The 72,089-nt window shown below is 22.7% G+C and overlaps 2 pseudogenes; one reads left to right on the top strand and one right to left on the bottom strand.

The window, feature by feature from the left end:
* Positions 1–25,737: 25,737 nt before the first annotated feature.
* On the top strand, positions 25,738–33,701 carry LOC124935577 (annotated as a pseudogene).
* Positions 33,702–39,440: 5,739 nt separating this feature from the next.
* Positions 39,441–40,614, bottom strand: LOC124935585 (annotated as a pseudogene).
* Positions 40,615–72,089: the final 31,475 nt, after the last annotated feature.

Consider the following 72,089-nt stretch of genomic DNA (forward strand, 5'->3'; position numbering starts at 1 on the left):
ATGGCACTTGGTTGCCTCCTCCTACGGCTGGCCCCATGGCTGTCGGTGGCATTAATGCCATGGTTGTAAGCTTGCCTGTTTTGATAAACATTTACCGGTTTGACATAACAAAATTGAAAAATTGAATTGCACGCAATTGAAGGAGAAAAACTCACCGACATCGTTAACTTAACTTCCCCTTTGAGTCTCAGAAATGGTGAGAGACGAAGGAAAAATAACAATGGTTTGATCATGTATTGTTTGATCTTGATTCGCGGGCTTGGGCTCCTGGATGCCAATGATTAAATAGGGAGGTCAACGCGCAGGTGATCCTTGGTCGGGAAGTAGGCAGGACGCATGGGGTCGCAGACATGGCCAATGAGCTAGGTTGATGCACGGGTGGACACGGGACCTGACTCAAGCGAAGGGCTGAGTTTTGGCGGAGAAAGGTCTTTTAAAGCTTATGTCGACAATTTAAAAAAAAAAAATCAAAACCTTGAAGAAAGTTTGTTAAAGACGGATTTTAATTTTGAAGTTCATATACTCTCTTGTTTATCTCTTCCTGATCTTCGTCCCCACAAGATCCTTTATAAGCAACTCGCAACTCGGGTGAGTGTCAAGTTGTTAATGTTTTTGATTTTATAAATCACCAAATTCAATACTACTTTATATAAATTTTGAATATAGTCATAATGATAAACATGAAATTTGAGAGGATATCTATTCAATTACTAGAAACAGAAATATACCTTTAGTTTCAATTGTTCTAGATTGTCCAGATGAATTTCGATTTATGAATCTTTCAATTTAGCACATAGCCTTTAACCTTACTTTGAGATTTCTCGCTCTATGAATTCTCTCTATCGATGGAGAGATAAAAGAGATGTCATACCTACTGAATGTTGTAATTAACCCTACTAATACCAATCGACATATATTAAGTCCAATGAGTCTGATCTAGTGTAGCGGTGTGTAAATTGGGGACCATAACCATCATTTTTAGATTTCAATTATTTATAGATCAGCCTCTCATAAATATTCAAATAACATTTTAGTCTTTACGTATTTATTCATAATCTATATATTCCATAAAGATTATTAATACGTATTTGATCATTTTAGTTTAGGTTTATTACATAATAGTTCAACACTGTAAATATTATATTAAATGTCTAATAATTATTGAATTAATTATAAATTAATTCAAATTTTATCCTATGACAATGATAATGATAAGTGGGATTTTAATTATAATAATTTTTAGAAAATTATTTTGATGATTCAGAATTATTTGAAAATGGTCATACTCAAGACTACTTAATGAGGTGAGCTTGTCTTATTTTCTCTCATGGCAATTCTAACAAGAAGGGGAAGGAGAATAAGTTGAAAATGCCAAAGAGATGTGAACTAACAATAATAATAGATCATTTGGAAACGGAAATAATTGTGCATCATTCCTAAGATTTATATGTCATCCGGAGAATCTTATGACTGAGAAAATAATGAAACATAATTTATTTTTTTTTTTTTATTTTCAACATGTTTGTGAAAATAGAGCATATTGCAATATTTTTATACTTTGATCAATTATTTTAAGTCATTTAAACATTTTTATCTTTTATTGAAATTTTGATTTATCGCCATTAAAATATTACTATTGTTTCTGTTAAAAATGTAAATCATTCTTCATGAAATAAGAAAAAAAAAGTGTACGATGAAGCCTCTATTCACATAATATTTTACAAATAAAACAAACTTTTAAAATATTTAAATAAATAATTAACTTGGTGTAGTTTACTTTATTTTTGAAAAAAAAATAATTATCATTAATTGAAATAAATAGTTATATACATAAATTACAAAATAACATCAAAATTAACACAACTAAATGAACTAGCATATATTCCGTGAATTTACACGAGTAATAATATAAAAAATCATGAAAAAAATATTACGGTAAAATTGTTTATGGCAGGGTCAACCCACAATCCGACCCAAGTATCCATTTACTCTCACATATATATTCAAATTAACCACAACTCTCGACCCGTCAATCCGGACACTTTAAAAATTAAGCATAATTATATATATATATATATATTAGTTAGTTAAAAAGTTGAACTTTTATTGTTAAAATATTTCGCGTTTATAAAATTTGGTATTGAATTTCAAATATAAAGTGTTATTAGTCTAGTTGGTTAAAAGTTGTACTTGTTTTGTTAGGTTGCAAGTTCAAAACATACCTATATCATATATTTAATTTAATTTTTAACCGTTTAAAGTTTATGGGCGGGTCAACCCACAATCCGACCCAAGTATCAATTTAGTCTTACATATATATCCAAATTAACCACACCTTTCGACCCAGTGATCCGGACACTTTAAAAATTAAGCATTATTATATATATATATAGATTAATTAGTTAAAAAGTTGAAATTATATTGTTAAAATGTCCTGCGTTCATAAAATTTGGTGTTCAATTTAAAATATAAAATGTTATTAGTCTAGTTGGTTAAGGGTTGTACTTGTTTTTGTTAGGTTGCAAGTTCAAACCATACCTATAGCATATATTTAATATAATTTTTAACCGTTTAAAGTTTATGGGCGCGTCAACCCACAATCCGACCCAAATATCCATTTACTCTCACATACATATCCAAATAAACCACAACTCTCAACCCGGTAATCCGGATACTTTAAAAATTAAGCATCATTATATATATATAGATTAGTTAGTTAAAAAGTTAAAATTGTATTGTTAAAATGTCCCGCGTTCATAAAATTTGGTGTTTAATTTAATATATAAAGTGTTATTAGTCTGGTTGTTTAAGGGTTGTACTTGTTTTGTTAGGTTGCAAGTTCGAACCATACCTATAGCATATATTTAATTTTATTTTTAACCGTTTAAAATTTATTGGCGGGACAACCCACAATCCGACCCAAGTATCCATTTACTCTCACATATATATCCAAATTAACCACAGCTCTCGAGCCGATAATCCGGACACTTTAAAAATTAAACATCATTATATATAGGAAAAAAGTTCACTTAGACGTATGTACTTGTACAACTAGCTCACTTAGACGTATGTACTAATAAAATGTCATTTAAACATACGCACTATCAAAAATTGGCTCATTTAGTCTCTTTTAATAACCATGGTTAACTTTTATTTTTAAATTTATATATTTATTAATTAAATATTAATATATTTTCTCTCTCCTTCTTTTTCATTAATTAAACTAGGTAGTTTATTTTATTCTTAAATATTTTTATTATTTTAATATTAATTTCTCTTTTATATTTCATCTTTTTTTTATTAGTTTTTATTTCTCATATTTTTTTAAATTCTTATTTTTAAAAAAAAATTAATAACTTATTTATGAATTTTATGTTTTACTGTAATATTTTTATGAAGTGTTTTTTCTTATTTAATTTAATTTAATAAAAATGAATAAGAGTTTTTTTTATTAGTTTAATATAAATAAAAATGAAATTAATAATTTTTTATTTAATTTTTATTCATGACTTATATTAGTAGTAAATGAATTGTTTTGTCTAATATTTGATTAATGAGTTTTTATTATTATTCAATTCTTAATTCTTAATTCTTAATTAATTTATTTTTCTGTTGAAGGATTTTTATTGTTGAAAGAATTTTCATTGTTATATTCAATTATTGGGATCAAACAATTTTAAAATAATTAATAATTAATGTGAAAAAAAAAGAAGAAATATAGAGTTAAAATAATTAATGATTAATGCTCGTATACATAAAATAAAATTAAAATAATCAATCATAAATACTCATATAGAAATCATAAAATATATATAATTAAAAAAATAATAATATATTTTATAGATAAATTATATTTATATAAAAAATTATTATGTTAAAATAATAAAAATTAATTAAGAGTTTTTTAATTAAAAATTAAATTTAATATTTAATTCAAAATATTTTATTTTTATGATTTAATGATTATTATAAGTTAAATTCAAAACTTAAAATTAATTATAAATATTATAAGTATATTTAAACAAAATAAATAATATATTTAATAGTAAAAACTAAAAAAATATTTTTCATATATTTAAAAGTTAAATTAAAATATATTTTGTTATATAGAAATTATATTTATATAAAATAAATAATAAATAAGTTAAAAATAATAAAACTTAAAGTAATAATTTTGATTTAAATTTAATGAAAATAATTTAGTACTAAATATAATAGCTTATTTATAAAATTAACAATGAATATAAAATTTAATTCAAAAGATAAAGTTAATGATATATAAGTAAAAAAATAAATAATATTTTATGTATTTAAAATTTAAACTAAAATTATAATTTTTTTATAGAGAAATTAAATTTATATAAAAATAATTTTAATTATTTTTAAAATATTTGAATTATATTTGATAAAAAAAAAGTGATAATTTTTTTGTTTAAAGTTTAGATGAAATAATTTTAAAAATACTTTTAATATAAAAATTAAATAAATATAATAAAATAAAATTTTATGTATTTTAAAATTTAAAATATATTTTATTAAATCAAAGAATGAAAATGTAAATAAATATAATTTAACAAAATTAAAGTAAATTTAAATTTAAATTTAAATTATATTTTATTTTAGAAAAACGTTTTTATAGAAAATAAAAATGAATAATATAATTTTATAAGTTTATTGTGAAAATTAAATTTCAATTTATAAATTTTGATATTAGAGATATGATATTGGTTTATTTTTTTTTTACCAAACATAAAAAATTAGAATTCTTGTTATTTATATAATCTATCCTACATCAAAATAAATTTATAAAAATAATATAAATGTAAGTAAGAAAAGAAAACTTACTTAAACTAATGAAGGTCGATTTGTACGATGAATAATATAATGCAATAAAAATAGATGTGTATAATGTTATTCAAACAATTATATATAATAGATTAAGAAAGAAAGAGGAAAGAATTATAATTATATCCTACAATTATATTTTGGAATTCAGACTAGAGAGGTGAAACCAAATTCTTGAAAAATATCGACAACTCCTTTCGTCGATCCAAGGTCTTCAAATTCCTGAAAAATATCGATTCATTCAACATCACCGAAATAAGGTAATTACAAAACAAGAAAAAACACAAAAGACAATGTCACACTTATCAATGTAAACAGGGGTTTAAGATTCAAAAATCACAAAAATGGAAATATACTATAATCATTTATACTTTCTCCTTCTTTCTCAAGAAGGAGTGGAATAAAATCTACAATCACCCTCTTTACACCATATATAATACATTCTTCAACCAATTCATAAGTCTTGAATTATTGGCTTGGAATTCTTCCATGCTATAGATGAAATCAAAATTCAAAATCAGAAAGTTGAAATTAGTGAAGACAATTTTAATTATCAATAAATTGTATATCGCAATAACAACTTTCATTGCATCGGCATCTAGTGATGTTCTTTCTATCCCATCATTATTACATACAAATATCATAAGAGGAAATATGACATGAACTATAAGATATTTGTTTGTCTACTATGATCTATATGTGATGACATTAATAAAAATATATATACATATAAAGAGAAACAAATATTTTGTATTCCTTAAACAAGATAAAGTTACTTATAATTTATAGTAAGTGTCGAATGAAAGGTAAAATAAAAAAATAACACCTTCGATAAAAAATTTCATTTTGTCGTTTATGATTCTTTTGAAAGCCATAGTCAATACGCTATCACCATGATAGTTCGACATCCACGTTTTTAAGAATTGAGAACCTTTTAGAAAATTAATGTCAGGTTAAGAAACATATGATATAACCACAAATAGTCAGTAGAATTTGAATTAGATAATAAAATTACATTGGATACAGACTCATCCTTGAATATGAAGGAATGACTATGAATAACAAGGTTCTACTACTTTGAAGACAATTAACTTTGTGTCTTGAACGATGTTGACCGAGACATCCACGCGCGGAACCGGAAAGTTTGCAGGCGAAGAAATCACTCTTTACGTAGTGCTTCACGACAACTACTTTTTGAAGCCTAAATTATCCCTTAACCATATCGGGCTACTATATTACTTCGTTTCCAGATTCAAAATTTTAAGTATTTTATGTAAACAAATAAATATTATTTTATGTATTTAAAATGTAATCTAAAATTATATTTTGTTACGAAAAAATTATTATTATATATAAAAAATAATTAAAGAAATTGTTTTATTAAATAAAAAAATACAAAATTTAATACAAATTTAAATTTAATAAAAATAAGTTTAAAATTTAAAATTTAAATTATATTTGATTAAATAGAAAAAATATAATTTTAATACAAATTTAATGTAAATTCGACTTTAATTCATAGTTTAAAATTAGTTATAAAGAATATTAAAAAATATATATATTATATATAAGAAATATATAATAAAAAAACTAATAAATATTTTTTTATAGATAAATTATAATTATATAAAAAATTATTATGTTAAAATAATAAAAATTAAATAAGAGTTTTTTAATGAAAATTTAAATTTAATATAAGTTTATGAATTTAAACTTTTTTATGAATTAATGATTAATATAAGTTTAATTCAAAACTTAAAATTAATTATAAATATTATAAGTATATTTAAACAAAATAAATAATATACTTAATAGTAAAAAACTAAAAAATATTTTTCATGTATTTAAAAATTAAATTAAAATATATTTATTTTATAGGGAAATCATATTTATATCAAATAAATAATAATTATGTTAAAAATAATAAAATTTAAAGTAAAAATTTTGATTTAAATTTTAGGTATTTTAAAATTTTATTATATTTGATTAAGTAGAAAAACATATTAATAATAATGCAAAATATGTTTTTAATAATTTAAATGCAAATTTAAATTTTATGAAAATAAGTTTAATTAAAAAATTATATTTAAATAATATATGATAAAAAAATTAAATCTTAATAAATTTAATGAAAATAATTTAATACTAAATATAAATAGCTTATTTATAAAATTAACGATAGAATATAAAATTTAATTAAAAAGGTAAATTTAAACTTTATAAGAATATTTAAATATATATTAATTTTATTATAAGAAATATATATGTACAAAAATATATAATATTTTATGTATTTAAAATTTAAACTAAAATTATAATTTGTTATAGAGAAATTACATTTATATAAAAATAATTATATCTATTTTAAAAATATTTGAATTATATTTGATTAAAAAGAAAATTAATAAAAAATTTAAAAAATATTTAGTTGATATAAATTTTAAAAATACTTTTAATATAAAAATTAGGTAAATATAATAAAATAAAATTTTATATATTTTAAAATTTAAATTATATTTTATTAAAACAAAGAAGGAATATGTAAATAAATTTAATTTAATAAATTTAATGCAAAATTTAAATTTGAATTATATTGTTTTTAGAAAAACGTTTTTATAGAAAATAAAAATAAATAATATAATTTTATAAGTTTATTGTGAAAATTAAATTTTGATTTATAAATTTTGATATTAATGATATGAAATTGTTTATTTTTTTTACAAACTTAACAAGTTTGGAATTCTTATAATTTGCACAATCTAACCTAAATCAAAATAAATCTATCATTGTCTAAAAACGTATCATGCATCTTATATAAAAAGATAATATAAAATTAAGTAAGAAAAAAAAAACTTACTTGAAATCATGAAGTTCGATCTTTATTATTCAGATGAATAATATACTGCAATAAAAATATATGTGTGTAATGTTATTCAAACAATTATATATAATAGATTAAGAAAGAAAGCGAAAAGAATTATTATTATAACTAAATAAAGAAAGAAAGCGAAAAGAATTATTATTATAACTAAATAAATTCATTTTAGAATTCAAACTATAGAGGTGAAACAATTCCTTTCGTCGATTCAAAATCTTCAAATTCCTGTAAAAGATCGATTCCTTCAGCATTACCAAAATAAGGCCAATTACAAAACAAGAAAAAACACAAAAGACAAAGTCACACTTATTAATGTAAACAGGGGTTTAAGATTCAAGCTTTAAAAAAATAAAGTTTACTATAATCATTTATACCTTTAGCTTTCCTAAGAATGAGTGGAATAAAATCTACAATCATCCTCTTTATACCATATATAATAAATTCTTCATCCAATTCATAAATCTTGAATCATTGGCTTGGAATCCTCCAGATGAAATCGAAATTCAGAACCTAAAAGTTGATATCAGTGAAGAAAATTTTGATTATCAATAAATTGTATACCGCACCAGCAACTTTCATTGCATCGGCATTAAGTGATGTTATTCCTATCCCATCATTATTTACCTACTAATATCATAAGAGAATATATTTGTTTGTATACTATGATCCATATGTGATGACATTAACAACCATATATATATATATAAGAGAAACAAATATTTTGTATTCCTTAAACAAGATAATGTCACTCATAATTTATATAAGTGGTCGAATGAAAAGTAAAACAAGGAAATTACATCTTTGGTAAAAAAAATTCATTTTGTCGTTTATGATTCATTTGAAAGGTAAAATAATGAAATAATACATTCGGTAATTTTTTTTTATTTTGTCGTTTAGGATTCTTTTAAAAGCCATAGACAATACTCCATCACCATGATAGTTCGACATCCACAACTTTGAGAATTAAGAACTTTTTAAAACATCAATATGTCATGTTAAGAAACACATGATATAACCACAAATAGTTAGTAGAATTTGAATTAGATAACATATGATCCAGACTGGTCCTTGAATATGACAGAATGACTATGAATAACAAGGCTCTACTACATTAAAGACGATTAACTTTGTGTTCGCGACGATGTTGACTAAGATATCAACGCGCAAAACCGAAAAAATTTGCAGGCAAAGAGATTACTCTTTACGTAGAGTTTGACAACAACTATTTTTTGAAGCCTGAGTTGTCTCTTAACAATATCGAGCTACTGTATTACTTTGTTTACAGTTAGATTCAAAATTTTTAGTATTTTATGTGAAAAATAAATATTATTTTATGTATTTAATATTTAATCTAAAATTATATTTTGTTATGAGGAAATTATTATTATATATAAAAAATAATTAAACATAATAATAATTAAAGAAATTATTTTATTTTAATATAAATTTATTTTATTAAATAAAAAAATTCAAATTTTAATACAAATTTAAATTTAATGAAAATAAGTTTAAAATGTAAAATTTAAATTAAATTTAATTATATATAATATGTATACAATTTTAATAAGTTTAATGCAAATTTAAATTTAATAAAAATAATTTTAATGTAAAATTTAAATTATATTTGATTAAATTGAAAAAAATATATTTTTAATACAATTTTAATGTTAATATGCTTTAATTCATTGTATAAATTAGTTATAAATAATATTAAAAAAATATATATTCTAAATATAAGAAATATATAATTAAAAAACAAAATAATATTTGTTATAAATAAATAATATTTAAAGAAAAAATAATTATGTTAAAATAATAAAAAATTAATTCTAAATTAAATTTAATATTTAATGTAAAATATAAAATTATTTTTATGAATTAATGATTAATATAAATATAATTCAAAACTTAAACTTAATTATCAATATTATAACTATATTTTAAAAAAATATACTTAATAATAAAAAATAAAATTTTTTTATGCATTTAAAATTTAAATTAAAATCTATTTTGTTATAGAGAAATTATATTTATATAAAAAAATAATAATTATGATTTAAAATTTATGTATCTTAAATTTTAATTATATTTGATTAAATAGAAAAACATATTAAATATAATGTAAAATAAGTTTTTAATCATTTAAATGTAAATTAAAATTTTATGAAAATAAATTTTAAATTATATTTGATGAAATAAAAAATAAAATATTAATAAATTTAATAAAAATTTAAATTTAAGGAAAATAATTTAGTACTAAATTTAATAGCTTATTTAAAAAATTAACGATGAATATAAAATTTAATTCAAAAGGTAAAGTTAATGATAAACCTTATAAGAATATTTAAAAATATATATTAATTTTATTATAATAAATATATAACTAAAAAAAATAAATAATATTTTATGTATTTAAAATTTAAACTAAAATTATAATTTTTATAGAGAAATTACATTTATATAAAACTAATTATAATTATTTTTAAAATATTTGAATTATATTTGATAAAAAAAAGTGATAATTATTTTTAAAAGTTTAGATAATATAAATTTTAAAAATACTATTAATATAAAAGTTAAATAAATATAATAAAATAAAATTTTATGTATTTTAAAATATAAATTATATTTTATTAAAACAAAGAATTAAGATGTAAATAAATATAATTTAACAAAATTAAAGTAAAATTTAAATTTAAATTATACTTTATTTTAGAAAAACGTTTTTATAGAAAATAAAAATGAATAATATAACTTTATAAGATTATTGTGAAAATTAAATTTTAATTTATAAATTTTGATTTTAAAGATATGATATTGATTTTTTTTTTTTACCAAACTTAAAAAGTTGGAATTCTTGTTATTTGTTTAATCTATCCTACATCAAAATAAATCTATCATGCATCTAAAAATGTATCATGCACCGAATATAGAAAGATAATATAAATGTAAGTAAGAAAAGAAAACTTACTTGAACTCATGAAAGTCGATTTGTACGATGAATAATATACTGCAATAAAAATAGATGTGTGTATAATGTTATTCAAACAATTATATATAATAGATTAAGAAAGAGGAAAGAATTATAATTATACCTAAATAAATTCATTTTGGAATTCAGACTAGAGAGGTGAAACCAAATTCTTGACAAATATCGACAACTCCTTTCGACGATTCAAGGTCTTCAAATTCTTAAAAAATATTGATTCCTTCAGCATCACCGAAATAAGGTCAATTACAAAACAAGAAAAAATACAAAAGACAAAGTCACATTTATCAATGTAAACTGGGGTTTAAGATTCAAGAATCACAAAAATGCAATTTATCTAAAAATATATTATAATCATTTATACTTTCAGCTCTCTCAAGAAGGAGTGAAATAAAATCTACAATCATCCTCTTTACACCATATATAATACATTATTCAACCAATTCATAAGTCTTGAATTATTGGCTTGGAATTCTTTCAGGCTATAGATGAAATCAAAATTCAAAATCAAAAAATTGAAATCAGTGAAGACAATTTTAATTATCAATAAATTGTATACCGCAGCAGCAACTTTCATTGCATCGGCATCCAGTGATGTTCTTTCTATCCCATCATTATTACCTACAAATATCATAAGAGGATATATGACATGAATTGGAAGATATTTGTTTTTCTACTATGATATATATGTGATGACATTAATAAAAATATATATATATATATATATAAAGAGAAACAAATATTTTGTATTCCTTAAACAAGATAAAGTTACTTATAATTTATAGTAGTGGTGGAATGAAAGGTAAAATAAAGAAACACCTTCGATAAATTTTTTCATTTTGTTGTTTAGGATTCTTTTGAAAGCCATAGTCAATACTCCATCACCATGATAGTTCGACATCCACGTCTTTAAGAATTGAGAACCTTTTAGAAAATTAATTTCAGGTTAAGAAACATATGATATAACTAAAAATAGTCAGTAAAATTTTAAAGAGATAATTAAATTACTTTGGATCCAGACTGGTCCTTTAATATGAGGCAATGAATATGAATAACAAGGTTCTACTGCATTGAAGACGATTAATTTTGTGTTCGCAACGATGTTGACCAAGATATCCATGCGCGGAACCGGAAAGTTTGCATGCTAAAAGATCACTCCTTACGTAGAGCTTGACGACAACTACTTTTTGAAGCTTAAGTTGTCCCTTAACCATATCGAGCTACTATATTACTTCGTTTCCAGTTAGATTCAAAATTTTAAATATTTTATGTAAAAAATAAATATTATTTTACGTATTTAAAATTTAATCTAAAATTATATTTCTCAAGGAGGAGTGGAATAAAATTTACAATCTTCATATTTACACCATATATAATACATTGTTCAACCAATTCATAAGTCTTGAATCATTGGCTTGTCCTCCAGGCTACAGATGAAATCAAAATTCAGAATTAAAAAGTTTAAATTAGTGAATACAATTTTAATTATCAAAAAATTGCATACCACAGAAGCAACTTTTATTGCATCAGCATCAAGTGATGTTCTTGATATCCCATCATTATTTACCTACAAATATCATAAGAGAAAATATGACATGAATTGTAAGATATTTGATTATGATACATATGTGATGACATTAACAATATTTATATATATATAAAAGATAAAAAATATTTTGTATTCTTTAAACAAGATAAGGTTACTCATAATTTATAGTAGTGGTCGAATAAATGTAAAATAAGGAAATAAACACCTTCGGTAAAAAATTCATTTTGTCATTTAAGATTCTTTTGAAAGCCATAGACAATACTCCATCAACATAATAGTTTGACATCCACGCCTTTGAGAATTGAGAACCTTTTAGAACATCAATATGTCGTGTTAAGAAACATATGATACAACCACAAATAGTTAGTAGAATTTGCATTAGATAATGTAATTACCTTGGATACAGACTAGTCATTAAATATGACGGAATAACTATGAATAATAAGGTACTACTAAATTGAAGAAGATTAACTTTGTGTCTGCAACGATGTTGACCGAGATATCCACACGCGGAACAGGAAAGTTTACAGGCGAAGAGATCACTCTTTACGTAGAGCTTCACGACAACTACTTTTTAAAGCCTAAATTGTCCCTAAACCATATCGAGCTACTATATTACTTCGTTTCTAGTTTTATTTTAAAAAATAAATATTATTTTATGTATTTAAAATTTAATCTAAAATTATATTTTGTTAATTAAAAAAATTCAAAATTTAATTCAAATTTAAATTTAATAAAAATAAGTTTAAAATGTGAAATTTAAATTATATTTGATTAAATAAATTATATACAATTTTAATAAGTTTAATGCAAATATAAATTTAAATAATTTTAATATAAAATTTAAATTATATTTGATTAAATAAAAATAAAATTTTAATAATTTTAATACAAATTTTATGTAAATACACTTTAATTTATAGTTTAAAATTAGTTATAAATAATATTCAAAAAAATATTCTAAATATAAAAAATATATAATTAAAAAACTAAATAATATTTTTTATTTATAAATTATATTTATATAAAAAATAATTATTTTAAAGTAATAAAAACTAAATAAGAGTTTTTTAATTCAAAATTAAATTTAATATTTAATGCAAAATCTTATTTTTTTTAATGTATTAATGATTAATATAAGTTTAATTTAAAACATAAAATTAATTATAAATATTATAAGTATAATTAAAAAAAATTCTTAATATTATAAAACTAAAAAAACTTTTCATGTATTTTTATAAAAATTAAAATAAATAATAATTAGAGTAAAAATAATAATTAAATTAAAATCTATTTTTTTATAGAGAAATCATATTTATATATAATAAATAATAATTATATTAAAAATAATAAAATTTAAAGTAATAATTTTTATTTAAATTTTATGTATTTTTAATTTTATTACATTTTGATTAAATACAAAAAATAAATCTTAATAAATTTAATAAAAATTTAAATTTAATAAAAATAATTTAATACTAAATATAATAGTTTATTTATAAAATTAACTATAAATATAAAATTTAATTCAAAAGGTAAAGTTATTGATATACATTATAAGAAAATTTTAAATTATATATTAATTTTATTATAAGAAATGTATAAGTAAGAAAAATAAATAATATTTTATGTATTTAAATTTTAAATTTAATTTATAATTTGTTATACAAAAATTACATTTATATAAAAATAATAATAATAATTTGAAAAATATTTTAATTATTTTTGATTAAATAGAAAAGTGATAAAAAAAAATTTGAAAATTTTAATTGATATAAATTTTAAAAATACTTTTAATATAAAAATTAGGTAAATATAATAAAATATAATTTTATGTATTTTAAAATTTCAATTATATTTTATTAAAATAGAGAATGAAGAGGTAAATAAATATAATTTAATAGAATTAATGAAAATTTTAAATTTTAATTATATTTTATTTTAGAAAAAAGTTTTTATAGAAAATAAAAATGAATAATATAATTTTATAAGTTTATTGTGAAAATTAAATTTCAATTTATAAATTTTGATATTAAAGATATGATATTGGTTTATTTTTTTTTACCAAACTTAAAAAATTAGAATTCTTGTTATTTGTATAATCTATCCTACATTAAAATAAATGTATCATGCATCTAAAAATATATCATGCACCTTATATAGAAAGATAATATAAATGTAAGTAAGAAAATAAAACTTACTAGAACTCATGAAGATCGATTTGTACGATGAATAAAATACTGCAATAAAAATAGATGTGTATAATGTTATTCAAACAATTATATATAATAGATTAAGAAAGAGGAAAGAATTATAATTATACCTAAATAAATTCATTTTGGAATTCAGGCTAGAGAGGTGAAACCAAATTCTTGACAAATATCAACAAATCATTTCGTCGATAGAAGATCTTCAAATTCCTGAAAATACTGATTCCTTCAGCATCACCGAAATAAGGCCAATTACAAAACAAGTAAAAATACAAAAGGAAAATCACACTTATTAATGTAAACAAGGATTTAAGATTAAGCATCACAAAAATATGAAAACAGACTATATCATTTTTACCTTCTTCTTTCCCAAGAAGGAATGGAATAAAATCAACAATCATCCTCTTTACACCATATATAATACATTCTTCAACCAATTCTTAAGTCTTGAATCATTGGTCTAGAATCCTCCAAGCTACAAATGAAATCAAAATTCAGAATCAGAAAGTTGAAATCAGTGAAGAAAATATTGATTATAAATAAATTGCATTCCTCATCATCAACTTTCATTGCATCGGCATCCAGTGATATTTTTCATATTCCATCATTATTTACCTATAAATATCATAAGAGAATATATGAAATTAATTGTAAAATATTTGTTTGTCTACTATGATTCATATGTGATGACATTAACAACAATATATATATATATATAAAAGAAACAAATATTTTTTATTCCTTAAACAAGATAAGGTTACTCATAATTTATAGTAGTAGTCTAATGAAAGGTAAAATAAGAAAATAACATCTTCAATAAAAAAATTCATTTTGTCATTTAGGATTCTTTTGAAAGCAATAGGCAATACACCATCACTATGATAGTTTGACATCCATAACTTTGAGAATTGAGAACCTTTATAACATCAATATGTCATGTTAAGAAACATATGATATAACCACTAATAGTCAGTAGAATTTGAATTAGATAATGAAATTACCTTAGATCCAGACTGGTCCTTGAATATGACGGAATGACTATGAATAACAAGGTTCTACTACATTGAATGAAGACAATATTGACCGAGATATCCACGCGCAAAACCAGAAAGTTTGCAGGCAAAGAGGAGATCACTCTTTACATAGAGCTTGATGACAACTATTTTTTGAAGCCTAATTTTTTGTAAGATATTTGTTTGTGTACTATCATCTATATGTGATGATATTAACAAAATATATATATATATAAAGAGAAACAAATATTTTGTATTCCTTAAACAATATAAAGTTACTTATAATTTATAGTAATGGTTGAATGAAAGGTAAAATAAAGAAATAACACCTTCGATAAATTTGTTCATTTTGTCGTTTAGGATTCTTTTGAAAGCCATAGTCAATACTCCATCACCATGATAGTTCGACATCCACGTCTTTAAGAATTGAGAACCTTTTAGAAAATTAATGTTAGGTTAAGAAACATATGATATAACTAAAAATAGTCAGTAGAATTTGAAAGAGAGAATGAAATTACTTTGGATCCAGACTGGTCCTTTAATATGACAGAATGAATATGAATAACAAGGTTCTACTACATTGAAGACGATTAACTTTGTGTTCGCCACGATGTTGACCGAGATATCCACGCGCAGAACCGGAAAGTTTGCATACTAAGAGATCACTCTTTATGAGTGCTTGACGACAACTACTTTTTGAAGCCTAAGTTGTCCCTTAACTATATCGAGCTACTATATTACTTCGTTTCCAGTTAGATTCAAAATTTTAAATATTTTATGTAAAAAATAAATATTATTTTATGTATTTAAAATTTAATCTAAAATTAATTTTTTTATGAAGAACTTATTATTATATATTAAAAATAATTAAAGGAATTATTTTATTTAAATAAAAAATTTATTTTATTAAATAAAAAAAGTATAAATTCAATACAAATTTTAATTTAATAAAAATAAGTTGAATGTAAAATTTAAATTATATTTGAATAAATAGAAAAAATACAAATTTAATACAAATTTAATATAAATACGACTTTAATTCATAGTTTAAAATTAGTTATAAAGAATATTAAAAAATATATATTCTATATATAAGAAATATATAATTAAAAAACTAAATAATATATTTTATAGATAAATTATATTTATATAAAAAATTATTATGTTAAAATAATAAAAATTAAATAAGAGTTTTTTAATTAAAAATTAAATTTAATATTTAATTCAATATATTTTTTTTATGAATTAATTATTATTATAAGTTTAATTCAAATTTTAAAATTAATTATAAATATTATAAGTATATTTAAACAAAATAAATAATATATTTAATAGTAAAAACTAAAAATATATTTTTTATATATTTAAAAGTTAAATTAAAATATATTTTGTTATAGAGAAATTATATTTATATATAATAAATAATAAATATGTTAAAAATAATAAAATTTAAAGTAATAATTTTGATTTAAATTTTATGTATTTTTAAATTTAATTATATTTTTATTAAATAAAAAATATGAAATCTTAATAAATTTAATAAAATTTTAAATTTAATGAAAACAATTTAATACTAAATATATTAGCTTAACGATGAATATTTAATTCAAAAGGTAAAGTTATTGATATACATTATAAGAATATTTAAAAATATATATATTAATTTTATTATAAGAAATATATAAGTAAGAAAATTAAATAATATTTTATGTAATTAAAATTTAAATTTAAATTATAATTTTTTATAGAAAAATTACATTTATATAAAAATAATAATTATTATATAAAAGTGATAATTTTTTTTTAAAAAAAAAAATTAGTTGATATAAAATACTTTCTTATAAAAATTAGGTAAATATAATAAAATAAAATTTTATGTATTTTAAAATTAAAATTATAATTTAATAAAACAAATAATTTAGATGTAAATAAATATAATTTAATAAAATTAATGCAAAATTTGAATTTAAATTATATTTTGTTTTAGAAAAACGTTTTTTTAAAAAATAAAAATGAATAATATAATTTTATAAGTTTATTGTGAAAATTAAATTTTAATTTATAAATTTTTATATTAAAGATATGATATTAGTTTATTTTTTTACAAACAAAAATGTTGGAATTCTTATAATTTGCACAATTTAACCTACATCAAAATAAATCTATCATGCAACTAAAACGTAACATGTGTCTTATATACAAAGATAATATGAATTTAAGTAAGAAAAGAAAACTTACCTGAACTCATATGAAGGTCGATCTCTAAGATTAATAATATACCGAAATAAAAATATATGTGTTTAATGTTATTCAAACAATTATATATAATAGATTAAGAATGAAAGAAGAAAGATTTATAATTATACCTAAATAAATTCATTTTGGAAACCAGACTAGAGAGATGAAACCAAATTCTTGATCCAACAACTCCTTTCGTTGATCCAACGTCTTTAAATTGCTGAAAATTATCTATTCCTTCAGCATCACCGAAATAAGGCCAATTACAAAACAAGAAAAAAGACAAAAGACAAAGTCACTTATCAATGTAAATATGGTTTAAGATTCAAGCATCATAAAAATGGAGTTTCATCTAAAAACAAACTATAATCATTTATACCTTTAGCTTTCCCAAGGAAGAGTGACATAAAATCTACAATCATCCTCTTTATACCATATATAATACATTCTTCACCCATTCATAAGTCTTGAATCATTAACTTGGAATCCTCCAGGCTACAGATGAAATCAAAATTCATAATAAAAAAAAATTGATTAACAATAAATTGTATACCGCAGCAGCAACTTTCATTACATCAGAAAGTGATGTTCTTCCTATCCCTTTATTATTTACCTACAAATATCATAAGAGAATATATGACATGAATTATAAGATATTTATTTGTCTACTATAATCTATATGTGATGACATTAATAACAATATATATATAAAAGAAACAAATATTTTGTATTCTTTAAAAATACAGAAATAACACCTTCGGTAAAAAATTTCATTTTGTCGTTTCAGATTCTTTTGAAAACCATAGGAAATATTCCATACCCATGATAGTTCCACGACTTTGTGTATTGAGAACCTTTTAGAACATTAATATGTCATGTTAAGAAACATATGATATAACCATAAATAGTTAATAGAATTTGAATTAGATAATGAAATTACCTTAGATTCAGACTGGTCCTTGAATATGAAAGAATGACTATGAATAACAAGGTTCTACTACATTGAATGAAGACGATATTGACCGAGATATCCACGCGCAAAACCAGAAAGTTTGCAGGCAAAGAGGAGATCACTCTTTACATAGAGCTTGATGACAACTATTTTTTGAAGCCTAATATGTCACTTAACCATATCGACCTACTATATTACTTTATTTCCAATTATATTCAAAATTTTAATTATCTTATAAAATAATAAATATTATTTTATGTATTTAAAATTTAATCTAAAATTATATTTTGTTATGAAGAAATTATTATTATTATATATAAAAAATAATTAAAAATAATAATTATTAAAGGAATTGTTTTATTAAATATAAATTTTATTTTTTTAAATAAAAATACAAAATTTAATAAAAAATTAAATTTAATGAAAATAAGTTTAAAATATGAAATTTAAATTATATTTGATTAAATTAAATATATACAATTTTAATAAGTTTAATGCAAATTTTAATTTAATAAAAATAAGTTAAATATAAAATTTAAATTATATTTATTGAATTAGAAAAAAATACAATTTTAATAATTATTTAAGTTTGTTTATGAATTAATAGATAAATAAAAAATTAATTCAAATTTTAAAATAATTAATAAACATTATAAGAATAATTAAAAAAAATAATAAAGTTGATGTAAATTAAATTTTAATTTTAATAAATTTTATTAAATAGATAAAATGCAAAATAATTTTTTAATAAGTTTAATGATAAATTTAATTACATTGATTAAATTAAAAAACAAAATATAATTTTAATAAGTTTATTACAAATTTTAATTTAATCTAAAAAATTTAAAAATGTGTTTATGAATTAATGATAAATATTAATTTAATTTAAAATGATTTATGCTTAAATATTTAATAATTATATTACAAATAATAAAAATTAAAGTAATTGTTTTGATTTAAATTAGATGTATATTGAAATTTAAATTTATATTTGATTAAATAAAAATGACAATTTAATAAAAAATATGTTTTGAATAAATTTTACAAAAATTTAAATTTTATGAAAATAAGTTTAATAAAAAATTTGAAAAAAGTTATATTTGATTTAATAAAAAAATATAATGTTAATAAGTTTAATGATATTATTTTAAATTTAATGAAAATACTTTATTTCAAAAAAATATAAGTTTAATTCAAAATTTATAAATATTTTAAGAATATTTAAAAAAATAATACTTTTTAATATAAGATATAAAAAAAAATTAAATAATATTTTATGAATTTAAAATTTAAATTTAAAATTGTATTTTTTTTTATTTTATAAAGAAATCGTATTTATATAAAAAAAAATTATTATTATAATAAAAGTAATAAAACTTAAAGTAATAATTTTGATTTAAAAAATATATATTATTCTTAATATAAGAAATAGGTATTTAAAAGATAATTAATATTTAACATAAGAAATATATAATTACAAATCTAAATAATATTTAATGCATTTAAAATATATTTTGTTAAATAAAAATCATATTTATATAAAAAAATAATAATAAATATATTAAAAATAATAAATATTAAAGTAATAATTTTGATTTAAATTTTATGTATTTAAAATTTAAATTATATTTAATTAAATAAAAAAATTAATGAAAATTAAATCATATTTAATTAAATAAAAAAAATACAATATTAACAAATTTAATACAAATTTAATGTAAATATGATTTATAAAGAATGTTTAAAAAAAATAATATTCTAAATACAAGAAATATAAAAAATATTTGTTATAGATAAATTACATTTATTTAAAATAATAATTTTGTTAAAATAATAAAAACTAATATAAAATATTTTTTATGAATTAATGATTAATATAAGTTTAATTCAAAGTTTAAAATTATTTATAAATATTATAAAAATAATATAATAATTTTAATTGATATAAATTTTAAAAATATGTTTAATATAAAAATAATATAATAATTTTAATTGATATAAATTTTAAAAATATGTTTAATATAAAAATTAGGTAAATAAAAAAAATTGTGTATTTAAAAATTTAAATTATATTTTATTAAAATAAAGAATGAGTATTTAATAAATATAATTTAATAATCTTAATGTAACATTTAAATTTAAATTATATTTTGTTTTAGAAAAAAATATTTCTATAAAAAATAAAAATGAATAATATAATTTTTAAGTTTAATGTAGAAATTAAATTTTAATTTAGATATCAATAAAAGATAAAAATAAATAAACCAATATCATAAATTTGTAGATGCAAACTTATCATGCATGTAAAAAGTATTATGTATCATAAATAGTAATATAATATAAATTTAAATAAATTAAAAAAACTTACTTGAACTCATCAAGGTTGATATTTAAGATGAATAATATTCTGCAATAAAAATAGATGTTTATAATATTATTCAAACAATTATATGTAATAGATTAAAATAGAAAATGAAAGAATTATGATTATACCTAAATAAATCCATTTTGGAATTCTGGAAAGAAATGAAAAACAATATACAACTCCTTTCAACGTCGACCCAAGGTCTTCAAATTCCTGAAAAATAACGACTCCTTCAACATCAACGAAATAAAGCCAATTACAAAATAAGAAATAACACAAAAGACAAAGTCACACATATCAATTGATATGGAAACAGGGGTTAAAATTCAAGCATCAAAATATAAATAAATGGTATTTCCAGCAGCTAAAAACAGATTGTAATAAATTTATACTTTCAGTTTTCCCAAAAAATAAGAATCCAGGATATCAATGAAATAAAAAACAGAATCAATGAAATAAAAAACAGAATCAGAAAGATGAAATTAGTAAATAAGATTTTGATTTTCGTTAAAAACAAAATCATACCGCAGTAGCAACAACTTTCATTGCATCGGCATCAAGCTTATTCTCCCAACATTGATCATCTGCAAATATCATAAAAAAATAACCGATACCTATTTGTCCTGTTTTGATTCAGATTTTTGAGAGAGAAACGAAGAATATACCAATATATTAAGTTTGCCGAACTTGGATCTTACTAAATCAACAAGGATAGGAATAGTAGACAGATCTGTAACATCAAGCTGATGGAAGATGACAAGTAGTTCATCTCCTCCTCCGGTAAGTACTCTCTTTAAGTTTAGATTCCTCTTTTTTCATTTCTAACGGTCAGAATCACCGTTATGCCTTTGAAAGTCAACTGTCTGCATATTTCTAATTCAATTCCTCTGTTCGCCCTGTTACGATAAATGAATTGTAATTTCTCTAGGTTTTCAATCAACCATTAACTAAATAGAATAAATTATGCATTGTAATTTCTTGTTTGTTATAAGCAAGAAAGAATCTTCTCATACTTCTTCGATTCAGTGTCCCGGGCATAGGACATGTGAAATAATCTTTCCTTTTTCCAAAGAAAAATGCACCACCAGCCGATTCAAACATCATCTGAAAAACTAATAGAATAATTAATACAATAAGTCAGGGCATATGCATATATATTATAAGAAACAATATGCATTTAGAGAAAACGATTCAGATGAACCTAAAGAAAACTATTATTACAACGGAATAAAAATACGGCAGGCATCGCTTCCTGAAAGGAACACCCGTACCGATTGAAACATCATAAACCCTAATCGATCGAATATTACAACAGATCTCCTTTTCCAACTAATCCAATATAATTGATGTAATTAGAAGAAACATTTCATGAATTTTAACAGATAAATAAAGAAATTCTCCTTTTGAGAAAAAAAGGTAACCCTAAAAGTTTAAATCCCAGAAAGTAAAAAGTTGATCATGTCAGTTCTTATATGATTGATTTCTTATTCAAACCATCATTTTCAACCTAATTCAGTCGAACATTACAGACAAGAATCATAACTCACCGGTTTTCCATTCGAGAACGAATCAGAAAGATCACGGCGCCGTGAACCAGTAGCGGATCCAATACGACGGGACATGGATCCATTATCAAACCTCTGAGATGTGAGCCGCTGCTGATGCTGTTGTACGACGATCTGTCTATGTAAATTTTACTCTTCCGTAAGCATTTTCCGATTACGAATTCCACCGGTAACTCCCCTGCTGCTTCTGGAAGTTTTTACACCGCCAAGCAAATGATTCGATTTCTCTAGATGCTTCGGAGGAGGAGAGAAGCCGTCGTCGTCGGTGGTGTGGATGTGTTCTTGAAGAATGGGAAATATCTGAATCCGATTTGCGGAAGGGGGTTTAAGGGGTTTTAGGATAAGGGGTTTTAGGATTTGGAAATATATAGTTCCTATATAAATAGACAAACGGCTACTAAAGGGGTTTAGGATTTCGAATTCCAATGGATTCAAATTATTTATTATCTATTATCATAATATTAATTCCAATGAATTCAAATTATCTAATCAACTAAGTATATTATTATATTATTATATAATATTAACTTAAAATTATACTTTGACCTGACAATTTTATCTCATTTGTCCTTAAAAGAAGATTGACACAAACTTAAAAAATACCACCAAATATAATTAACAGATATGAGCATCAAACGACCTAACAAAAATGTAGAATATTATTTGAATTAGAAAAATTCGGGACGCCAAATCCGATCCAAATAAATAATATACCAAATTAAACAAAATAAAGCTTAAATTCAAATATAAGTACTAAAAAAAAGAATAAATAATAAAGAAGTTGTGAAAACGAAAAAGAAAATAACTATTGGTTATTTTTTTTAAAAGGAAATAAAATTAATTAACTTAAATTAAGATTCTTAAGCCTCTGTTTGGTTGGAGGTACTATAGATATAGGATAAAGATATCTACAGTAAAATTAAATTAATGTTTGGTTAAAATAAATTATATCTACTGTGTTATTAAGGGTATAATTTATACCTAAAATGAGGTATAAAATTGCAACAGGTATCACAAGGTATAAATTTCTAACCTTTACTAATTTCTATTTTTTTAAACTCATTCTTGTCTTTAACCAAAATTATTGTCTTTTTCATCCTCCGAAGTGGAAGTGGACTTAGTTACCCCATTGATGAAAGCTATCCTTTAAAATGTAAACAGATTTTTTAATTTTTCATTCTCTTGACCAATAATCTCTGAAGTGAAAAGAGAGATATCAAAAATAAAATAATTATTTATTTAAGAAATGTTTAACAAAAAAATATACAAATAAGTTAAAACAATAAGTTTCTTAGTTAACTCTTCGATGAAAACGTTTCACTACATTTTTTTTGGTAGTAAGCACAGAATATTTAAATGCATTTTTTTTATTATGTTAGATTACATTAATTAAGTCAGATTTGTTTTAGTCGGTTTTGTTTTTAGATAGCCTTATTTTCAAGTAATATAACAAATTTTTATTTTTATCTTGAACTTTTATTTTTATAGGTATCTAAATTCTTATTAAGTCTTCACAACATAGAACGATCTATTGAGATTCGTTTATTTGTAATTTTGTTATTATATATTTAATAGTATTAATTATTAACAAACAATTTATTTAATTATAGGAAATAAAATATATTTATAAAAAAATTATATTATCATATAGAATTATTAAATATTTTTAAACTAATATTTTTTATTAGTTTAAATATAATTAATAATAAATATTAAAATAATTTATATAAATAAAAGAATAAAATAGTCTTTAATTATTTTTACTATTTTTTTATACCACGAACCAAACACAAAATTATAAAATTTATATAATTTATATCACTTATATTATTTCAACCAAACACTAATAATTTATATAATTTATACATCTTAATACCCCTATACATGTTATACCCAAACAACTTACATCTATATAACTAGTACCACGAACCAAAACCCTCAATTAATTGTATCACCTAATTGTACTAAAAATGCACATTGTTGTTGGTCTCAATCTCACCGCTTAGAGTCCGTCTAGATTGAACGTGGCAGGCTTGTATGATTATAGAGCATGTTCAACGAAGATCATGCTCATCATCGAGACAATCAATCTCAGATCTCTCCTTCTTTGCGTGGCTGGAGTCCGGTTATTTCTCAAAGAGAAAGGTTTTCCAATTTTGTCGTAAAAAACCGGAAAGGTGAAACAATCACATCCAGACGCTTTTACGGATTTACTCCATTATTTATTCATCTTTTCATATTGTTTACCGCTATTATATATTTTAGTATTCAGCACTTACTACACATGGTTGGCAGTGATGTGAAAGAAAAGTCTTCATCCTCGTTTAAATGATTTGTACGTATACATACTTCTTTTTTCTCTTATCTCTCGCAATCGTTGTGACTTTTATTCATCATTAACTCTTCGTGGCATGTTGTGAATTCCAAATGTCTTTTTCAGGTTTAGAAACATTTGCTTCAATCGAGTCTAGATTTGGAGTTCATTCTGCATTCTACTTGCTTGATTGAATCTCTTGATTCTATGTAACGATATTTGTTACTTTCCGTATTAATTTGAGTGGATGATTATTATATTAGGTTTTATCTTAGGAGATTTCAAATCCAGTTACAAATGAATGAATTAATCATTCATTTGTGCTGTGAATCTATTTCTTTGTTTGTTTCTGTGGCGGATGTCTAACAACATATTGAGTTCATTTGTAATCCATATGAGATGACATTGAGAAACATATGTAATCTAAACTTTGCCTTGAGAGATTATAAAAATTTATTGACAGTTTATTTGTATGATTCTGATAAAAATTCAGAAACAATCTAATAGATAGAAACAAACATATCACGCAATTAGGCTATGAATATCACGTTTGGGCTCAAGTATCTTCCCATAGAGCCAAATTGATACATCCATTGTTCTCCACTAGGTGAGGAAAACAATGAAGTTGAGGAAATGAATGATTCAGAGCCAGATGTCTGATGATTGATTGGGAGGAAAGGCTTACTTGCAAATGGGGATTTAATCTCGTACCAAATGTGAGGAAAGAGGCTAAATGTCCATTAAGTTTAGTCTTTTCTGAATTCATTACCACAAATGACATGAGTTGTACATAATTAGTTGTATTTCTATCAGCCTACTATGATTATGGTTTGAATGAAACTATCATTATATATCACAATTATCTTATCTGCATTGATAATTAGATGATCATTTTTTAAATAGGCTTTTATTTGCCAAAAATCATATGTGATTTAATGTCTTGTCCATTTGGTCTCATATACAAAGTGCATAGACTGCATCAAGACTGATAATGACATATTCTACTTTCAATTGACAGATATGGATTAGGAGGTACAGTTTTTCTTTGTGTTTCAATAAGCAATGTCATATAATGCCATCTCATTTTGTGATCGAGTTTATTTTGTTGTCATCGACACGAAAGAATCAAAGAAGTTGAGCTCGGTTCACAAACTATAAGGTCCCATGGGATTACAGTGGCGAGGATCCACTTGCATGATTGACTCATTTTACTGCTTCTTGGTGTGATATACTATGTTTTGAATACAATCAGTCCGTTCTATCGGTTTGTTGAGAAGGATATGATGTCTGACCTCAAGTATTCTTTGAAAGATAATACAATTACTCCATGGGCTGTTCCGGTATGTTCTTTTTCTATTATTTTTATTTAGAGAAATATTTAGAGGTCGTGTAACTTATGAATAGTGTTCCTTTCCATTGCTAGATATATGCAGTTATTTTTCCTACCTTGATTTTTCTAAGAGTTTATTTACGTAGGAAGGATGTATATGATCTTCATTAAGCAACTTTAGGTAAAATTGAAATCCTTAATTTATGTTCCTTGTGTGAAATGTTATGTTTATAAGCTTTGAGAAAAAAAACAGGCCTACTTTTTTATGTCCTCATCACGTCTGTTCTAACAAATGCGATAAAGGATGTTGTTGGTCGGTCTAGACCTGACTTCTTCTGACGGTGCTTCCCAGATGGAAAGGATGTATGTATTTTACTCAATTTCTCTAGATAATGGGTTCATTTATAAATACCAAGTTCAATTTACAGTTCAAATCTAAATGATAGGACAGAAATAATTTTAAATGAAATGAATATGGAACATACGGTTTTACCACTAAGATGTTGGTGTTCCTTGCCATTACGGGCGGGTTTTAAATTCCGGGTAAACGGGTTAGGGTTTTCTCTTATGAAAACGGGTTAGAGTATAAATACTTTTTTTTGGGTATTTTTCTCATAACAGAGCAAATAGAGAGAGAGAGAGAGTGAATTACAGATCTAGGGTTTTCTGGTTTCCTTCATCTTCTTGTTCTTTGGCTAATTTATAGTGAGAAATTGGGGGAGCTTTTGATTGTGGAGTAGTCCAATCAATCCTAGTGTAATCACTTCTTTCATTTGAGAGCAGGGCATGTAAGTTTCTACTATTGACATTTGTTTGATTTAGTGAAACTTATCCCTCCCGTGGACGTAGGTCGATTTTGACCGAATCACGTATATTGTGTTGTCGTTTATTGCTTTGTGCTATTTCAGTTCTTAGTAATCTGTTTATCGTCATAGACGATTTGGAATCTGATTTGCTACAGATTTTGATTTCTAAAAAGATCCATAGTTTTGCTGTTGCAAAACCCAACAGTGGTATCAAAGCAGTATTAATTGGTTATCTGTTTTAACATTGGAGCAGAGTGATCTGCTGGTTATTTGGCGAAATTCATAGAAGAGATCAGCTAGTTTCTTTGCTGGTGTTTTTGTCAGTTGTTAATGCAGTAATAATGGGGAAATCTAGACCTGATATGGTGAGTCTGAATGGTACAAACTACAGGCAATGGAAACTGATGATCAGTGATCTGTTAGTTTCAGATAATTTGAATGAAGCAATTGAAAATGAGGGTGTTAGACCTGAGACTACAAAAGAGGCTGATTGGAAAAAGATAGATAGAAAGGCCTGCAGCTTTATTCGTTCCTGGGTTGGTGTAAATGTTGTGCACCATGTTGAGAATGAGACTACAGCGTATGGTGTGTGGAGCAAACTTGAAGCTCTCTATGCTTGGAGGTCAGCAGGGAATAAAGCAGCATTGGTACGAAGGCTGGTGAATCTGAAGTACATTGATAATAAATCAATTGCTGAGCACTTGAATGAATTTCAAAATATTTTGAATCAGCTGAGTAGTATGAAGATAAACTTTGATGATGAGGTGCAAGCACTTTTAGTCTTTGGATCTTTGCCTGCAAGTTGGGAGACACTTATTATCACTTTCAGCAACTCAACACCAAATGGTAAAGTCAACATGGTATTTGTCACCAGTTCCTTACTTGATGAGGAGAATCGAAAGGGGATAAACCCTTTAAGTCTGATATGTTGGTGGTTGATAGAGTAAGATCAAAAGATAATAGAAGTGGTTCGAGCAGGGGAAAGTCTAGAAACAAGTCTAGAGCTCCAAAGAAGGATGATGCTTGCCATTACTGTGGCAAAATGGGTCACTGGAAAAATGAGTGCTGGAAATTTAAAAATGATAAAGCGAAGGGTACAGTGAAGCCCAGAGAAAAGAAAGAACAGAGTGCAGATACATCTGCTTATGCTTCAGATGGTGAACTGACATATGCTTCTAACTGTCAAGACTCCTCTCTTAACACATCTTCAAATGAAACAGCATGGATTGTTGACACAGGTGCCTCATTCCATATAACTCCACACAAAGGTTACTTCCAGTCCTACAAAGTTGGTGATTATGGTGAGGTTCGCATGGGTAACAGTGGTGTGTCCAAGATAGTTGGTCTGGGTGATGTTAGATTTGAGACAAATATGGGCTACTTCCTGACATTGAGAGATGTAAGACATGTTCCTGATTTGAGAATGAATTTGATTTCAGCAGGTAAGCTCGATGATGGAGGCTACCATAATGTTTTCAGTGGTGGAGTATGGAAGCCAAGCAAGGGTTCATTGGTTATTGCACGAGGTAAGAAATGTTGTTCCTTATACAAGACAAATTTTAAAATTGTCTATGATGCGGCATATTCTGTTTTAATGGAGTCATCCTCTGAGTTGTGGCACAAGAGATTATGTCACATTAGTGAAAAGGGGCTGAATGTTTTGATCAAGAGGAATGAGTTGCTGAATCTCAAGGATGCTCATCTTGAAAATTGTGAGCATTGCTTGAAGGGTAAGCATAACAGAGTCTCCTTCAGTAAGTCAAAAGTTGAACTGAAAAAGAATGTCCTTGAATTGGTCCATACAGATGTTTGTGGTCCTATGAAGATTAAATTCATAGGTGGTGCTTCCTATTTTGTAACCTTCATAGACGATGCATCTAGGAAGGTTTGGGCTTATGCTATAAAGTCCAAGGATGAGGTTGCAGCAAGGTTTGAGGTCTTTCACAAGCTGATTGAAAGAGAGACAGGAAGAAAACTGATGAGGGTGCGGTCAGATAATGGGGGAGAGTACATAGGCTCGTTTGATGATTATTGCAAAGAGCAGGGTATTCGACATGAACAGACTGTGCCCAAGACTCCACAACAAAATGGTGTGGCAGAGAGGATGAACAGAACAATGTTGGAACGGATGAGGAGTATGCTCTCCCATGCCAGGTTGGCTAAGCATTTATGGGATGAAGCCATGAGCACTGCAGTGTATGTGATCAACCGTTCTCCCTCCAAGCCATTGAATAATAAGTGTGCAGAAAGCGTCTGGTCATGTAAAGATGTTAATTATGACTATTTACGTGTTTTTGGTTGCAGAGCTTTTGTGCATGTTCCAAAAGATGAGAGGTCTAAGCTAGATGCAAAAACCAGACAATGCATATTTTTGGGGTATGGTGATGAAAAGTGGGGATACAGGTGTTATGACCCAGTTGATAAGAAGGTTTTGAGAAGCCGGGATGTGGTATTCCTTGAAGATCAGACTATTGAGAATTTTGAAGATGGTGAAAAGCTTGATGCATATATACGTGACCTTTCTAGTCTTGAGTTGTCTCATGATGTTGAGGAGACAAGGTCACATGTAGCTTCAGACTCAGATAGTGATGATGATGTTCCTCAGGGTCAAGCTGTAGGCCATGGAAATGATACTAATACTGAAACTGATCTTGGTGATAATGTTGAGGTTGATTTTGAAGTTCAACAAGAAGATGGAAATCAACAGAATCAACAAACAGAGGTACTTTGGAGGTCTACTAAGGAGAAAAGATCAAGTTCTAAGTATCCTGCTACAGAGTATATTCTTATAGCTGATTGTGGGGAGCCTATATACTATAGGAGGCTCTTGAGGATGCTCATAAGAAAGAATGGCTAGCTGCCATGGATGAAGAGATGAAGTCATTACTGAAAAATGGCACATATGATCTAGTTGAAAGACCAGAGAACAGAAAAGTATTACAAAATAAATGGGTGTACAAGATCAAGCAAGAAGGTGATGATAGCAAGACAAGATACAAGGCTAGGCTGGTTGTCAAAGGTTTTGGCCAGAGGCATGGAATCGATTATGATGAGATTTTCTCACCGGTAAAGAAGATGACTTCTATCCGGGTGGTGTTAAGTCTAGCTGCTTGTATGGATCTTGAGGTTGAACAACTTGATGTCAAGACTGCATTTCTCCATGGTGATTTGGATGAAGATATTTATATGGAGCAACCTGAAGGTTATAATAAGAAAGGTGAGGAAAGCAAGGTGTGCAAACTTGTCAAAAGTCTGTACGGTTTGAAGCAAGCACCAAAGCAGTGGTATCTTAAGTTTGAGTCGTTCATGACCATCCATGGGTACATGAAGACGTCTACAGATCATTGTGTCTTTGTGCAAAAGTTTGCTTCTAATGATTTTATTATACTTCTCCTATATGTTGATGACATGCTGATTGTTGGGAGAGACAAGCTCAAGATTGCCAAGTTGAAAAAGGATTTGGCTAAGTCTTTTGAGATGAAAGACTTGGGTCAAGCAAGACAAATTCTTGGAATGCAGGTCATTCGTGATTGGGTGAAGAAAAGGCTATGGTAATCTCAAGAGAGATATATTGAGAAGATTCTAAAACGATTCTGTATGGACAAGGCAAAGCCAGTTGCTTGTCCATTGGCTACACACTTGAAAATAAACAAGACAATGTCTCCCAAGGATGAAGAGGAAAGACAAGAAATGTGCAGTGTTCCATATGCTTCAGTAATAGGCAGTCTAATGTATGCAATGGTCTGTACAAGACCGGATATAGCTCATGCGGTTGGAGTACTTAGTCGTTTTCTTTCAAATCCTGGTAAGACACACTGGGAAGCGGTTAAGTGGCTAATGAGATATCTTTGAGGGACCTCCAAATACGCTTTGTGTTATGGTACTGGAAAGCCACATGTTGAAGGGTTTTCTGATTCAGATATGAGTGTGATATTGACACAATGAGATCAACTTCAGGGTATTTGTTTACTTTTGGAGGAGGAGCTGTATCATGGAAGTCTCGTCTACAGAAATGTGTTGCTTTGTCTACTACAGAAGCTGAATATATTGCCATTACTGAATGTTGTAAGGAAATGAGATGGATGAAAAAATTGTTGAAAGAAATAAGCATTGCACAAGACAGGTTTGTGGTGTTTAGTGACTCACAGAGTGCTATACATGTGAGCAAGAATCCAAGTTTCCATTCACGTTCAAAACACATCCAAAGAAGGTACCATTGGATCTGTGAAGTGCTCGAGAAGAAGGAGTTATACTTGGAGAAAGTGCACACAGATGAGAACGGGTCAGATATGATGGCAAGAGGAAAGCATGAGATATGTTGTGCCAAAGCCGGAATGGTTCTAGCAGAAGCGTCACGATGATGAATGTTTATAGCAACATTCTCTCATGGCTCGGAAGAGGGAGAATTGTTGGTGTTCCTTGTCATTGCGGGCGGGTTTTAAATACCGGGTAAACGGGTCAGGGTTTTCTCTTATGAAAACGGGTTAGAGTATAAATACTTTTTTTTGGGTATTTTTCTCATAACAGAGAAAATAGAGAGAGAGTGAATTACAGATCTAGGGTTTTCTGGTTTCCTTCTTCTTCTTATTCTTTGGCTGATCCAGAGTGAGAGATTGGGGGAGCTTTTGATTGTGGAGTAGTCCAATCATTCCTAGTGTAATTACTTCTTTAATTTGAGAGTAGGGCATGTAAGTTTCTACTATTGACATTTGTTTGATTTAGTGAAACTTATCCCTCCCGTGGACGTAGGTCGATTTTGACCGAACCACGTATATTGTGTTGTCGTTTATTGCTTTGTTCTAATTCAGTTCTTGGTAATCTGTTTATCGTCATAGACGATTTGTAATCTGATTTGCTACAGGTTTTGATTTCTAAGAAGATCCATAGTTTTACTGTTGCAAAAAGGATGTATGTATTTTACTCAATTTCTCTAGATAATGGCTTCATTTATAAATACCAAGTTCAGTTTACAGTTCAAATCTAAATGATAAGACAGAAATAATTTTAAATGAAATGAATATGGAACATACGGTTTTCCCACTAAGAATCCTTGATTGAAGTGGAGGTAGGTCTATGGGGATCGTGCTAGCTTACACACCATGGAACAAATCCTGATTTAATTTTTTTTTATAGAATCTGCAGTTTTATCTTAAAAGTATTCTAAGTGTGGTGTCTCATGTCTTACTGTTAGGCTTATGATTTGATTAGAAATGTTATTTGCCATGGAAATAAACATGTGATAAAGGAAGGGCATAAAATTTTTCCAAGTGGCCATACTTCGGGTAAGTATCTCATTGATATTCAACGAAAATAGTCCTCCAATACTTTACTCAAAATCTTATTAATTTCTTGTTGTAGTATTCTTTGTCAGTATTCTTTGCAGGTCTAGGATTTATGTCGTTGTATTTATATGGAAAGATCAAGGTGTTTGACGGAAGAGGACATGTAGCAAAATTGTGCATCTCTTTTACCATGCTACTTGTTGCATCACTTGTTGGTGTCTCTCGAGTTGACGACTACTGGCACCACTAGCAAGATGTGGCAGTAGGAGATATACTAGGTGAGTTCATTGCGTGTTATGTTTATCAATTACTATTTGGGACTTGAACTTGGTTTTCTTTTGGCATATAATGTTAGTACATTAGCCATTTGGGGCTTTTGTCAAGAAAGAAGAGATTAATGTTTCTTTTTCTAAACTAATAAAATATCTAACACTAAATAATTTCGTGAAAAAAGAATGTCTGTTAGGAAAAAGCTCCCCAAATGGCACACATGTTAAAAGTTTGAACATTATCTTGCAGTTCAAAGTTCAAACCCCATATGTTAAAAGAGGTCCAAGTTCAAGCCCCAATTTTAATAGCTTTGAGACTTGTTTGATGAGGTGTTATTTAGTCCTAGTTCAATATGAGTTTTTGAGATTAATATAAAACAACCGAATATCTCATCATCAATATACTCTTTATTCATTAAATTATAACCATAAGACTAATGTCCTTTTACCCAACTAACCGAGTTTTCAATAGCTTACGGTTGAAGTGTCCATATGACGACAGTGGTGAGTTGCTCTACTAGCCTCACACCCCTGCCAGAGATTATTTTCAAAAAAGAAAATGTTAATCGTCTTAGATAGTAAAAAGGTTATTTATCTACAGGTATGTATTGGCTACATTCTGATATCTTCAGTTTTACCCGCCTTCATACCATGCTGAAGGTATGTCTAATTAGGGTTGTTGTGCTACCACATAAGTATTCACAACTAAAACAGAGCATTTTCTTCGTGAATATATTATCATCCCATTACAGGTTCGGGTTCTTATGCCTACTCCAAAATGAGGGAGAAATCACGCAGTCGTAATCGCTCAGTCAGTAGTGTTTTCACACAAAATGAAAATGAAGTATCGGGAAATACTCTAGTTGAAGATGATCATCACCATAATTTCTTAGGGATGGGTTTATCGGGAAATTCTAGTTTGGTAGTTGATGACTTAGAACAGGGAATAATGTATAGTTAGTTATATACGTGCATTATTTGATGGTCAATTGATAGCTATCTGTTTTTTATTGTTTTTTGTTCATTGAATCGTAGCGATGGTAGGAATTCACAGCCGCTTCACATCAATGGAGGCCAAGAGATCCAAAACAGATGAACTCGGTGGTAGTCAGGTTAACATATGGTTTTTATTTAGAGTTATTAGTTTATTTGGTTTTTATAGTTAGCCAGAGTTATTAGTTTATCTATGAAGCATGTTAATATATTTCTATGGATAATTATTTTATCCAACATTTATTTTATTATTTATTATTCATAATTCAAATCAAATTGTTAGGTGTTCAAATTAGATTTTAAGATTAGGAAACTATTTTATTGGACAAGACATGGTTCAATTATTACTATTGTTAATGAACTGTATAATGGCAATATTAATATACTTTTTGATAATCTTAATTATACTCACATGTCATAATATATAAACAAATTTTGTTTTAATACTCTTATAGGTAATAGTTTATAAAAAAATAATTTAATTTCATTGATTCGAACTTGTATCTTAAAAACTAAATAATATTATTAAAAATTTGGCAACAAAATTTTTGGTTAAATTTAACAAGTTATCACCTCTTTCCAAGAAATTGAGAAATATTGAAATAATAATTTTTTCTTTTACAAAATATGATAATTTTTTTTTATGAGTTGATATGGAAATAAAGGAATTTGAGGTAATTGTAAAGACAAAAGGTAATGACTTTAGTTCAAATATCTTCAAGTGCTTCATTACAAACATTATTTATCATATTTGGATGGAGAGGAACGCATGAAAATTATCAAGGGTTCGAAATGATGTGAATGTGAAGACGAATTCTCACTTGTGAAAGAAATTGGTTGATTTGTCAAAGATGAAATATTGCATATGAGAAATTTACTCTTACGTATGATTTCAAGGCACTCTAAGTTTCATTGATTGCTTCCTTCAATTTTGTTCTCATTCTAGTTGTTTTTTTGTTTTCATCTTGTTGATTCATTCATTTTTGACAAAAAAAATTGTTTTGCCGCCTAAATCATGAGCTCATAAAATTCTTCACCCTTTTCGGGTCTTTTTATTTAATGACATTATGTCGTTTTATAAAAAAAATTAAGATAACAAAGTCATATGAGAAAATATTTTCAATCTAAAAAAGATGGTGAAATTATTATAAGAAGTTAAAGATTAATCAAATAAAATATTGTTGATCAAACACTAAATTTTATGGATTGGTTAGTTAGTTAACTTGCTAATCCGAAAAAGTTTTCTCAAAATTTTGATTTGGTCTCTGTGTTTGATTTTGTAGAATTTAAGATAGTGGTGAGTCGCTTCTTCAGTTTCGTTAGAAAGCTTATCTCGTGGTATTTTCTCGGTAAAATCTGCTAATGAATAAACAAGGGAGTCTAGAGGTTGTGCTAGAAGTCCTTGTTGAGATATAATATTGTATTTGTGGCAACTCAATTCGACTTTAAAAATTTGTACCGCAAATTTTGAAAAATATTCTTCACCATGTACCGGAACTTCTGAAAAACATTCTTCACCATGTACAACATTTGAATGATTTTCTGAATTTTCTTCTATTGTAATTTGACGATCGGGCACTTGTTCATTTGTCAAAGCATCAACATCTTCATTGTCTAAACAATTTGCTGAATTTTCTTCTATTACAATTTTAAGCTTCTATAGTGATATTTTCTTGGTAGAATCAATAAAGAAGTCGAAAGGTCATTTTGAAGTCTTTGTTCAGATATAATGTTGTATTTGTAGCAACTTGATTCATTTTCAAGAATTTGTACCGTAATTTCTGAAAAAAGTTCTTCACCATGTACACCATCTGAATTTTCTTCTATTACAATTTGACGATCGAGCACTGGTTCATCGTCCAAACATAACCCAAATTGTTTTATGCCTTCAGTTTTAAGAAAATCTCATGTAATCACCATATTAGGATCTAAACAAGCTTTAAAATTTGTATACCATAACTTGGCATTATCTTTAAAATAAAATCTTGCAATTCTTTGTTGAATGTCGGTTGGTATGTCGTTATTCCTGAAATATTCTTCTGCTTACAATTTTGCTGTCTAATTCTGGGAATTATATTTTACTTTCGTGCGTAAAATAATACTTTACGTATCTTGCATAAGAGGGAGAAAAAAAAATCGTATCGATTCTTGCGGAAGGAGTTGATGGGGAGAAAAGATTAATTTGTCGAATTTTTCAAACCACAATTAGAGAATTGACAGCTCTAGTACCATTGTTACAATTCGTTTACTTAGTTACGTCACTTCCAAAGTTTTTCATAGAAACGGTCGAAAAAAGAATGAAGAATGATCAGGAAGGGGATGCAATGTCAATAGAAGAATAAGGTGCGACCAAGAAGAATAAGATGAGAATTTTAGAACACAACTCAAAGTAATGAAACTATTATTTCTTCCAACGTATTCCAGAAATTTAATAAAAAAACTATTTATAAAAGTAGATCTAATTAACTAATTAACTATATTAAAAATTCGAATTAATACTAATAGGATTTAATTGTTACAACTATAAAACTTGAAGGATTTATCTATACTATTGGATCAATACAATAAATATATATATATATATCCATATATATATATATATCCACATATATATATATATATATATCCATATATATATATATATATATATATATATCCATATATATATATATATATATATATCCATATATATATATCCATATATATATATCCATATATATATATCCGTTACATAATCACAACAAAAGAAGTCAGTCACTATGATTAATATCATGAAGCATTCCATGTTCTACTAAAGCGTGATATATATATCAAATGAAGTAACGATCAAAACAAAAATCAAGATGACTAAACTTTGTAAACTCGAACCTACTTAAGTCCTTCCTTGTCCTAGTTCGTGATCTGCATCACGACCTCTTTCAACAAGATCTTCTTCTACAGCTTTAATGACATCTTTTGATGATTGAGCAAATGATTCCAACGATTGGTTCTATTATCTGATTAGTAGTAATATACAAAGTCCAATGAATAAAAATAATTTTTACAAATCATCCAATAAAATTCTTACCGAAACTCCTTTATTGTCGCATGTTCTTCAATCAAATTTGATCTTAGGCGGTGGTGGTATCCAATCCAGCTCCTCCTCTTAGTTGTCCTCATTATCAAGAATTTGTACAATCTCCTTTTTTATCTTCGTTTATTTTCTTAACCTAATTGTATATAATAACATCAATAAGATATAGTTATCGAAATTGGTAACAGGTTAATTTGTTTATTTGGGAGAGATTTATAACCTTATTGGATAGTTTACTCTCTTGGAACGACATGAAGAATATGAAACATCATCGTCATCATCTTCCCATTAGAGAAAAACGTCAATGAAAATTAACTTTGGGTGTTTGAGAAGGGGTCATCTACCATCACTCTTTAGGACCTTCTTTGATTAAAAGTAGGAAAAAAATTGGGTTAAAAAATAAATACAAGCCCATTCAGGATAATTTTAACAAATTAATATTAATATCCATTCCGGCACAATATGAGGCGGGGTGGGCATCAGATTTGCTTGATATACTTTCATAAAGATGTATACACAGGGCATTAAAATCATAGAGATACAAATAACGATCACTATGTATGTGGTTGGTAATAATAACTCATATACCGACAATTTTGTTCTAGTCGGCGTTGATATGCTAAATGACGACGATTTTTGTTATGGTCAGCATATATAGTCGGTATTGAGTTCTTTTTACTAGAATCGAAGAAGAAAACATACACTAGTAAACGATTGAAAGTTGCCTTAGAGAAGAAATTAAGGAAAAGAAAAATAACAAAAAAATAAGTCAAACAAAAATAATTACGGTATTTCATTATTTTAACCCAGCTACAGTAGTTTTGGTATTCATTTGAAGTCATTATTTACTAATAACTTTTAATTGTTTTACTATTTTAGTATTCAATTTCAATGTCAACCACGATTATAGTATCAATTCCACAATATTGGAATAAAAGTTTGATCATGGATATTAACACTTCATTTACTGTACTGTTGTAGTCTCAACTTTCTCAGATAGGCTTGACTACGTGCGAATGTGAAAGGCCTTCACTTGACTTTTATCAATACTGAATTTATCTAAAGAGTTCTACAAACATTGACTAGTAGTTAAGTCTAGGGGTGTAAACGAGCCGAGTCGGGCTCGAACTAGCCTTGGCTCGAGTTTGACTCAACTCGATTTTTATTGGCTCGGCTCGAGCTCGATTGAGCTTTTAATATTAAGCTCGAACTCGGCTCGATCAAATAACCATAGGCTCGAGTTCGGCTTGATAGGCCCGATAAGCTCGAATTTAAATATATCCCCTCCATTCATCTTGGTTTGCTTCATTGCATTCATTCTTTCGTGCTTCTTTAAGTTATAAATATCTTATATTAAAAAAATATAAATCAACATTCATAAATCACTAGTTCACAAAAATAATATTTCATATCCTTAGTTATATTTTAATAAAAAAAAGACAATCATAAATCAAAATATAGCTCATAAAAAATAAAATTTCAGCAGCATGCGTCATGCGTGTTCATCTCAAATTTCAGCAATATGCATGGTCATCTCAATAAAAAATTCTCGATCATACCACCAGTATTACTAAATACATTCATTAACATAAAGTTATAGTATGCTCAAATAATAATATAATAATTACACTAGAAAAACAAATTAGAAATAACTAAAATATAATTTACCATAAGAGTTGGATGTTAAAAGAATAATTTCTTGATAATTTTTTTTCTTCTGTAAAAAGAAATAATCATATAAGTGATTAAAATTTAGTTTTTAATTTAGATAACTAATAATGAAACTTAACGTACCTTATTTGATCCCTCCAATATGTCAAAATCATTCCAAACTTCTAAAGTTTTTTTCCTTTTCTTTGTTTGGAACCCTTTGATCCCTCCAATATGTCAAAATCATTCCAAACTTCTGAAGTTTTTTTCTTTTTCTTTGTTTGGAACCCCTTATCCAGTTTTTCTTCGTCATTTTCTTGTGTGTCTTGTTGGGTATAGTTAGGAAGAACCTCATTACTTTCAACTACACCGATATTTATATTAAGTGGAATTGATGTCTCTTCCATAGACATATATTAATATATTAAGAGATAAATAAATAAAATCAAAACAAACACAATGAGTTATGTCAACAACTACTATATAAATTTAGTGCTTAAAGAGAGAAATAACTGAACAAATTTAGGGTTTTACCGGAGCGAGATTTAGGGATTCGAAACGAGATGTAAGCTTGTTGAAGAAGTATCAATGGACAGTCTCTTGAGTCTTTTTGCAAAATAATTTTGAAAAATAAAATAATTTATAGTATAATAAAAATACCTTTATATCTTATAAAATATAATATATTGAGATTACATATATTAAATAATATTATAATATAATTATATTTTTTTATTTAATTTTTAAAAATTATATTTCCGTAATTAAATTAATATCAATATATTTTTTTCCTTATAAGTATTAAATAATATATATTTTTTAATTTAGACTATCCACAGTAGAGTATCAAATTTTTTCATTTAACACCCTGCCACGTCAACTTAACACCTATTTTAACACTCACTTTTTAGCCTATCCTACCTCAGATTGTTATTCAATGTATCAAAATTACTTTTTCACTTTCTCTCACTTCCACATCATTTATACATAATTTCATTTTTTAACCACAAACAATATTATTCATCACTTGGTAAATCAAACATACAAATATTATTTAAAACGAAGAAGAAAACAAACACTCTAAACATTGGTAATTTATTAAGTAGTGTTTTTAAAACTCTAATCGAGAGTTGTTCCAAATTTATTCCAAATGTTCATGATAAGATCTTTCTTCAATTGAATATGTTGTGCTTTGTCAAGTAGATCGGCCTTAGTATGAATATTTGATTCAGATCGGCCTTGAACATGTACTTGAAATTGAGGTAGCACTTCTCTTTGGACATTAACTGAGGAACTAGACCCAGAATTATTCGAACGTTCGAAGTCGATATTTTCCCAATTTCGTGAATAAGAATCTTGTTCATCCTCCACAATTATATTATGTAAAATTATGCATGCCTTTATTATTTTACGCCATCAATATTCCACATCCTAGCTGGTTGGTGAATAATAGAAAATCGTGCTTGGAGTACCCCGAATGCACGTTCTACATCCTTCATGTATGCTTCTTGTTGTTGTGCAAACAACTACGCTTTGTCTCCTTAGGGCATTTGAATTGATTGGACAAAGATGGGCCATTTAGGATAGATACCATCAACAAGATAGTAGGCAAGTTTATATTATCGACCATTCACAGTGAAGTTCACAGTAGGAGCTTCACCAGACTCAATGTCATCAAAAATTGGTGACCTGTCTAATACATTAATATCGTTCAATGTTCCGGGCATGCCAAAAAAGCATGCCATATCCACAAATCATAAGATGCCACTGCCTCGAGGATAATTGTTGTTGTGCCCTTGTGTCCATTAGTAAACTGCCCTTGCCAAGCCTTAGGACAATTCTTCCACTCCCAGTGCATGCAATCAATACTTCCAATCATTCCAGGAAAACCGCGCTCTTGTCCAACTTGGAGTAACCTCTACAAGTTTTCCCCATTTGGTCGTCTTAAGTATTCATTTTGAAACAAGGCAATTATTGTTTCGCAAAAAATACGAGTGCACTCAAGTGTAGTGGTTTCTCCAATTTTCACATATTCATCACAGGCATCCCCGACTACTCCATATGCAAGCATGCGCATGGCAACTGTACACTTCTGGATCGGTGTCAATCCAAGCTTTCCTGCATTATTCCGCCTTTGGGTGAAATAATGGTTGTAATTTGTTACGGCTTCTACAATTCGGAGAAACAATTGCCTTCTCATACAAAATCTACGTCTAAATTGCATTTCAGTATAAGTGCATGGCTCATCGAAATAGTCGGCCATGAGCCTCTAATGGGCAGCTCCATGGTCCATGTTTATAGAATTTCTTTTACGTGATCGATTGTTTCACCTTTGAATCTCTTCGAGAAGTTCTTTTTGCCTTTTGAGTAAAGATTCCTCCAACTCCCATTGTTGTTGAATCTCTTCGAGATTGAAAGGGTCTGAGGGAATATCCATATGATGATATGAAGAAAGGTGATACAAACAAGGATGATAATATGGTGGAAAATTTCAGATTTTTTTTGGTGTCCAAATGACACAAACCAAGTCTCTATTTATAGATCTCGAAAAATAAAAAATAATGATATATATATTTTTTTTGATCAATTATTATGCAAAAGTGTATTTAAAAAAGAAATCAAAAACAAAAAAGTAACCATCAGTGCTGCCACTTGGCACGTTGTGATTGGGCCACATCAAATTTGGTCCCGTATCAAAATTTGATACCCATATTTTAACACTTAATTTTGATACTCTGCTGCACCATTTGATATTATTTTAACACCCATTTGATACCTTATTTGACACCATGCTGTGGATAGCCTAAATATTACTCTGGTATATCTTGATATACCAAAATATTGAAAATCTTATCCTTTTATGTACCAATAACTTTGGTATCGGTATAATAAACAATAAGACCATAAATAGTCTTATGGGTGTTTTAAATTTTCATTAAAAAATAAAATATAATTAAAAAAATGATTAGGCTCGAAAAAGCTCAACGAGCCATCAAGCGAGTTTTACATAAGCTCGAATTCGGCTCGAATATTAAACGAGCTGGCTCGAGCTCGACTCAAATTTGATTTTGACCGAACTCGAATCGAGCTTTGACCGAGCGGCTCACGGCTCATTTACATCCCTAGTTAAGTCTCAATTATGTAAAGAGTTATACAAATATTATAGTTTTTATATTTCACTTGTATTAATATATTTAACCCATTTTTTTCTTGTCTTCTTTTTATTATTTTTATTTAAAATGTTTTTAATATTAGTGAGTGAATCTAAAAACAAAAAGACATAGTGCTCTTATTGTTAAATAAATATTATAATTATAAGAATGCCTATAAATTCTATTTAATATATTAAAATATTCTTATTGTTAAATAAATATTATAACACTTATAATAAGTGTTGAATTCTAGGTAAACTAAAGATTATCCTGAAATTCAACATTATAATAAGTGTTGAATTATAAATATTATAATAAGTGTTTTCTATACCGGAAATATCATGTAAAACGCGATTTACATGATTTTAAATAAACTTCAAACCAACGTTTCACACGAATTTGTGAATTGTTTGACAATAGAGTGTTGTACAAAAGATATCGTGTAAAACACATTACAAAAAACTGTTGTAAAACAACTCTCTTGTAAAACGCTAACTATTGTGTAAAGCGCGTTTTACAGGAGAGCAATATATAATCGTTATCGTGTAAAATATAAAGCTGAATTATTTGATTGAAAAGTTAGGATAATTTATTATTTGTTATTTGATCAAAAATTGTATTATACATACAGTGTTCACTCTCTCTATGCAAAGTTAAATAATCTCATTTGAAGGTAAGTATAACCTTTTACCCAATCTCCCCTTACAAACTCTGGCACAAATAGTTTATAATTCCTAATTATCTTATCTTTCTTTTTTAACTTTGATTTAATTATTTCTTTAAATATTTTTAATAAGTTTTATTTAAAGAGTATTTTTGTAATAAAAATATTATAAATTTAAAGAGAAACTATATGTAATTTTTTTAATAAAATTATTCCACATAACCATTGACATGCTTTCATTAGTTTATGTTAATGTAGATTTTTAAGTATTAAATATTTTTTATTAATTAATATTATTTAATAAAAAATAAACTAAAATAATAACATAATAACATAATTAAATAATTAGTATATATTTATTTATATACAATCCATTAATAATATTACAAATTAAAATAGTGAAAATTCATATTACAATAAAAATATAATTATTATAATATTTAAGAATATTAAATAAACCAAAAGATAAGAGTTCATATTAACCTTTTAAAATTCAAAAATTCAAAATAATAAAATAATAATATTAATAATAAAATAATATAAAATATTAAGAAAAAATGATAATAGTAAATAAAAATAACAAAAAATAAATAAAGTTAAGATTATCATTTTAATTAAAATATTAAAAGACAAAATTAATTTTTCATTTTTATAATACTTCTATCAAACATATTTATATACAATTTTTTTTATATAGTTATACTTTATTTATAACCTAGTTTACAAGATAAAAACGTTACAAATTCGATTTTCACTCAAGTATTTTAGTGTGGGATGAGAGAAGGGATGAATGTGAATAGTGATAAATTTTATAATATACAATTACTTTCCATTTAATATCATAAACAAACACTAAAATTAAACATAAAAAAATGTTTAAAATTGTTTGATGTGCTTTGACAAGTTTTTCTTGGTTCCTATTATCCATCAAACTATATATAATATGGAGCCTAATTTTATTAAATTGTTTTTATTTAAACAATTCCTCTTTCTTTACAAAATGATGTTCCTCTTCTTTTCAAATGAAGTAATTTCATATTCTCACATCCTAGACAACTAAACTTATTTTTTTTTCCTTTATTTTGGGTTACATCTCAAGGAACAAGCAATAATTCTGAATTAAGTTTCAAAATTATTTTTTACTCAATAATTAGCTTTTTATCAAATGAAAAAAATATCTCAATTGAATTCAAAAGTCACTTATGGAGAAGGGGAAAGAGGTGGGTGGAAGAAGTTAAGGTTAAAATAAATAAATAAGTCACTTATGGAAGTCACTTAATTTGATTGGTTTGTGAATACTTTGGGCTTGGCCTCTGCGTGGTCGGGTGTTGGGCCGGTGGGCTTGGGCTGCCTTCAGTTTACTCTAAGTGGCTAGGGCGGTTACTTTTTATTTTTCGATAATATATATTAATTTTGATATATATATTTGAGAGTAAATTGATACTTAGATCGGATTGTGGGTTCACCCTGCCCATAAACTCAAAACAATTAAAAATAAAATAAAAATACCATATGTATGTTTCGAACTTGCAACCTAACAAAAAAAATAAGTTCAAGTTTTTTAACTAATAATATATATATATATATAATTAATATATATATATATAATTAATATATATAATGATACTTAATTTTCAAAATGTCTGGATTGTCGGGTCGAGAGTTACGGTTAATTTGGATATATATGTAAGAGTAAATGCATACTTTGGTCGGAAATTTGGTGTTATGAATGTTGTTAAAAATGATATGTTAATACGTTATTGGACTTAAATCTAATAGGAGATAGAATTTTTATTTTCCAAGTCGAATCACGTATTGTCACATCATTCTCGACACCATTCATGACAACAAATTTCCGCTCTACTCTAATTTTTAATACATATTTGCTCTCTCCTTTTATAATCAGTTATAAATAAAGTCAATTACTCAAAATTATATGCCCATATAAGTTTAATTCAAAAATTAAAATAAATTATAAATATTATAAGTATATTTAAACAAATAAATAATATACTTAATAATAAAAAACTACAAAATACTTTTCTTGTACTTAAAAATTAAATTAAAATATATTTTGTTATAGAGAAATCATATTTAAATAAAATAAATAATAATTATGTTAAAAAATAATAAATTTTAAAATAATAATTTTATTTAAATTTTATGTATTTTAAATTTTAATTATATTTAATTAAATAGAAAAACATATTAAATATAATGAAAAATATGTTTTTAATAATTTAAATGCAAATTTAAATTTTATGAAAATAAGATTTATTAAAAAAATTATATTTTAATTATATTTTATTAAATAAAAAACGAAATCTTAATAAATTTTAAAAAAAAATTAATTTAATGAAAACAATTTAATACTAAATATAATAGAGTATTTATAAAAGATGAATATAAAATTTAATTCAAAAGGTAAACTTAATTATAAAAATTATAAGAATATTTAAAAATATATATTAATTTTATTATAAGAAATATATAAGTAATAAAAATAAATAATATTTTATGTATTTAAAATTTAAATTTAAATTATAATTTGTTGTAGAAAAATTACATTTATATAAAAATAATTATAATTATTTCAAAAATATTTAAATTATATTTGATTAAAAACAAAAGTAATAAAAAAAAATTGAAATGTTTAATTGTTATAAATTAAAAAAAAAAAATACTTTTAATATAAAAATTAGGTAAATATGATAAAATAAAATTTTATGTATTTAAAAATTTAAATTATATTTTATTAAAATAATGAAGGAATGTGTAAATAAATATAATTTAATAAATTTAATGAAAAAATTAAATTAAAATTATATTTTTTATAGAAAAATGTTTTTATAGAAAATAAAAATTAATAATATAATTTTCTAAGTTTATTGTGAAAATTAAATTTTAATTTATAAAATTTCATATTAATAATATGATATTTGTTTATATTTTTAAAAATTTAATCAGTTGAATTTTTTATAATTTGCACCATCTAACCTACATAAAAATAAACCTATCAAAAACGTAAAATGTATTTTATATAGAAAGATAATATAAAATTAAGTAAGAAAAAAAAACTTACTTGAACTCATGAAGGTCGATCTCTAAGATGAATAATATACTAATAAAAATAGATGTGCATAATATTTTTCAAATAGTTATATATAATAGATTAAGAAAGAAAGAGGAAAGAATTATAATTATACCTAAATAAATTCAATTTAGAGATTCAGAGAGGTGAAACCAAATTCTTGACAAATATCGACAGCTCATTTCGTCGATCCAAGGTCTTCAAATTCCTGAAAAATATCGATTCCTTCAGCATCACCGAAATAAGGTCAATTACAAAAACAAGAAAAAATACAAAAGACAAAGTCACACTTATCGATGTAAACAGGGGAGGGGGTTAAGATTCAAGAATCACAAAAATGGAGTTTTATCTAAAAATATAATATAATACCTTCAGTTTTCCCAAGAAGGAGTGGACTAAAATCTACAATCATTCTCTTTACACCATATATAATACATTCTTCAACCAATTCATAAGTCTTGAATCATTGGCTTGGAATTCCTCCAATGAAATCAAAATTCAGAATCAGAAAGTTGAAATGTGAAGAAAATTTTAATTATCAATAAATTGCATACCACATCATCAATTTTCATTGCAGCAGTATCAAATGATGTTTTTCCTATCCCATCATTATTTACCTATAAATATCATATGAGAATTTATGACATGAATTGTAAAATATTTGTTTGTCTACTATGATCCATATGTGATGACATTAACAACAATATATATATAAATCAGAGAAACAAATATTTTGTATTCTTAAAACAAGATAAGGTTATTCATAATTTATAGTAGTGGTCGAATGAAAGGTAAAATAAGGAAATAACACCTTCGGTAAAAAAAAATTCATTTTGTCATTTAGGATTCTTTTGAAAGCCATAGGCAATACACCATCACTATGATAGTTCGACATCCACGACTTTGAGAATTGAGAACCTTTAGAACATCAATATGTCATGTTAAGAAACATATGATATAACAACAAATAGTCAGTAGAATTTGAATTAGATAATGAAATTACCTTGAATCCAGACTTGTCCTTGAATATGAAGGAATGACTATGAGTAACAAGGTTCTACTACATTGAAAACGATTAACTTTGTGTCCACGACGATGTTGACCGAGATATTCACGAGCGGAACCGGAAAGTTTGCAGGTAAAGAGATCACTCTTTACGTAGAGCTTGAAGACAACTATTTTTGAAGCCTAAGTTGTCCCTTAACCATATCGAGCTACTATATTACATCGTTTCCAGATTCAAAAAATTTAGTATTTTATGTAAAAAAATAAATATTATTTTTTTTTTATTTAAAATTTAATCTAAAATTATATTTTGTTATGAAGAAATTATTATTATATATAAAAAATAATTAAACATAATAATATTTAAAGGAATTGTTTTATTTTAATATAAATTTTATTTTATTAAATAAAAAAAATCAATTTTTAATACAAATTTGAATTTAATGAAAATAGTTTAAAAGGTAAAATTTAAATTATTTGATTATATAGAATATGTATACAAATTTAATAAGTTTAATACAAATTTAAATATAATAAAAATAATTTCAATGTAAAACATAAATTATATTTGATGAAATAGAAAAAAAATATAATTTTAGTACAAATTTAATGTTAATACGCTTTAATTCATAGTATAAAATAGTTATAAATAATATTAAAAAATATATATTCTAAATATAAGAAATATATAATTAAAAAACAAAATAATATTTGTTATAAATAAATTATATTTATAGAAAAAATAATTATGTTAAAATTATAAAAACAAAATAAAAAAAATTAATTCAAAATTAAATTTAATATTTAATGTCAAATATAAAGTTATTTTTATGAATTAATGATTAATATAAATATAATTCAAAACTTAAAATTAATTATCAATATGATAAGAATATTTTTTTTTAATAATATACTTAATAGTAAAAAACCAAAAAAAAAATATTTTTTATGTATTTAAAAATTAAATCAAAATATATTTTGTTATAGAAAATTTTATTTATATAAAATAAATAATAATTATGATTTAAATTTTATGTATCTTAAATTTTAATTATATTTGATTAGATAGAAAAACATATTAAATATAATGCAAAATAAGTTTTTAATAATTTAAATGCAAATTTAAATTTTAAGAAAATAAATTTTATTAAAAAATAAAATTTAAATTATATTTGATTAAAAAAAAAAATCTTAATAAAATTAATAAAAATTTAAATTTAATGAAAATAATTTAGTACTAAATATAATAACTTATTTATAAAATTAACAATGAAATAAAATTTAATTCAAAAGGTAAAGTTAATGATATACCTTATAAGAATATTTTAAAATATATATTAATTTTATTATAAGAAATAAATAAGTAAAAAAAATAATATTTTATGTATTTAAAATTTAAACTAAAATTATAATTTTTTATAGAGAAATTACATTTATATAAAAATAATTATAATTATTTTAAAAATATTTTAATTATACTTGATAAAAAAAAAGTGATAATGTTTATTTTAAAAGTTTAGATGATATAAATTTTAAAAATACTTTAAATATAAAAATTAAATAAATATAATAAAATAAAATTTTATGTATTTTAAAATTTAAATAATATTTTATTAAAACAAAGAATGAACTTGTAAATAAATACAATTTAACAAAATTTAAATAAAATTTAAATTTAAATTATATTTTATTTTATTTTAGAAAATCGTTTTTATAGAAAATAAAAATGAATAATATAATTTTATAAGTTTATTGTGAAAATTAAATTTTAATTTATAAATTTTGATATTAAAGATATGATATTTGTTTATTTTTTTTACCAACTTAAAAAGTTGGAATTCTTGTTATTTGTAAAATCTATCCTACATCAAAATAAATTTATCATGTATCTAAAAATGTATCATGAACCTAATATAGAAAAATAATATAAATGTAAGTAAAAAAAGAAAACTTACTTAAACTCATGAATGTCGATTTGTACGATAAATAATATACTGAAATAAAAATAGATGTGTATAATGTTATTTAAATTATATATAATAGATTAAGAAAGAAAAAGGAAAGAATTATAATTATACCTAAATAAATTCAGAATTCAGACTAGAGAAGTGAAACCAAATTCTTGACAAATATCGACAACTCCATTCGTCGATCCAAGGTTTTTATATTCCTGGAAAAATATTGATTCCTTCAATATCACCGAAATCAGGCCAATTACAAAAAAAAAAAAAAACACAAAAGACAAAGTCACACTTATCAATATAAACAGGGGTTTAAGATTAGAATCACAAAAATGGAGTTTCATGTAAAAATATACTATAATCATTTATACCTCCAGCTTTCCCAAGGAGTGGAATAAAATCTACAATCATTCTCTTTGCACCATATATAATACATTCTTCAACCAATACATAAGTCTTGAATCATAGGCTTGGAATTGGTCTAGGCTATAGATGAAATCAAAATTCAGAATTAGAAAGTTGAAATCAGTGAAGAAAATTTTAAATATCAATAAAGTGCATACCACATCATCAACTTTCATTGCATCAGCATCGAGTGATGTTTTTCATATCCCATCATTATTTACCTATAAATATCATAAGAGAATATATGACATGAATTGTAAAATATTTGTTTGTCTATGATCCATATGTGATGACATTAACAACAAAATATATATATATATATATATATATAAAAGAGAAACAAATACTTTGTATTCCGTAAACAATATAAGGTTACTCATAATTTATAGTAGTGGTCGAATGAAAGGTAAAATAAGGAAATAACACCTTTGGTAAAAAAAATTCATTTTATCATTTAGGATTATTTTGAAAGCCATAGGAAATACACTATCACTATGATAGTTCGACATCCACGACTTTGAGAATTGAGAACCTTTAGAACATCAATATGTCATGTTAAGAAACATATTATATAACCACAAATAGTTAGTAAATTTGAATTAGATAATGAAATTACCTTGGATCCAGACTAGTTCTTGAATATGATGGAATGACTATGAATAATAAGGTTCTACTACATTGAAGACGATTAACTTTATGTCCACGACGATGTTGACCGAGATATTCACGAGCGGAACCGAAAAGTTTGCAGACAAAGAGATCACTCTTTACGTAGAGATTGACGACAACTCTTTTTTCAAGCCTAAGTTGTACTTTAACCCTATCGAGCAACTATATTACATCGTTTTCAGATTCAAAATTTTATGTATTTTATGTAAAAAAATAAATATTATTTAATGTATTTAAAATTTAATTTAAAATTATATTTTGTTATGAAGAAATTATTATTATAAATAAAAAATAATTAAACATAATAATTAAATGAATTGTTTTATTTTAATATAAATTTTATTTTATTAAATAAAAAATTCAAATTTTAATACATATTTAAATTTAATAAAAATAAGTTTCAAATATAAAATTTAAATTATATTTGATTATATAGAATATGTATACAATTTTAATAAGTTTAATGCAAATTTAAATTTAATAAAAAATAATTTTAATGTAAAATTTAAATTATATTTGATTAAATAGAATAAAAATACAATTTTAATACAAATTTAATGTTAATACGCTTTAATTCATAGTATAAATTAGTTATAAATAATATTAAAAAATGTATATTCTAAATATAAGATATATATCATTAAAAAATAAAATAATATTTGTTATAAATAAATTATATTTACAGAAAAAATAATTATGTTAAAATAATAAAAACAAAATAAAAAAAATAATTCAAAATTAAATTTAATATTTAACGTAAAATATAAAATTATTTTTATGAATTAATGATTAATATAAATATAATTCAAAACTTAAAATTAATTATCAATATTATAAGAATAGTTTTTAAAAAATATACTTAATAATAAAAAACAAAACAAAATACTTTTTCTGTGTTTAAAAATTAAATTAAAATATAGTTTGTTATAGAGAAATTATATTTATATAAAATAAATAATAATTATTATTTAAATTTTATGTATCTTAAATTTTAATTATATTTAATTAAATAGAAAAACATATTAAATATAATGCAAAATAAGTTTTTAATAATTTAAATGCAAAATTTAAATTTTAAGAAAATAAATTTTATTAAAAAATAAAATTTAAATTATATTTGATTAAATAAAAAATAAAATCTTAATAAATTTAATAAAAATTAAAATTTAATGAAAATAATTTAGTAGTATATATAATAGCTTATTTATAAAATTAACAATGAATATAAAATTTAATTCAATAGGTAAAGTTAATGATAAACCTTATAAGAATATTTAAAAATATATATTAATTTTATTATAAGAAATATATAAAGTAAAAAAAATAAATAATATTTTAAATATTTAAATTTTAAACTAAAATTTAATTTATTATAGAGAAATTACTTTTATATAAAAATAATTATAATTATTTTAAAAATATTTGAATTATATTTGATAAAAAGAAAGTGATAATTTTTTTTTAAAGTTTAGATGATATGAATTTTAAAAATACTTTTAATATAAAAATTAAATAAATATAAAAAATAAAATATTATATTTTTTGAAAATTTAAATTATATTTTATTAAAACAAAGAATGAAGATTTAAATCAATATAATTTAAAAAAATTAAAGTAAAATTTAAATTTAAATTATATTTTATTTTAGAAAAATGTTTTTATAGAAAATAAAAATGAATAATATAATTTTATAAGTTTATTGTAAAAATTAAATTTTAATTTATAAATTTTGATATTAAAGATATGATATTGGTTTATTTTTTTTAACCAAACATAAAAATTAGAATTCTTGTTATTTGTAAAATCTATCTTACATCAAAATTAATCTATCATGCATCTAAAAATGTATCATGCACCTTATATACTTAATAATATAAATGTAAGTAAGAAAATAAAACTTACTTAAACTCATGAAGGTCAATTTGTACGATGAATAATATACTGCAATAAAAATAGATGTGTATAATGTTATTCAAACAATTATATATAATGGATTAAGAAAGAGAGGAAATAATTATAATTATACCTAAATAAATACATTTTGGAATTCAGAATAGAGAATTCAGACTAGAGAGGTGAAACCAAATTCTTGACAAATATCGACAACTCCTTTCGTCGATCCAAGGTCTTCAAATTCTTGAAAAATATCGATTCCTTCAGCATCACCGAAATAAGGTCAATTACAAAACAAAAAAAAACACAAAAGACAAAGTCACACTTATCAATGTAAACAGGGGTTTAAGATTCAAGAATCACAAAAATAGAGTTTTATCTAAAAATATACTATAATCATTTATAACTTCAGCTTTCTCAAGAATGAGTGGAATAAAATCTACACTCATCCTCTTTACACCATATATAATACATTCTTCAACCAATTCATAAGTCTTGAATTATTGGCTTGGAATTCTTTCAGGCTATAGATGAAATCAAAATTCAAAATCAGAAAATTGAAATCAGTGAAGACAATTTTAATTATCAATAAATTGTATACCGCAGCAGCAACTTTTATTGCATCGGCATCCAGTGATATTCTTTCTATCCCATCATTATTACCTACAAATATCATAAGAGGATATATGACATGAATTGGAAGATATTTGTGTTTTCTACTATGATATATATGTGATGACATTAATAAATATATATATATATATAAAGAGAAACAAATATTTTGTATTCCTTAAACAAGATAAAGTTACTTATAATTTATAGTAGTGGTTGAATGAAAGGTAAAATAAAGAAATAACACCTTCGATAAAAATTTTCATTTTGTCGTTTAGGATTCTTTTGAAAGCCATAGTCAATACTCCATCACCATGATAGTTCGACATCCACGTCTCTAAGAATTTAGAACCTTTTAGAAAATTAATGTTAGGTTAAGAAACATATGATATAACTAAAAATAGTGAGTAAAATTTTAAAGAGATAATTAAATTACTTTGGATCCAGACTCCAGACTAGTCATTTAATATGAAGGAATGAATATGAATAACAAGGTTCTACTGCATTGAAGACAATTAATTTTGTGTTCGCCACGATGTTGACCAAGATATCCATGCGTGGAACCGGAAAGTTTGCATGCTAAGAAATCACTCTTTACGTAGAGTTTGACGACAACTACTTTTTGAAGCATAAGTTGTCCCTTAACCATATCGAGCTACTATATTACTTCGTTTCCAGTTAGATTCAAATTTTTAAATATTTTATGTAAAAAATAAATATTATTTTACGTATTTAAAATTTAATCTAAAATTATATTTCTCAAGGAGGAGTGGAATAAAATTTACAATCATCTTTACACCATATATAATACATTGTTCAACCAATTCATAAGTCTTGAATCATTGGCTTGTCCTCCAGGCTACAGATGAAATTAAAATTCAGAATTAAAAAGTTGAAATTAGTGAATAAAATTTTAATTATAAAAAAATTACATACCACAGAAGCAACTTTTATTGCATCGGCATCAAGTGATGTTCTTCATATCCCATCATTATTTACCTACAAATAACATAAGAGAATATATGACATGAATTGTAAGATATTTGATTATGATACATATGTGATGACATTAACAACAATATATATATATATATATGAGAAAAAATATTTTGTATTCTTTAAACAAGATAAGGTTACTCATAATTTATAGTAGTGGTCGAATAAATGTAAAATAAGGAAATAACACCTTCGGTAAAAAAAATTCATTTTGTCGTTTAAGATTCTTTTGAAAACCATAGACAATACTCCAACAACATGATAGTTTGACATCCATGCCTTTGAGAGTTGAGAACCTTTTAGAACATCAATATGTTATGTTAAGAAACATATGATACAACCACAAATAGTCAGTAGAATTTGAATTAGATAATATAATTACCTTGGATACAGACTAGTCATTAAATCTGACGGAATGACTATGAATAATAAGGTACTACTAAATTGAAGACGATTAACTTTGTGTTCACAACAATTTTGACCGAGATATCCAGACGCAGAACCGGAAAGTTTGCAGGCGAAGAGATCACTCTTTACGTAGAGCTTCACGACAACTACTTTTTAAAGCCTAAATTGTCCCTTAACCATATCGAGCTACTATATTACTTCGTTTCTAGTTTGATTCAAAATTTTAAGTATTTTATTTTAAAAAATAAATATTATTTTATGTATTTAAAATTTAATCTAAAATTATATTTTGTTAAATAAAAAAATTCAAAATTTAATTCAAATTTAAATTATATTTGATTAAATAAATTATATACAATTTTAATAAGTTTAATGCAAATTTAAATTTAAATAATTTTAATATAAAAATTAAATTATATTTGATTAAATAAAAAATAAAATTTTAATAATTTTAATACAAATTTTATGTAAATACACTTTAATTTATAGTTTAAAATTAGTTATAAATAATATTCAAAAAAAATATTCTAAATATAAAAAATATATAATTAAAAAACTAAATAATATTTGTTATTGATAAATTATATTTATATAAAAAATAATTATTTTAAAATAATAAAAACTAAATAAGAGTTTATTAATTCAAAATTAATTTAATATTTAATGCAAAAGCTTTTTTTTTATGTATTAATGATTAATATAAGTTTAATTTAAAACATAAAATTAATTATAAATATTATAAGTATAATTAAAAAAAAAATCTTAATATTATAAAACTAAAAAAACTTATCATGTATTTTTATAAAAATTAAAATGAATAATAATTATATTAAAAATAATAATTAAATTAAAATCTATTTTTTTTTTTTGTAGAGAAATCATATTTATATATAATAAATAATAATTATATTAAAAATAATAAAATTTAAAGTAATAATTTTTATTTAAATTTTATGTATTTTTAATTTTATTACATTTTGATTAAATAAAAAAAATAAATCTTAATAAATTTAATAAAAATTTAAATTTAATGAAAATAATTTAATACTAAATATAATAATTTATTTATAAAATTAACTATGAATATAAAATTTAATTCAAAAGGTAAAGTTATTGATATACATTATAAGAAAATTTTAAATTATATATTAATTTTATTATAAGAAATGTATAAGTAAGAAAAATAAATAATATTTTATGTATTTAAAATTTAAATTTAATTTATAATTTGTTATAGAAAAATTACATTTATATAAAAATAATAATAATAATTTGAAAAATATTTGAATTATTTTTTATTAAATAGAAAAGTGATAAAAAAAAATTTGAAAAGTTTAATTGATATAAATTTTAAAAATACTTTTAATATAAAAATTAGGTAAATATAATTTTATGTATTTTAAAATTTAAATTATATTTTATTAAAATAGAGAATGAAGATGTAAATAAATATAATTTAATAGAATTAATGAAAATTTTAAATTTTAATTATAATTATTTTAAAAATATTTGAATTATATTTGATAAAAAGAAAGTGATAATTTTTATTTAAAGTTTAGATGATATGAATTTTAAAAATACTTTTAATATAAAAATAAAATAAATATAAAAAATAAAATTTTATGTAATTTAAAATTTAAATTATATTTTATTAAAACAAAGAATGAAGATTTAAATCAATATAATTTAACAAAATTAAAGTAAAATTTAAATTTAAATTATATTCTATTTTTAAAAAACGTTTTTATAGAAAACAAAAATGAATAATATAATTTTATAAGTTTATTGTGAAAATTAAATTTCAATTTATAAATTTTGATATTAAAGATATGATATTGGTTTATTTTTTTTACCAAACTTAAAAAGTTAGAATTCTTGTTATTTGTATAATCTATCCTACATCAAAATAAATCTATCATGCATCTAAAAATATATCATGCACCTTATATAGAAAGATAATATAAATGTAAGTAAGAAAATAAAACTTACTTGAACTCATGAAGATCGATTTGTATGATGAATAATATACTGCAATACAAATAGATGTGTATAATGTTATTCAAACAATTATATATAATAGATTAAGAAAGAGGAAATAATTATAATTATACCTAAATAAATTCATTTTGGAATTCAGACTAGAGAGGTGAAACCAAATTATTGATAAATATCGACAACTCCTTTCGTTGATCCAAGGTCTTCAAATTCCCGAAAAATATTGATTCTTTCAGCGTCACAGAAATAAGGTCAATTACAAAACAAGAAAAAACACAAAAGACAAAGTCACACTTATCAATATAAACAGGGTTTAAGATTCAAGTATCACAAAAATGGAATTTCATCTAAAAATATACTATAATCATTTATACCTTCAGCTTTCTCAAGAAGGAGTGGAATAAAATCTACAATCATCCTCTTTACACCATATATAATACATTCTTCAACCAATTCATAAGTCTTGAATCATTGGCTTGGAATTCCTCCATGCTATAGATGAAATCAAAATTCAAAATTAGAAAGTTGAAATCAGTGAAGAAAGTTTTAATTATCAATAAATTGCATACCGCAGTAGCAACTTTCATTGCATCGGCATCTAGTGATGTTCTTCCTATCCCATCATTATTACCTACAAATATCTTAAGAGAATATATGACATGAATTGTAAGATATGTGATGATATTAACAAAAATATATATATATATATATAAAGAGAAACAAATATTTTGTATTCCTTAAACAAGATAAAGTTACTTATAATTTCTAGTAATGGTCGAATGAAAGGTAAAATAAAGAAATAACACCTTCGATAAATTTGTTCATTTTGTCGTTTAGGATTCTTTTGAAAGCCATAGTCAATACTCCATCACCATGATAGTTCGACATCCACGTCTTTAAGAATTGAGAACCTTTTAGAAAATTAATGTTAGGTTAAGAAACATATGATATAACTAAAAATAGTCAGTAGAATTTGAAAGAGAGAATGAAATTACTTTGAATCTAGACTGGTCCTTTAATATGACGGAATGAATATGAATTACAAGGTACTACTACATTGAAGACGGTTAACTTTGTGTTCGCCACGATGTTGACCGAGATATCCACGCGCGGAACCGGAAAGTTTGCATGCTAAGAGATCACTCTTTATGAGAGCTTGACGACAACTACTTTACAATATCGAGCTACTATATTACTTCGTTTCCAGTTAGATTCAAAATTTTAAATATTTTATGTAAAAAATAAATATTATTTTATGTATTTAAAATTTAATCTAAAATTAAATTTTTTTATGAAGAACTTATTATTATATATTAAAAATAATTAAAGGAATTATTTCATTTAAATAAAAAATTCATTTTATTAAATAAAAAAATATAAATTCAATACAAATTTTAATTTAATAAAAATAAGTTGAATGTAAAATTTAAATTATATTTGAATAAATAGAAAAAATACAAATTTAATACAAATTTAATATAAATATGAAGACTTTAATTCATAGTTTAAAATTAGTTATAAAGAATATTAAAAAATATATATTCTATATATAAGAAATATATAATTAAAAAACTAAATAATATATTTTATAGATAAATTATATTTATATAAAAAATTATTATGTTAAAATAATAAAAATTAAATAAGAGTTTTTTAATTAAAAATTAAATTTAATATTTAATTCAAAATATTCTTAATAGTAAAAAACCAAAAAAAAATATTTTTTATATATTTAAAAATTAAATTGAAATATATTTTTTTATAGAGAAATTATATTTATATAAAATAAATAATATTTATGATTTCAATTTTATGTATCTTAAATTTTAATTATATTTGAATAAATAGAAAAAAATATTAAATCTAATGCAAAATAAGTTTTTAATAATTTAAATTCAAATTTAAATTTTATGAAAATAAATTTCATTAAAAAAATAAATTTTAAATTATATTTGATTAAATAAAAAATAAAATATTAATAAATTTAATAAAAATTTAAATTTAATAAAAATAATTTAGTACTAAATATAATAACTTATTTATAAAATTAACGATGAATATAAAATTTAATTATAAACCTTATAAGAATATTTAAAAATATATATATTAATTTTATTATAAAAAATATATAAGTAAAAAAATATATATTTTATGTATTTAAAATTTAAACTAAAATTATAATTTTTTATAAAGAAATTACATTTATATAAAAATAATTATAATTATTGTAAAAATATTTGAATTATATTTGATAAAAAAAAGTGATAATTTTTTTGTTTAAAGTTTAGATGATATAAATTTTAAAAATACTTTTAATGTAAAAATTAAATAAATATAATAAAATAAAATTTATCTATTTTAAAATTTAAATTATATTTTATTAAAATAAAGAATGAAGATGTAAATAAATATAATTTAACAAAATTAAAGTAAATTTAAATTATATTTTATTTTAGAAAAACGTTTTTATAGAAAATAAAAATGAATAATATAATTTTATAAGTTTATTGTTAAAATTAAATTTTAATTTATAAATTTTGATATTAAAGATATGATATTGGTTTATTTTTTTTACCAAACTTAAAAAGTTGGAATTCTTGTTATTTGTATAATCGATCCTACATCAAAATAAATCTATCATACATCTAAAAATGTATCATGGACCTTATATTTATATAAGATAATATAAATGTAAGTAAGAAAAGAAAACTTACTTGAACTCATGAAGGTCGATTTGTACGATGAATAATATACTGCAATAAAAATAAATGTGTGTATAATGTTATTCAAACAATTATATATAATAGATTAAGAAAGAGGAAAGAATTATAATTATACCTAAATAAATTCATTTTGGAATTCAAACTAGAGAGGTGAAACCAAATTCTTGATAAATATCGACAACTCCTTTCGTCGATCCAAGGTCTTCAAATTCCTGAAAAATATCGATTCCTTCAGCATCACCGAAATAAGGTCAATTACAAAACAAGAAAAAACACAAAAGACAAAGTCACATTTATCAATGTAAACTGGGGTTTAAGATTCAAGAATCACAAAAATGGAGTTTTATCTAAAATATACTATAATCATTTATACCTTCAGCTTTCTCAAGAAGGAGTGAAATAAAATCTACAATCATCCTCTTTATACCATATATAATACATTCTTCAACCAATTCATAATTCTTGAATCAATTGCTTGGAATTCCTCCCGACTATAGATAAAATAAAATTCAAAATTAGAAAGTTGAAATTAGTGAAGAAAATTTTAATTATCAATAAATTGCATCGGCATCCAGTTATGTTCTTCCTATCCATCATTATTACCTACAAATATCATAAGAGGATATATGACATGAATTATAAGATATTTGTTTGTCTACTATGATCTATATGTGATGACATTAAAAAAAATAATATATATATATATATAAAAGGAGAAACAAATATTTTGTATTCCTTAAACAAGATAAAGTTACTCATAATTTATAGTAGTAGTTGAATAAAAGGTAAAATAAAGAAATAACACATTCGGTAAATTTTTTCATTTTGTCGTTAATGATTCTTTTGAAATCATAGTCAATACTCCATCACAATGATTGTTCGACATCCACGTTTTTAAGAATTGAGAAACTTTTAGAAAATTAATGTCAAGTTAAGAAACATATAACTAAAAATAGTCAGTAGAATTTGAAAGAGATAATGAAATTACTTTGGATCAAGGGTCTTTTAATATGACGGAATGAATATGAATAACAAGGTTCTACTACATTGAAGACGATTAACTTTGTGTTCGCCACGATGTTGATCGAGATATCCACGCGCGGAACCGGAAAGTTTGCATGCTAAGAGATCACTCTTTACGTAGAGATTGACGACAACTACTTTTTGAAGCCTAAGTTGTCCCTTAACCATATCGAACTAATATATTACTTCGTTTCCAATTAGATTCAAAATTTTAAATATTTTATGTAAAAAATAAATATTATTTATGTATTTGAAATTTAATCTAAATTTATATTTTGTTATGAAGAACTTATTATTATATATTAAAAATAATTAACGGAATTGTTTTATTTAAATATAAATTTTATTTTATTAAATAAAAAAATATAATTTTAATACAAATTTCAATTCAATAAAAATAAGTTTAATGTAAAATTTATATTATATTTGAATAAATAGAAAAATTACAATTTTAATAATTTTAATACAAATTTAATGTAAATACGACTTTAATTCATAGTTTAAAATTAGTTATAAAGAATATTAAAAAATATATATTCTATATATAAAAAATATATAATTAAAAAACTAAATAATATATTTTATAGTTATATTATATTTATATAAAAAATTATTATGTTAAAATAATAAAAATTAAATATGAGTTTTTAATTAAAAATTAAATTTAATATTTAATATAAATATAATTTTTTTTATGAATTAATGATTATTATAAGTTTAATTCAAAACTTAAAACTAATTATAAAAATTATAATTATATTTTAAAAAAAAAATAATATACTTAATAGTAAAAAACTAAAAATATATTTTTCATATATTTAAAAGTTAAATTAAAATATATTTTGTTATAGAGAAATCATATTTATATAAAATAAATAATAATTATGTTAAAAATAATAAAATTTAAAGTAATAATTTTGATTTAAATTTTATGTATTTTTAAATTTAATTATATTTTGATTAAATAGAAAATATGAAATCGTAATAAATTTAATAAAATTTTAAATTTAATGAAAACAATTTAATACTAAATATATTAGCTTAACAATGAATATAAAATTTAATTCAAAAGGTAAAGTTATTGATATACATTATAAGAATTTTTAAAATATATATATTAATTTTATTATAAGAAATATATAAATAAGAAAAATAAATAATATTTTATGTATTTAAAATTTAAATTTAAATTATAATTATAATTTTTTATAGAAAAATTATATTTATATAAAAATAATAATTATTATTTGAAAAAATATTTGAATTATTTTTTATTAAAAAGAAAAGTGATAAAAAAAATTTGAAAATTTTAGTTTATATTAATTTTAAAAATACTTTTAATATAATAATTAGGTAAATATAATAAAATAAAATTTTATGTATTTTAAAATTAAAATTATATTTTAATAAAACAAAGAATTTAGATGTAAATAAATATAATGTAATAAAATTAATGCAAAATATAAATTTAAATTATATTTTGTTTTAGAAAAATGTTTTTGTAGAAAATAAAAATGAATAATATAATTTTATAAGTTTATTGTGAAAATTAAATTTTGATATTAAAGATATGATATTGGTTTATTTTCTTACAAACAAAAAAAAGTTGGAATTCTTATAATTTGCACAATCTAACCTACATCAAAATAAACGCAACTATAAAACGTAGCATGCCTCTTATATACAAAGATAATATAAATTTAAGTAAGAAAAGAAAACTTACTTAAACTCATGAAGATTGAACTCATGAAGATTGAACTCTATAATGAATAATATACTGAAATAAAAATATATATTTATAATGTTATTCAAACAATTATAAATAAGAGGAAAGAAATATAATTATACCTAATTAAATTTATATAACAGATTAAGAAAGAAGAGGAAAGAAATATAATTATACCTAATTAAATTTATTTTGGAATTCAGATTAGAGAGGTGAAACCAAATTCTTAACAAATATCGACAACTCCTTTCGTCGATCCAAGGTCTTCAAATTCCTGAAAAATATCGATTCTTTTAGCATCACCGAAATAAGGTCAATTAAGAAACAAGAAGAAACACAAATGACAAAGTCACACTTATCAATGTAAACAGGGGTTTAAGATTCAAGAATCACAAAAATGGAGTTTCATCTAAAAATTTACTATAATTATTTATACCTTCAGCTTTCTTCTCAAGAAGGAGTGGAATAAAATCTACTATCATCCTCTTTACACCATATATAATACATTCTTCACCAATTCATAAGTCTTGAATCATTAACTTGGAATCCTACAGGCTTATGAATCATTAACTTAGAATCGCTTATGAATCATTAACTTAGAATCCTACAAGCTACAGATGAAATCAAAATTCAGAATCTCATAATCAGAAAGTTCAAATCAGTGAAAAAAATTTAATTATCAATAAATTGTATACCGCAGCAGAAACTTTAATTACATCAGTCTCAAGTGATGTTCTTCCTATCCCATCATTATTTACCTACAAATATCATAAGAGAATATATGACATGAGTTATAAGATATTTATTTGTCTACTATGATCTATATGTGATGACATTAACACCAATATATATATATATAAGAGAAACAAATATTTTGTATTCTTTAAACAAGATAAGGTTACTCATAATTTATAATAGTGGTTGAATGAAAGGTAAAATACGGAAATAACACCTTCAGTAAAAAATTTCATTTTGTCGTTTAAAATTCTTTTGAAAACCATAGGAAATACTCCATACCCATGATAGTTCCACGACTTTGAGTATTGAGAACCTTTTAGAACATCAATATGTCATGTTAAGAAACATATGATATAACCATAAATAGTCAGTAGAATTTGAATTAGATAATAAAATTACCTTGGATCAAGACTGGTCCTTGAATATGAAAGAAGGACTATGAATAACAAGGTTCTACTACATTTAAGACAATTAGCTTTGTGTTCACGACGATGTTGACCGAGATATCCACGCGCAGAACCAGAAAGTTTGCAGGCGAAGAGATCACTCTTTACGTAGAGCTTCACGACAACTACTTTTTGAAGCCATATTTGTCCCATAACCTTATCGAGCTACTATATTACTTCGTTTCCAATTAAATTCAAAATTTTAAGAATCTTATGTAAAAAAATAAATATTATTTTATGTATTTAAAATTTAATCTAAAATTATATTTTGTTATAAAGAAATTATTATTATATATAAAAAAATAACTAAAAATAATAATTATTAAAGGAATTGTTTTATTTAAATATATTTTTTTTTAAATAAAAATACAAAATTTAATAAAATTAAGTTTAAAATATAAAATTTAAATTATATTTGATTAAATTGAATATATACAATTTTAATAATTATTTAAGTTTGTTTATGAATTAACAGATAAATAAAGATTAATTCAAATTTAAAAATAATTAAAAAATAATTTAAAAATAAATAATAAAGTTGATGTAAATTAAATTTTAATTTTAATAAATTTTATTAAATAGTTAAAATGCAAAATAAGTTTTTAATAAGTTTAATGATAAATTTAATTACATTGATTAAATTGAAAAAAAATATAATTTTAATAAGTTTATTACAAATTTATAATTAATCTAAAAAATTTAAAAATGTGTTTATGAATTAATGATAAATATTAATTTAATTTAAAATTATTTATACTTAAATATTTAATAGCTATATTATAAATATTAAAAATTAAAGTAATTGTTTTGATTTAAATTATAGGTATTTTAAAATTAAAATTTATATTTGATTAAATAAAAATGACAAAATTTAATACAAAATAAGTTTTGAATAAATTTTACAATAAGTTTAATAAAAAATTTGAAACAAATTATATTTGATTAAATAAAAAATATAATGTTAATATGTTTAATGATATTTTAAATTTAATAAAAATACTTTAATTCAAAAAAATATAAGTTTAATTCAAAATTTAAAATTATTTATAAACATTTTAAGAATATTTAAAAAAAATAATACTTTTTAATATAAGATATAAAAAAATAAATAAATAATATTTTATGAATTTAAAATTTAAATTTAAAATTGTATTTTTATTTTATTTTATAGAGAAATCATATTTATATAAAAAAATTATTATTATGATAAAAGTAATAAAACTTAAAGTAATAATTTTGATTTACAAAATATATATTATTCTTAAAATAAGAAATAGGTATTTAAAAAATAATTAAAATTTAATATAAGAAATATATAATTACAAATCTAAATAATATTTAATGCATTTAAAATATATTTGGTTATAGAAAAATCATATTTATATAAAAAATAATAAAAAATATATTAAAAATAATAAAAATTAAAGTAATAATTTTGATTTAAATTTTATGTATTTAAAATTTAAATTATATTTAATTAAATAAAAAAATTAATGAAAATTTAAATTATATTTAATTAAATAAAAAAAATACAATATTAATAAATTTAATATAAATTTAATGTAAATATGCTTTAATTTATAATTTACATTATTTATAAAGAATATTTAAAAAATAAATATTTAAAAATTTTAATACAAATTTAATGTAAATATGATTTATAAAGAATATTTACAAAATAAATAATATTCTACATACAAGAAATATAAAAAATATTTGTTATAGATAATTTACATTTATTTAAAAAAATAATTTTGTTAAAATAAGAAAAACTAATTTTAAATCAAATTTAATATTTAATGCAAAATATAAAATATTTTTTTATGAATTAATGATTAATATAAGTTTAATTCAAAGTTTAAAATTATTTATAAATATTATAAAAATAATATAATAATTTTAATTGATATAAATTTTAAAAATATGTTTAATATAAAAATTAGGTAAATAAAAAAAATTATGTATTTAAAAATTTAAATTATATTTTATTAAAATAAAGAATGAGTATTTAATAAATATAATTTAATAATCTTAATGTAACATTTAAATTTAAATTATATTTTGTTTTAGAAAAAAAATGTTTCTATAGAAAATAAAAATGAATAATATAATTTTTAAGTTTAATGTAGAAATTAAATTTTAGTTTAGATATTAATAGAAAATAAAAATAAATAAACCAATAGAATAAATTTTTAGATATATGTTAAGTTGGATAAACTTATCATACATCTAATCTAATAAGTATTATAGATCTTAAATAGTAAGATAATATAAATTTAAATAAGTTTAAAAAAACTTACTTGAACTCATCAAGGTTGATATTTAATATGAATAATATTCTGCAATAAATAAATGTTTATAATATTATTCAAACAATTATATATAATAGATTAAGATAGAAAGATGAAAAAATTATGATTATACCTAAATAAATTCATTTTGGAATTCTGGAAAGAGATGAAAAACAACATACAACTCCTTTCAACGCCGACCCAAGATCTTCAAATTCCTGAAAAATAACGACTCCTTCAACATCAACGAAATAAAGCAATTACAAAACAAGAAATAACACAAAAGACAAAGTCACACATATCAATGGAAACAGAGGTTAAAATTCAAGCATCAAAATATAAAAAATGGAGTTTCCAGCCGCTAAAAACAGAAGTTTATACCTTCAGTTTTCCCAATAAATAAGAAACATTGGCAATATCCTTGGTGAATCAGAAAGCTGTAGTGGAATAAATGTTTCAATCATCTGAATGTTTTCTTCCAGGCTAACAATGAAATAAAAAACAGAATCAAAAAGATGAAATAGTAAATAAGATTTTGATTTTCATTAACAAAAAATCATACCGCAACAACTTTCAATGCATCGACATCAAGCCTATTCTCCCAGCATTTATCACCTGCAAATATCATTAAAATTAACCGATACCTATTTGCCCTGTTTTTAATTCAAATTTTCGAGAGAGAAACGAAGAATATACCAATATATCAAGTTTCCGAACTTGGATCTAACTAAATCAACAAGGATAGGAATAGTATTCAGATCTGCAACATCAAGCTGATGGAAGATGACAAGTAGTTCATCTCCTCCTCCGGTAAGTACTCTCTTTAAGATTAGATTCCTCTTTTTTCATTTTTAACGGTCAGAATCACCGTTATGCCTTTAAAAGTCAACTGTCTGCATATTTCTAATTCAATTCCTCTGTTCGCCCTGTTACGATCAAATGAATTGTAATTTCTCTAGGTTTTCAATCAACGATTAACTAAATAGAATAAATTATGCATTGTAATTTATTGTTTGTTATAAGCAAGAAAGAATCTTCTCATACTTCTTCAATTCAGTGTCCCGGGCATAGGACAGGTGAAATAATCTTTCCTTTTTACAAAGAAAAATGCACCGACACTAGCCGATTCAAACATCATTTGAAAAACTAATAGAATAATTAATACAATAAGTCAGGGCATATGCATATATATTATAAGAAACAGTATGCATTTAGAGAAAACGATTCACAGAAAACGATTCAGATGAACCTAAAGGAAACCATTATTACAACTGAATAGAAATACGACAGGCATCGCTTCCTGAAAGGAACGCCCGTACCGATTGAAACATCATAAACCCTAATCGATCGAATATTACAACAGATCTCCTTTTCCAACTAATCCAATATAATTGATGTAATTAGAAGAAACAGTTCATGAATTTTAACAGATAAACAAAGAAATTCTCCTTTTGAGAAAAAAAAAGGTAACCCTAAAAGTTCAAATCCCAGAAAGTAAAAAGTTGATCATGTCAGTTCTTATATAATTGATTTCTTATTCAAACCATCATTTTCAACCTAATTCAGTCGAACATTACAGACAATAATCATAACTCACCGGTTTTCCATTCGAGAACGAATCAGAAAGATCACGGCGCCGTGAACCAGTAGCGGATCCAATACGACGTGACATGGATCCATTATCAAATCTCTGAGATGTGAGCCGCTGCTGATGCTGTTGTACGACGATCTGTCTATGTAAAATTTACTCTTCCGTAAGCATTTTCCGATTACTAATTCCACCGGTAACTCCCCTGCTGCTTCTGGAAGTTTTTACACCGCCAAGCAAATGATTCGATTTCTCTAGATGCTTCGGAGGAGGAGAGAAGCCGTCGTCGGTGGTGTGGACGTGTTCTTGAAGAGTGGGAAATATCTGAATCCGATTTGCGGAAGGGATTTTAGGATAAGGGGTTTTAGGGTTTGGATATATATAGTTCCTATATAAAGACAAACGGCTACGGTTTAGGATTTCGAATTCCAATGGATACAAATTATCTATTATCTATTACTATAATATTAATTCCAATGAATTCAAATTATCTAACAATAATAATAATTTGTAAAATATATATATAATCAACTAAGTATATTATTATATAATTTTAATATTAATTTAAAATTATAAGTACGATTTTATCCAAATCAAATTTAGGCATAATACTTTATTTTTAATAATATATATTTCAATTAATAACTTATTATAATAAAATCATAATAATAATACAATATTTGTAATATATTAGGTAAACAATTATCCTGTCTAACTAATTAAATTATTTTAAAAATTATTAATTTTAATATTAAATCATCTATTAGTAAATGGTTCAACTTTAAAAAAAATTTATTATTTTTATTTATAAATATTTATTTCTTATTCATTCAAAAAATAATTATATATATAAAAAAAATAATTTATAAATAATACAAAATAAAATGTTAAATAATATGATAAAAATAAAAAACTAAAACTAAAATTCTTAGGTTTAAAATCTAACGTTCTTAAAATTTTTGTTGATGTGACTTCAAATACGAAGTCGTTTAAGTTCTATAACAATGAGTAAGAAAGTATAATAAATTGAATAAACTAATCGGTGGTGTCGAAAAATCGAGTCGATAAAATGTTTACAAAATATTCTGAGGTATAGTGAATTATATTTGATTAAAAACAAAAGTTATAAAAAAAATTGAAATGTTTAATTGTTATAAATTAAAAAAAATACTTTTAATATAAAAATTAGGTAAATATGATAAAATAAAATTTTATGCATTTTAAAATTTAAATTATATTTTATTAAAATAATGAAGGAATGTGTAAATAAATATAATTTAATAAATTTAATGAAAAAATTATATTTTTTATAGAAAAATAATTTTATAGAAAATAAAAATTAATAATATAATTTTCTAAGTTTATTGTGAAAATTAAATTTTAATTTATAAAATTTGATATTAATGATATGATATTTGCTTATATTTTTACAAATTTAATCGGTTGAAATTCTTATAATTTGCACAATATAACCTACCTATAATAAACCTATCAAAAACGTAAAATGTATTTTAAATAGAAAGATAATATAAAATTAAGTAAGAAAAAAAACTTACTTGAACTCATGAAGGAAGGTCGATCTCTAAGAAGAAGAATATTTACAATAAAAATAGATGTGTATAATATTTTTCAAACATTTATATATAATAGATTAAGAAAGAAAGAAGAAAGAATTATAATTATACCTAAATAAATTCAATTTGGAGATTCAGATAGGTGAAACCAAATTCTTGACAAATAAATTCATGAAGGTCGATTTATACTATGAATAATATACTGCAATAAAAATAGATGTGTATAATGTTATTCAAAAAATTATATATAATAGATTAAGAAAGATGAAAGAATTATTATTATACCTAAATAAATTTATTTTGGAATTCAGACTAGAGAGGTGAAACCAAATTCTTGACAAATATCGACAACTCCTTTCTTCGATCCAAGGTCTTCAAATTCCTGAAAAAAATAATATTTTAATACGCTTTAATTCATAGTATAAATTATATTTTATTAAATAAAAAAAATACAATTTTAACACAAATTTATTGTTAATACGCTTTAATTCATAGTATAAATTAGTTATAAATAATATTAAAAAAATATATATTCTAAATATAAGAAATATATAATTAAAAAACAAAATAATATTTGTTATAAATAAATTATATTTATTGAAAAAATAATTATGTTAAAATAAAAAAAAACAAAATAAAAAATTTTAATTAAAAATTAAATTTAATATTTAATGTAAAATATAAAATTATTTTTATGAATTAAAGATTAATATAAATATAATTCAATTCTTAAAATTAATTATCAATATTATAAGAATATTTTAAAAAAAATATACTTAATAGTAAAAAAAAAAAAAATAGGTATTTAAAAATTAAATTAAAATATATTTTGTTATAGATAAATTTTATTTATATAAAATAAATAATAATTATGATTTAAATTTTATGTATCTTAAATTTTAATTATATTTGATTAGATAAAAAAAACATGATAAATTTAATACAAAATAAGTTTTTAATAATTTAAATGCCAATTTAAATTTTAAGAAAATAAAATTCATTAAAAAATAAAATTTAAATTATATTTGATTAAATAAAAAATAAAATCTTAATAAAATTAATAAAAATTTAAATTTAATGAAAATAATTTAACACTAAATATAATAACTTATTTATAAAATTAACAATGAATATAAAATTTAATTCAAAAGGTAAATTAATGATATACCTTATACGAATATTTAAAAATATATATTAATTTTATTATAAAAAATAAATAAGTAAAAAAAATAAATAATATTTTATGTATTTAAAATTTAAACTGAAATTATAATTTTTTTATAGAGAAATTACATTTATATAAAAATAATTATAATTATTTATAAAATATTTGATTATATTTGATAAAAAAAAGTGATAATTTTTTTTTAAAGTTTAGATGATATAAATTTTAAAAATACTTTAAATATAAAAATTAAATAAATATAATAAAATAAAATTTTATGTATTTTAAAATTTAAATAATATTTTATTAAAACAAAGAATGAACCTGTAAATAAATATAATTTAACAAAATTTAAATAAAATTTAAATTTAAATTATATTTTATTTTATTTTAGAAAAACGTTTTTATAGAAAATAAAAATGTATAATATAATTTTATAAGTTTATTGTTAAAATTAAATTTTAATTTTTAAATTTTGATATTAAAGATATGATATTTGTTTATTTTTTTTACCAACTTAAAAAGTTGGAATTCTTGTTATTTGTAAAATCTATCCTACATCAAAATAAATCTTATCATGCATCTAAAAATTTATCATGAACCTAATATAGAAAAATAATATAAATGTAAGTAAAAAAAGAAAACTTACTTGAACTCATGAATGTCGATTTGTACGATAAATAATATACTGAAATAAAAATAGATGTGTATAATGTTATTTAAATTATATATAATAGATTAAGAAAGAAAAAAGAAAAAATTATAATTATACCTAAATAAATTCATTTTGGAATTAAGACGAGAGAAGTGAAACCAAATTCTTGACAAATATCGACAACTCAATTCGTCGATCCAAGGTTTTTAAATTCCTGAAAAATATTGATTCCTTTAGTATCACCAAAATAAGGCCAATTACAAAAACAAGAAAAAACACAAAAGACAAAGTCACACTTATCAATGTAAATAGGGGTTTAAAAATAGAATCACAAAAATGGAGTTTCATGTAAAAATATACTATAATCATTTATACCTTCAACTTTCCCAAGAAGGAGTGGAATAAAATCTACAATCATCCTCTTTACACCATATATAATACATTCTTCAACCAATACATAAGTCTTGAATCATAGGCTTGGAGTTAGTCCAGGCTATAGATGAAATCAAAATTCAGAATTAGAAAGTTGAAATCAGTGAAAAAAAACTTAATTATCAATAAATTGCATACCACATCATCAACTTTCATTGCATCAGCATCAAGTGATGTTTTTCATATTCCATCATTATTTACCTATAAATATCATAAGAGAATATATGACATGAATTATAAAATATTTGTTTGTCTATGATCCATATGTGATGACATTAACAACAAAATATATATATATATATATAAATAAAAGAGAAACAAATATTTTGTATTCTGTAAACAATATAAGGTTACTCATAATTTATAGTAGTGGTCGAATGAAAGGTAAAATAAGGAAATAACACCTTTGATAAAAAAAATTCATTTTGTCATTTAGGATTCTTTTGAAAGCCATAGGAAATACACCATCACTATGATAGTTCGACATCCACGACTTAGAGAATTGAGAACCTTTATAACATCAATATGTCATGTTAAGAAACATATGATATAACCACAAATAGTTAGTAAATTTGAATTAGATAATGAAATTACCTTGGATCCAGACTAGTCCTTGAATATGATGGAATGACTATGAATAACAAGGTTCTACTACATTGAAGACTATTAACTTTATGTCCACGACGATGTTGACCGAGATATCCACAATCGAAACCGAAAAGTTTGCAGGCAAAGAGATCATTCTTTATGTAGAGATTGACGACAACTCTTTTTTCAAGCCTAAGTTGTCCTTTAACCCTATCGAGCTACTATATTTCATCGTTTTCAGATTCAAAATTTTATGTATTTAAAGTAAAAAAATAAATATTATTTTATGTATTTAAAATTTAATCTAAAATTATATTTTGTTATGAAGAAATTATTATTATATATATAAAATAATTAAACATAATAATAATTAAATGATATGTTTTATTTTAATATAAATTTTATTTTATTAAATAAAAAATTCAAATTTTAATACAAATTTAAATTTAATAAAAATAAGTTTCAAATATAAAATTTAAATTATATTTGATTATATAGAATATGTATACAATTTTAATAAGTTTAATGCAAATTTAAATTTAATAAAAATAATTTTAATGTAAAATTTAAATTATATTTGATTAAATAGAATAAAAATACAATTTTAATACAAATTTAATAATAATACTCTTTAATTCATAGTATAAATTAGTTATAAATAATATTAAAAAATGTATATTCTAAATATAAGATATATATAATTAAAAAACAAAATAATATTTTTTATAAATAAATTATATTTATAGAAAAAATAATTATGTTAAAATAATAAAAACAAAATAAAAAAAATAATTCAAAATTAAATTTAATATTTAACGTAAAATATAAAATTATTTTTATGAATTAATGATTAATATAAATATAATTCAAAACTTAAAATTAATTATCAATTTTATAAGAATATTTTTAAAAAAATATACTTAATAATAAAAACAAAAAAAAATTACTTTTTATGTATTTAAAAATTAAATTAAAATATATTTTGTTATAGAGAAATTATATTTATATAAAATAAATAATAATTATGATTTAAATTTTATGTATCTTAAATTTTAATTATATTTGATTAAATAGAAAAACATATTAAATATAATGCAAAATAAGTTTTTAATAATTTAAATGCAAAATTTAAATTTTAAGAAAATAAATTTTATTAAAAAATAAAATTTAAATTATATTTGATTAAATAAAAAATAAAATCTTAATAAATTTAATAAAAATAAAAATTTAATGAAAATAATTTAGTACTATATATAATAGCTTATTTATAAAATTAACATTGAATATAAAATTTAATTCAAAAGGTAAAGTTAATGATAAACCTTATAAGAATATTTAAAAATATATATTAATTTTATTATAAGAAATATATAAATAAAAAAAATAAATAATATTTTATATATTTAAAATTTAAACTAAAATTATAATTTTTTATAGAGAAATTACATTTATATAAAAATAATTATAATTATTGTAAAAATATTTGATAAAAAGAAAGTGATAATTCTTTTTAAAAGTTTAGATGATATGAATTTTAAAAATACTTTTAATATAAAAATTAAATAAATATAAAAAATAAAATTTTATGTATTTTAAAATTTAAATTTTATTTTATTAAAACAAAGAATGAAGATTTAAATAAATATAATTTAACAAAATTAAAGTAAAATTTAAATTTAAATTATATTTTATTTTAGAAAATTGTTTTTATAGAAAATAAAAATGAATAATATAATTTTATAAGTTTATTGTGAAAATTAAATTTTAATTTATAAATTTTGATATTAAAGATATGATATTGGTTTATTTTTTTAACCAAACTTAAAAAGTTAGAATTCTTGTATCTAAAAATCTATCTTACATCAAAATAAATCTATCATGCATTTAAAAATGTATCATGCACCTCATATACTTACATAATATAAATGTAAGTAAGAAAATAAAACTTACTTGAACTCATGAAGGTCA

This window comes from Impatiens glandulifera, chromosome 1 (assembly GCF_907164915.1).
Source record: "Impatiens glandulifera chromosome 1, dImpGla2.1, whole genome shotgun sequence".
Taxonomy (NCBI): Eukaryota; Viridiplantae; Streptophyta; class Magnoliopsida; order Ericales; family Balsaminaceae; genus Impatiens; species Impatiens glandulifera.